Genomic DNA, 71,922 nt, shown 5'->3' on the forward strand with positions numbered 1-71,922 from the left:
TCTTTGCTGTGGGGCAGGTTATCATGGGCTGTGTAGTGGAGCACTGTAAAAAGGCAGAGCTGCTCTATGGTGTTGATTTCACAGATAGTTCTTTGAGCAGTTTAAATGGATTTTCATGGGATACTGAAGGGTCACTGGTTTCCCAAACTTCCCCCCTTCCCTTCTGCTCAAGTGCCGGGAGATAATAGGAGCTAGGAAATGTGAGATATTTCAGTTTGGGTATCGAGGCCTCTCTCTCACAGGCAGGAGATTAGATGGATAGCTGCATATCATCTTTCTAGCCTCACTGTCAAGGCTGAGAGCTGAGTGTAACTTTGGTTCAAGAGGTAAGGGGTACTGGAAATAGCCCAGCGGGGGGGGGGGGGGGGCGGGGGGGGCAGCTGTATCAAAGGGTCATTGGGTGCAGATGACTGGGTTCAGTGTGTGTAGCTGTGCTCCTGATGCAACATTCTTCCCCTCCCTTGTCAGAGGCTGACCACTGCCTGCCAGGGCCCAGATGGCGTCTGTATATTCTGTGCTCTCTCTACTCCATGACCTGGCACCCCTTTTCTTCCATCAAGGCACTATGTTCATGGCTGCATGTACAGCGTTGAACCTTTCCACCCTGTTTGCATTGCAGGAGGGTAGCTTGATGGTGGAATACACCAGCTCAGATCCCTTAGTATATCTGATTGACTCAGGACATGAATTGCATCCAAGAAAGTTTTGTTGGGATATGAATGGCTTCCTTTCCTGTTGATTTGATGGTTCATCCCAATTCATCTAGTAAAGGAGCTGCATTATGTGAGTACATGATGGTATGTGGAGGATGGTAAAATCCAGCCATAATCCCACCCTCTGATTTCAAACATATCTGACCTCCGCTGCCTTGTCTGTGGTGGCAATGAGACCTTTGGCATCTGGAGAGGTGACTAGTTTATGGTGCAACTCCAGCCCAAATGCAGCTCAGATTTCCCCATCCAAATGAACAGCTGGGAGGGCTTCCCACAGCTGGCCTGATTAGCATATTTCCAATTAACGCTCCTCTCAGCAAGACAGGAGTGCCAAATGCAAGTTGACAACAGCTTTGTGAGACAGGGCATGGTGGTGAAAAGGAGCCAGCCAATGGGTGGGAGAAGACAGGTGAAGTAGGGGTTGCTTTTGAGGAGAGCAAGTTTGAAAACCATAATCTCCTCTTCTTCCTTGGTTTTCTGTCTCTATATCCTGAGAACAACAGTCCCTGGCTTCTGGGTGCAATGGACAAGAGACCTTGGACTTAGAAAGAGGGCCAGGAAGTCATAGACATGATATCTGGGAAAGGCCAAAAAGGTTATCCAGCCCATTACCCTGCCAGAATGAGACTGCCCCCATCATGTCTCTTTCACTGTGTCTGGGCCAGGCGGTCAGCCCTTTACTTGCTGCTGCCAGGACTCTGGTTCTAATCTGCACATTTGCACATCTCTAGATGGCGCTACAGAGCACTTGTGCTTCTGTTAAGGAGCTCGACAGTCTGGTGGTGGCTGATATTTAGCAGAAGCAGCCAGTACGCAGCCCCGGTCTAAACCAGCAGCTTTGTGAAACCGCTGTCGTGTTCTGCAAAATCTCAGCCTTCATTGTTTTAAAAAGCAAATCAGTAATTGGTCTGGCTGCGAAGAAAACCTGAAAAGTGTGAACCAAGTGTAACCAATGCCAAGATGTCTATATGAGTCTGCACAGAGCCTGGAATGACGTCTCTGACAGGTGTAACTGCCCCATTCATCTCAGTGAAGAATTAACTGAGATGCCCCAGGATGATAATTTAAATGTCAGGCTTGTTCACTATTGCATTCCCCGTGTAAGAAAGGAGAGAGAGGGTCACAGATCTGCACAATTTACTGTGAGCGATGTCTCATTTTGGCAGCTCACATGGGTGGAGCCCGGGGCAATAGCAGAGCCTTTCTTTTCCCAGTCTGAATTTATGGTTATTGTCTTGGTGACATAAGCCTTTTCTAAAGGTAAGTTGGCCTATAGTGAGGTGAATTTTTGTTCTTCTCTTAAAATGATTGGGTAACTGTAGCACAAGGGAAGCCGAGAAAGTTTTCTGTGCAATCTGAGCATGGCTTGAGAAGAGGAAGTGAAAGAAAGCTGTTCACAACAGCCAATCATGTAGAGAATCCAAAGCTTGGGTCTAAAAAAAAAAAAGTTGCAAGACTCAGCAAATGGAGGACTCTAGGATTGCAAGGTTCAAGAACTAGCAACTGGAAATTTGGATGATTCAGGACACAGGCAGACTGAGACTATAAAGGGAACTAGGAAACTCTTAAGGAGGTGTAAATTGGAACAATATGGGTAGTATTGTGTCCTGATTTGGTTTCAGGGAATTAAGAGCTAATCCTTTCCCTGGGACTGGAATTGTTGGAATTGTACATGCAACAACCAGGGGAGTTTATGATCTCTGAACATGACCTGGGAGTGCTAAGGTTCAGGAACTGGAACTTTAAATGATTGTTTTTATAGTCAGCCCTTTCCTGGTTATTGAAGTTTAAGTTTTAGGTGCAGGCTTCCTTGTGGGCATTTGCTTTTCTTAATGAAGGATCTGAATGTAGTACCAGCAAATCCTAAACCAAGGAGAAATGGCTATGAATTAATGACAGTGAGTTACAAACTGGAAGCAATTAGTGGGATTGGGCAGATTCATAGTAAGAGCAATTACAATACTGGAATAATGGCGGTGAAATGACAGATAAAGAGGCTGGGGCTCAGCATGGCGGATTGTGAGCCCTGCTTTTTGTTCCAGAATCATTCAGCAGAGTGTATGGAAAATGGATGTGGGCAGAGCAGTTTGAATTATAAAAGCAAATGGCTGGAATGAGAGAAAGAGACTGTGTTTTCTAATTCTGTTATTCTGAGGACAAGAAATCGGGTGCATAGAGATTTATCACCTGAGGGGAAAAGTGACTATGGAAGTTAAAAGATACATTAAAGCAACAATATGAATCTACGATACTTGTACGCTACAGCCAGGCTGCAGGAAGCTGGGGCAGAATAAAATGACACGATACTTGGCATTTAGAGAGAATCTTCTATCCCAGAATCTCCCAGCGCCTTACATGGGTGGGGATTGTGATCCCTGATTTGCAGATGGGGGGAAACCAAGGCACAGCCAAGGGAACAGACTGCTCTGAGGTCTTCAAGTAAATCTGTGGCAGAGTTAGGAGGACAACCCTGCCATCATAACTCCCACTTCCATGCCAAATCATGACACACACAAATATCTACTATATATTTGAGTCTGTCTGTCTGTCTGTTTGTGTTTGTCTGTTTGTTCAAGAACTCCTCCTAAGCGGTAAGAGCTAGGACTACCAAATTTGGTAGGCAACTTCCTCTTATAACTTAAAGCAAGGTCAGAGGTTGGCTGTGCCAGGAAAATGGGATGTGCCTGGAATTCGGTTGCGTCTCATAAAACCAAGCAAAAAAAGAGACAGAATCACCAAATTGACATAACTAAGAGAATGTTGAAAGAGGTCTCTGGGCAGACTCAGGGAGGGCAGGAGCTCAGGGCAGGCATGCAAAGTGCTACCTTTGCCCACTGGCCCCAGCGGCTCTATTTTTGGCTGGCAGGGGGGCTGTGCCTCCCCGCTAGCTGTGTCAGCTCTGTGCTGGGGCTATGGCAGGGGGTGCCTCCCTCCCATCCCCAGCCGTGTCTCCTCCATGCTGGGACCAGAGGAGAGGGTGCCTCCCCCCAGCCATGGCACCCAAAAAGAGTTGCCCCAGAGCTGCCAAAGTCCTTCCATGACCCCCACCCAGCCTAATCTGGACCTGCCCCAGCTGGGGGACATGCACCTCTCCCCTATCTGTGCCTGCTGGAGCTGCAGTGACCATGGAGAGGCTCTTCTCACCTGGCCCTAAGCTGCTGCAGTGAGAGAGGGCAGGAGTTGTCCTCTCTCCCAGGAACAGCCCGCATACTGAATCCCTCATCCCCAGCCCAACCCCAGAGCAACGATTCAAATGAAACAGAATCATAGAACCATAGAATCATAGAACACTAGGACTGGAAAGGACCTCGAGAGGTCATCGAGTCCAGTCCCCTGCCCTCATGGCAGGACCAAGCACCATCTAGATCCTGATAGATGTCAGGGAACATAAACACTTTCATTTTATTTTCAAAAACCCACAAACATTAATTGAGTTAAGGGCCCAAACAATGTCAGGTAAACCTTCTAATTAGAAGCAGCTATGAGTATGGTTAACAAAACTACCTAGATATTGCGGAGAGTGGGACTCCTTAATGCCTTAGGCTAGGTCTACGCTAGGGTTAGGTCTACACTCGCGGCTTCTTGTGCGAGTAATATGCAAATGAGGCTAAGTGGGGAATATCGCCAAGCCTCATTTGCATACCTAATGAGCCACCATTTTTTTCAGAAGAGGCTCTTGCGCAAGAAGGAGCATCTACACTGCCCATTCTTGTGCAAGGAAACCCCTCTTGCGCAATGCCGTTCTTCCGGAAAAGTAATAGATGTAACGGCATTGTTCAAGAGGGTTTTTCTTGCGCAAGAATGGGCAGTGTAGATGCTCCTTCTTGCGCAAGAGCCTCTTCTGAAAAAAATGGTGGCTCATTAGGTATGCAAATGAGGCTTGGTGATATTCCACGCTTAGCCTCATTTGCATATTATTCGCGCAAGGAGCCGCGAGTGTAGACATAGGCCAAGAGTGTCTCCCAGTATAATAATGCTAGTGAGGGGTGTAATGCTTTATCACACTTACAGCAGCTGAAAGTCTTAATGCAGACAGCTAAACTGGCAAAAAAAAAAGTGTTTGCTGGGATAACTTATTTCATTCAGAGAGCTGTTCACAGCTCATACAGATTCCATCTCCACCACAGGTTGGTCCTCCCTGGTCCAGCATCCTCAGGACATGACTGGTTCTGAACGAGGGCATTTGCTGTATCAGGCGAGGTCAATTCTGGCCCCCTACTGCTGGCCTCCAGGTACTGCCAGCCCAGGCAACACTCCTGGCCCTTGCCCTGGCAGCCAGCTCTGGCTGCTCTCCCCGCCGTGCCTCTGGCCTTGGACACTGGCCCCTGCAATGCTCCCAGCCCAAGGTCACTACACAGCACAGACATAAGGGATGAAGGGGATCAATAGCCACACAATTCTCCTCTATGCTGAGTTATTTTAAAATATAAAAATATCTCCAATATTACACCTGGGAAAGATGCTGGCTTATGAGGCCTGGAAATTATCCAAGGATCAGGGGCAGCCCAGACAGGGGCAGGGTGAGTCTCCCCAATGACATCCCACCAGTATGTCTCAACCCTCTTCTGCAGAATACCCTGTTCCCTTTCCCAGGGGCACAGGAAATTAGCACCCCCATCCATTTAAACCTTTGTCTAACTGCAGTACTGAGAATCTGTATCCACTGGGGCTGTGAGCTCCCCTCTGATGTGATAGCATGCTGAGACAGCAGAAGAGTCAGGCAGGGGGACATGCTCTGGCTAAGCATCAAAACTCAGAATTTCTGTTCCAGGAGCAATTTTGACATTTCAAAGTTTCCCTCCAGACTGTATCAGAATGAAAGGTAGAAATTGCCCACTCAACGAACCATTGGAAAAATTCTGTTAAGCAAACATTAAATGACCTTGTTGAAATGTATATTATATTATGGTATACTGAATTTTTGAAACAAAGGTGAAATGTAATATTTTGACAGTTTTCTGTTGAAAAATTGGACTGCAATAATGCATTCCTATGAAACACTTCCACTATGTGCAATCAGCATTTGCCAAGAGAACATTTCTGATAGGGTCTAACGATAAAACAGGCAGAGCTCTAGTCTGGCCCAGCCTTTGCTTGCAGTGGGCTGCCTTCCCTCTGCTCCAGTACCTCCTTGAGCAGCGATGCATTACATGAGAGAACATTCCCTGATGCTCCTTCTCACTCCCATCTCCAGCCAAGTTTCCATATTATCTAGGTCAGAGATCAGTGAGCACAACAACCCGGTATCATTTCTCTCTCATGTCGATGAGGCACTCGCTACAGTCAGGGGAGTAGGCACTTCCTGGCTGGCATAGCAAACATCCCCCCACCCTCTGTTCCCCATCCCCATCCCTATTCTGTGTGTCACAGGAGGACACGGCTGGCAGCAGGTTTTTCACAGGCAGGGGATGAATGAAGGTGCAGGACAGTTTCTGGCACTATGTGTGCTAGAGAGAAACACACTGACTCCCTCCAGGGACTGGAGTTGGGTGAGGGACAGACTCATTTTTGCTTCCTTTAAAATGCTTGTGTTTGACTCCTATTAGAACCCACAAGCACTTCCACCCACCTCCCCCTCCTCCTTGTCTGGTGCTTCCTTCTCTTTTAATCTGCTTTGACCAAGGGCCAATATTACTATTATTATTTGTTGTTATTACTGCAGAACCTAGTAGCCCTAGCCATAGCCAAGGACCAATGTTCCCTCTAATTCAGGCCTGAGCACTCTTTTTTGTGTGCAGTTGTTTTCTTTTTTTTCTTTTCTTTTTTTTTTCCTCAACCAATTTTTCCCCCGGAATGTTCGGTATTTTTTGTGAAACTATCTGACAACCCTATGCCTCATTTCTGCTCCAATTCTCAGGACTGAGGATGTGAACAATGAACTGAGGACCTTCCTATCTTTTGGAAGTTACTAGAGAGACTTTTGCAAGGCAGCAGACTATTCAACCACAGCTACAAACCTGATTGAAGGACTTTGCACTCCTTTTTAAGTATATGATCTTTTAGGCATTTATAAGTCTCGTCTTTTCTTTTATTCATAAATTCTCAGTTAGTTTAATAAGGATTGGCTGATAGCATGCTATCTGGATAAGATCTGAAATATTTAACTCACCTGAGGGAATGTGGCTGATCCTTGGGGATTGGTAGACCTTTCACAGGGTGAATTGGGTTCTCAGTAACCTCTTACTATATTAGACCAGTTTGTCTGAAAAGGAACTAAGGGCTGGGATGCCTAAAGGGGAGACTGTTTTGCTTCCTGTTAACCAGTGTGCTGTTACGGAAACTCTTTTGCTATTGGCTTGGTGAATCTACTTACAGAATAAACCACCAATTGTCTGCCCTGTTTCTTGCAGTCCGCCCTGAGCTTGGCATTCTCAGGCATCGGTCACACCTCCCACGTAAATGCTAGTGGACACCAACTCTCTTGTTGGAAGGAGGAGCTGAAGGAAAGCTCAGGTCCAAGGTGAGCACCACAGCAGGGTCAGAAAAAGGGGGACATTGAGGCAGATTGAGGCCATGGTGGGTGGCTTGGGGGAATGTAGCAGGGCTGCTTTGTGGTGAGTTCTGCTCAGATCCCATTCTATCTCCAGGGAAGGCAGGTAACCGTTCCTGCCAGCCCAGATTGTTTCAGTCCAGTGACCTCTCAAGTGGCTTTGCTAAAGCTGCAAGTTGATCTCATGGAAGGAAATTGAATTGTCGTCAGGGCCGGGTTGTATCTGGGCTTTGGGCTCCGCTGTCTGGCTCAGCCTATTAATATTTGCTCATCTGATTACAGGCACAGCTTGGGGTGAGAGGTCACGTTTAAATCATGCCTCTTTCCTTTCGCATCAGAAAGTGTGCCACTGAGGGGTTAGGAATGTGGTGGGAAGGGAGGAGGATTAGTAATCAGGCCACTTCTAATGGGCCAGACACAGGACATTTTACTGGGGATCAGACCTAGAAGTCCCGCTAAGGGAGCCACCCAAACAAACAAGCCCTGGAAGTACCAGTCTCAGAGCTTGGCAGATCCCCTACTAAAGGACAACAAACCAGCAGCACAATCACTGATCAGCCTATTGCACGTGAGAAGCTGAGAGGAGATAGGCTGCTCAGAGATCCAGGGAGGCTCAGATGCCCAGGGAATCTGAAGGACCAAAGTGCCCAAAACTGCTTTGGTACCCAGGCAGCAGGTTAGTGTCTATGCAGCCCAGAGATACTAGCTTGTTGCTGTGGCATCTTGAGTGAAATCCTGGTTCTGTAAGAGTCAATGGCAAAAGTCCCATTGACCACAGTGGAACCAGGATTTTAGCCCTTTATCCACAGCCCTCTGTGCAGGGTTCCCTGAGGTCTCTGAGAAATCCATGTAGAAAGTGAACAGATTGGGGTATAGCCAGTGTATCACAGGGTGACTGGCCCTTTAAAGGGAGCTGGGGCAGTTCCATCAGTGCCAGAATTGCTTCCCAGACCGATGGAGTGGGACCAGGGAATCAGGTGATGGCTTAAAGAACACCTGACCCTCAGAAAAGGGCTGGGAGAACTGCTTGGCTTCTAATCTGAACTAGCTAGTCCGTGCCGCGTGTAGCCGCGCGGCACGGGGGCCGAACTAGCCGGCATTTAAAAATGGTGCCGGCCGGCTTCATGCAAATGAAGCCTGGGAAATTCAAATCCCGGCTTCATTTGCAACTGCGGATGACTACATTACCCCTGCTAGTTCGAACTAGCGGGGTAGCGTAGACATACCCTATCAGAGCAGGACAAATCCTCCAAGGTAGCCAAGAAAGGGGCTGAGAACAAGGTCTTGAGAGTGGGCTGAAGGGAAGCCCAAGAGGGACAGAAGAATCTTTTTGTGTCTTGGGATTTTTAGCTGGTTTTGTGTTCCCCTGGACAAGTTTGCGTGTGTTTGTGACTTGGCCAGATGGTCAAACCACCTCTCCCACAGAGACCTGTGTGGAGAGTGGAAGAGGTCTGCCTTTTGGAGGGAAAGTAAGGTAGGGAGTGATGAGTAGGGTGAGTAGGAACAAAATGTAGGAGCCTCATCCTCTTCCATAACTAAGATTTCAATGAAGAGGCACAAGCAAGTGGAGTGTTGTCAGGTGGAGATATGCAGCCAGGCGGGAGAAGCTTAATCAGCCATTACTCAGGTTATCTCTGAGAATCTGCTTTTATCTTGGCACTGGTTGCTATAGTAAACCCCTCTGCATCACCCTGCCACTGGGCAGTGGTCTAGCATTGCAGTGTATGGTACAGAGCTAGAAGTTTGCAGATATGGGGAGATAACTCCAACTCCAAGCATTCAAAAATTATGAGGAAGACCCTGAAAGTATTAGATTATTTGTTTAAAGGCTGAGCTCTTCTTTCTCTGCTGTGGGGTTTTTGAGCCTCTCTAAGCTGTTTCAAACATCCTTCACAGCGCCACGAGCTAGAAATGTGCAGTTTTAAAAAAGGAAAGCTGAGGTGATCTCCTGTTCTTGGGGCTCCAGGAGCCATGGCTTTAAAAAGCCCTCCTTGTATCATGAGAGAAAGTTTTCCAGGCCTGAATCTCACTTTCTAGAACCCAGGGAGAGGAGAAAAACCCAGCCCTGCCCTAGGAAAGCCAGGGATTGGATCTGTAATGTGTCCTGGGGGAGAGATGACCCTGTACTATGAATTGTGTGCAGCCGTCCCTATGGAATGCCTGTTGGGGAATTTTCTTACTAGAGGCAACAGGCTGGATGCTCCCTTTCCTCTCCTTCCCAGTTCTCTTTGTTAAGGCTTTTTAATGACCTTAATCACCACTTCATTTAGAACAATCGCTTTCCCCAATGCTGCCTTCCCCCAACATGGGAAAACATCTGTTACCCAACATTGCCCTTATAAACTGCTCCGATTTCATGTCACAAAAAATATATAGGGCATTAAACTAGGTATGTTTTATAGGGGAACTGTCAAGCAGCTTAAAGCCAGACTCTGACCTACTTAAAAATTGTTCTAATCTGGCGAGGCTTCTGTGTGGAGTTTAAATCTCTATCTCATCTATGCTGTAAATGCATCACCTCAATGCTAAGAAATTAAAAAAAAATCATCAGGCAAAATAATGGATGCTGCAGAAATCCCCAATGTTCTGTGCTCCCCCTGCTGGTCCCATAACAAGAGTTCCTGGAAGACCCTGCCAGGTGGCTGCCAGGAACTTGCACCACAAAGAGATAAGAAAACAACAGAAGCCACGTTTGTTTCATCTTGGGGCGAAGGGGCAGGTGAAGAAGCAGGCCAAAAGTGGGATGAAAGGTCCAGTCCTGGCCCTGACGTGGCAGCTGGATGCATGTAGGCACACCTCTTTCCCATTTGAATCCCAATGGAGGTCGGATTGAAGCACCATTGAGAAGCTCATTGGAGTGCTAGATAGGCAAATGGGCCCCTTTGCATGGGTCTGATTGCAGAATCAGGGCCCATCAATGGAAAGAGACAAGAATGCTGGCATTTATTTTCATTTTAGAGCACCTCCTAATGGGCACATAGATATTGCCCAGTAACCGGGCTAGTAGGTGGTAGGGACGTAATAGTGTAGTCGATTAACTGATAAGCAAAAGCTTATCAGTTAATGCTATGGACTACACGCATTTCCCTCCCCCCAATCAGTAAAATTTTTAGCAGGCTGGCCAGCAGCCCAGCTCAGTTCAGGCTCATGCCGGGTCTGGGACATACCGCTGCTGTGGCTCTGCATTTAAAGTGTATTAGGAGCCAGGCAGGCTGGCAGCCCAGATCAGTTCTGGTTTGCATTGGGTCCAGGAGCTCAGGACCTGCCCCCCAGACAAGGGCTGCTGCCACCCTGCACTCTTGTCTCTTTATCAGAGGCAGCAGCACAGGGTGACAAGCAGCCGGTCTGCAAAAGAAGATCCTTTTTAAACTGGCTCCCCTCACAGACTAGTTCCTGCCTGGCACCTCACACTGCTGCCACCCCCACCCCCAGGGACTATAGAATAGTCGACTAACTGATAAGAATTCATAAGGTCACTCAACTTTCCAATTAACCAATGTTTAACATCCCTAGTAAGTGGTCCATGCACAAAGAGCTTGCAATTGAAATGAAAAGCCCAATAAACGCTAAGGACGAGGATGAAGGTCTCTTCTGGCTTTTACAAGTGGAATTTAATTTTGTAAACAAGAGAGTTAAAAATATTGGGCAAATTATTTTTTAATAATGGTTTGGTTACATTCAAACACTGCAACAGCACAATTGCAACGCTCCAGTGCAGACACTCTCTACAGCAACTGGAGGGGTTTTCCTGTCCCTGTAGTTTATCCATCTCCCTGAGAGGCCGTAGCTAGCTTGATGGAAGGATTCTTCTGTCAATCAAGAGTTAAGGGATAGATAATTAAGAAAGGTATAGATAATAAGAAAGAGAATATCATATTGCCTCTATATAAACTCATGGTACGCCCACACCTCGAATAATGCATGCAAATGTAGTTACCCCATCTCCAAAAAGATATACTGCAATTAGAAAAGATAAAGAATAGGGCAACAGAAATGATTAGGGGTATGGAACAGCTTCCATATGAGGAGAGATTATTAAGACTGGGACTTTTCAGCTTGGAAAAGAGACGAATAAGGGAGGATATGATAGAGGTCTATAAAATCATGACTGGTATAGAGAAAGTAGATAAGAAAGTGCTATGTACTTCTTCTCATAACACAGGAACCAGGGGTCACCAAATGAAATTAAAAGGCAGCAGGTTTCAAACAAACAAAAGGAGGCATTTCTTCACACTATGCATAGATAATCTGTCAAACTCCTTGACAGAGTATGCAGTGAAGGTAAAGACTATAACAGGGTTCAAAAAAGAACTAGATAAATTCATAGAGGATAGGTCTATCAATGGCTATTAGCCAGGGTGGGTACGGATGGTGTCCCTAGCTTCTGTGAGAACCTGGGACTGGGCAATAGAGGATGGATCACTTGGGCTACGTCTACACTGGCCCCTTCTTCGGAATAGCCATACTAATTTAGAACTTTGGAATAGGGAAATGCGCGGGGGATTTAAATATCCCCCGCGGGATTTAAATAAACATGTCCGCCGCTTTTTTTCCGGCTTGGGGAAAAGCCGGAAAAGAGCGTCCAGACTGGCGCGATCCTCCGGAATAAAGCCCTATTCCAGAGGATTGCGCCAGTCTGGACGCTCTTTTCCGGCTTTTCCCCAAGCCGGAAAAAAAGCGGCGGCCATGTTTATTTAAATCCCGCGGGGGAGCATTTCCCTATTCCAAAGTTCTAAATTAGCATGGCTATTCCGAAGAAGGGGCCAGTGTAGACACAGCCTTGATGATTACCTGTTCTGTTAATTCCCTCTAGGGCACGTGGCATTGGCCACTGTTGGAAGACAAGATACTGGGTTTTGACAGACATTTGCCAATATGACTGTTCTTATGTTCTTATGCTGTTTATATTGGAGGTTAGCTTGGTATAGCCACACCTGTAAAAGATTCGGATTTTTCACACCCCTGAGGAGTAGCTATACTGTTGTAAGTTTCCAGTGTAGACCAGTCCAATACAGTTGGTAGTCAGTGTGTCATGAGAAGGAGGGAAAGACATTAAACTAGGGGTATGTCTACACTACAAAGTTAGTTCGAACTAACGGACGTTAGTTAGAACTAACTTTCATAGGCGCTACACTAGCGCTCCGTTAGTTCGAACTTAATTCGAACTAACGAAGCGCTTAGTTCGAACTAGGTAAACCTCATTTTACAAGGATTAAGCCTAGTTCGAACTAGCTAGTTCGAATTAAGGGCTGTGTAGACCCTTAATTTGAACTAGTGGGAGGCTAGCCCTTCCCAGGTTTCCCTGGTGGCCTCTCTGGGCACAACCAGGAAAACTCTTCTCTCCCCCAGCCCCGGGCCCTTAAAGGGGTAGACTCTGGCCAGATGGCACTGGAGTCAGACAGCCCTGCCAGCAGTCTCTGCCTCTGAGCCAGTGGCCCCATCATGAGCCAGGTAGCCAGTGGCAGTGAGCCGTCCCCTGCCCAGTCCCCGAGCACCCAGGGGCCAGCCAGGGGCCGTAGACGGCGCGCGGCCTCCTGGTCTAGTGCGGAGGTCATGGACCTCATTGAGATTTGGGTGCAGGCCCCCAATCTCCAAGATCTCCGCATTAGGAGGAGGAACGCGGCCGTCTATGGCCACAAAGCAGCCGCCATGGCCTGCAAGGGACACAGGTGCTCGCAAGAGCAGGTGCGGAATAAGTTGAAGCAGCTGCAGCAGGGGTACGCCAGGGCCACAAGGGGTGGTGCCGCTGCAGGGGCTGCCACCTGCCCCTACTTCGCTGCCCTCCACAAAGTCTTGGGGGGCAGGGCGGTCCGTGCCAGCCCGGGGGACAGCGAGCCGGGACCAGAGGGCCCTGACCTGGGCACACCGGAGGGGCCACTGCCAGCTGTTCCAGCGTCCAGGGAGACCGTACCGGGTAAGTAGTTTGAATTAAGTAGTTCGGGGGGGGGGGGGGGAAGGTGGGAGGGAGACCAGTGACCGCGCGCGTGGGACATGCCTTCCACGGATCACGCAGACACCTGTGCACATGCAAGCACATGCCATGCCACCCTTGGGCAGGTGGCTCCAGCTGCGTGACACCCAGGGGCCATTGCCCAATAGGCACATGCATGTGTGAAGAGACCTGACATGCTCCCGACCCCGGGGTGGGACCCAGCAGGATGCTTTCCCTTCACATGTCCCCTCTACATGGAGGCAGGGGACATCTCCCCCTACTCCCCCCCCCCCCCCCCCGCCACCCCGGCCACACTATATATGGCACAGGGATATGGGTGCGGTCTTGGGGTAGCTCCCAGTCCCGGGGAGAGCCAGACATCCTGACCATGGCCTCTGTACAAGCACAGCGGCTGTGACGGTGCAGGACATGGTCACCCTCACGTTGCGGGGTGGGGAAGGGGGCTGGGCATCATCCTCTGCTTCCCCAGGGAGAACTGATCCCTTCTCTTCTTTCTCTACAGCTGCACCAGCTGCTCGTGCAGGGCGCACCACCCCGCCCGGGACATGCTCCCGCACCCGCGGCCTGCTCCAGACCGCCAGCATGGAGCAGGAGTACCGGGACCAGCACCTGGGGGCCCTGCGAGCCGTGCACCGCACACTGCAGGCCTGGATGCGGGAAGACCTGCAGGTCCGCCACGAGCTGCTGGCTGAGCTCCGAGGGCTGAGCACCAACCTGCAGCTCCTGCTGCAGAGCATGGTGCCCCGTGCTGGTCCTGTGCCTGCTGCCCCCCCAACTGCTGTCCCTCCTCCCACTCCTGCCCCCCCTCCCACCTCTTCCTCCTCAACCCCCACAACCTCTTCCTCAATGACCACACCCCCCACCTCAACCTCCGCACCCTCCACCCCATCCCCCCGGGGACGCCGAGGCCCCCTCCCTCGCCGTGCTGGGAGGCGGTTGGCCCGGCGAGACCCCCACCCCTAATCCTTCAGTTTCCCCACCCCCTCCTTTCCCTTGCTTCCCCCTTTCAGCTCCCTCCTCCCAGTTTTCCCCTCCCCTCTCCCACCCTCTCTCTTCCCCTCTCCCACCTCCTTTTCCCAGTTTCCCCGAGTTTTGTTCAATAAATAGAGTTTCTAGTTTTGTCCACATGTTATCTTTATTTTGTACATCAGGAAGGGGGGCTAGGGAAGGGTAAGTGGAAGGAGGTGAGGGAGGAATGGGGTACGAGCCCCCGATGGGGAGGACTGGGCTGGTTCTGCGGGCTTCTGGGGGTGGAAGCTCTCCTGCAGCCCCCCAATTGCCCCCTCTCCCCAGATGGCAGCCTGCAGCAAGTGCAGCCAGGCTGATGGCCGAGTGGTGTGATGTGCCCAGTGTGGGTACTCCGGGCACTCCAAGCCAGGACTGCTTTGCAAGCGGGGCACCCCTGAGAACTGTCTGTCCGGGGTGGGGGTCGGGTCCCTTTAAGCGCAGCCCTTGGCTATCCTGAGACAGCATCTCCACGCTCTAAGTCCTCCTCTGATGCCCTGCCGGCACTGCTTCCGGCCATCCTTAAGCCTGGTTCAGGGTCCACTTAATGTGGACTTGCTAGTTGGAATTAGCAAAACGCTAATTCGAACTAGTTTTTAGTTCTGGACGCGTTAGTTCGAATTAGCTTAGTTCGAATTAACCCTAGGAGTTGGGGGGTACGTCTAGACTACATGCCTCTGGCAACAGAGGCACGTAGATTAGGTCACCCAGCATAGGAAAATGAAGTGCGATTTAAATAATCGCCGCTTCATTTAAATTTAAATGGCTGCCGTGCTGAGCCGATCAGCTGTTTGTCAGCTCAGCGCAGTAGTCTGGATTCTCCGCGGTCAACATCAAAGGCATTTGTCGACCTCCCAGGTATGCCTCGGAGGTTGACAAATGCCTTTGATGTCGACCGCGAAGCCACCAGACTACCGCGCTGAGCTGACAAACAGCTGATTGGCTCAGCGCGGTAGTCTGGTGGCTTCGCGGTCGACATCAAAGGCATTTGTCAACCTCCGAGGCATACCTGGGAGGTCGACAAATGCCTTTGATGTTGACCGCGGAGAATCCAGACTACTGCGCTGAGCCGACAAACAGCTGATCGGCTCAGCACGGCAGCCATTTAAATTTAAATGAAGCGGCGATTATTTAAATCGCACTTCATTTTCCTATGCTGGTTGGCCTAATCTACGTGCCTCTGTCGCTAGAGGCATGTAGTCTAGACATACCCGGGGTAACCTGGGTTTAATTTTCTTTTGCCCCACAGACTTCTTGGGGGCCCTTAGGCAAGTCATTTTGCTTCTCAGTGCCTCAGTTCTCCATCTGAAAAATAGGAATAATGGCACTGCCTTTCCTCACAGGCATAAGCTGAGAAAAGATATGAAAGGTTTTGAGGCACTGTGGGTATGTCTACACTACCACCCTAGTTCGAACTAGCGGGGGTAATGTAGTCAACCGCAGTTGCAAATGAAGCCCGGGATTTGAATTTCCCGGGCTTCATTTGCATGTTGCCGGGTGCCGCCATTTTTAAATGTCTGCTAGTTCGGACTCCGTGCCCGGCAGCTACACGCGGCACGAACTAGGTAGTTCGGACTAGGCTTCCTATTCCGAACTACCTGTACTACCTGTACTACCTGGAATGAGGAGTACAGGTAGTTCGGAATAGGAAGCCTAGTCCGAACTACCTAGTTTGTGCCGCGTGTAGCCGCGGGGCACGGAGTCCGAACTAGCGGACATTTAAAAATGGCGGCACCCGGCAACATGCAGATGAAGCCCGGGAAATTCAAATCCCGGGCTTCATTTGCAACTCCGGTTGACTACATTACCACCCTAGTTCGAACTAGGGTGGTAGTGTAGACATATCCTTAGATACTACAGTGGTGGAGTCTGGATGATTATCTTACATATATGTTGGGACTTTATCCTAAGAGGGCTTATTAATGGCAAGAATACGCATTAACTCTTAGAGGCAGTGCTTCCATTAGCACTCATGGGCTTCAGATCAGGCTCATACATTGCCTTTCATCCACAGCTCTCATAGCCCTCTGCACAGGAGAGTCAGGCTCACTAGCTGTATTTGACAGGTGAGGTGATTATCAAGTATCTGGATTTTAAGACACCCCCAATACCAGAGCATCTCAGCAGCCTGAAGATCTGAGCACAGCAATGGGAGCAATACAGCAAGCCATTCTCCATTCCCTATCTCATGGCCCAGCCGCATGGCCCAGCTCTTGACACAAGCCGAGAGATGCGGGCTAGGTTAAGAAGGGTAGCTGGATTTCCATAGTAGGAGGAGATTCACTCTAGCCTTGTCAAAGGCTCCTTGGGAATGGGTCTGAGCAGCTTCTGGGAATGAGAAAAGAGGTGGGTCTCCCGCCTGTCTGTCAGTCTCTCTCTTTCACTCTCTCTCTCTCGCTCTCTCTCGTTCTCTGGGCTTGTGGAGCATTATCAGAACTCCTCATCTCTCTTTGTCAGTGGCCATTTGCTGCCTGAAACTTCTGACAGGCAGGGTATTTCCCAACTGTCTATCTCAGCTGATGGTTGGTGAGGCTGCCAGCAGGAAAATCGCTCTGTCAGTGGCACTGGAACAATTTTTAGGGTGGGCCACTAAGTTACGTCCCCTTACACCTGTTTTGTGCCCCTCCACTGGTTGCTAGCTCTCCTGGACAGCACTGACCAAATGCCATTTGTAGCAATGGTGTCCATTCCGTACGGTCCAGGAAAGCTGGCAATCCTAGCCCCCTTGCTACCCATAAAGGAGGCAAAGCTGGGGGCAGCTGTTGAGTCCTGAGGCCAAGAGATGAGCCCCAGTCGAGGCCATGAGCAGAGCCCCAAGCCAGTGGTGGGATCCCAAAAGGCAGCTGAGCCTCCAGAGCTGTGGTCTGGACCCTGGGGTCAGCAAAGCCAATGGACTGAGGATCCCCCTGGGGGTGGGGCCAGCAGGAGATGGGACCCCAAGGGCCAGTAGAGCCCATGAAGCCAGCAGGCAGGGCAAAGCAAGTGGTGCTGGCGGGATCCCAGAGGCCTGGCAGGAGTGGAGGTTGAGCCCCGGGTGTTGGAGCGTCCCCTGCAGCACTATTTCCTGTGCCTATGCCCTCTTCTGCATGAAATCAATAGGGCTGTGTCCAGACTCAGGGGTTTTTTCGAAAAAAGTAGCCTTTTTTCGAAAAAACCTCACCTGCGTCTAGACTGCAGCCGCGTTCTTTCGAAATTAAATCGAAAGAACGCGGCTTTTCTTTCGATGGCGGTAAACCACAATTTACGAGGAAGAATGCCTTCTTTCGAAAGTTCCTCTTTCGAAAGAAGGCGTTCTTGAATATAAATAGGGCTTCTTCGAAAGAGAGCATCCAGACTCACTGGATGCTTTCTTTCGAAAAAGCAAGCCGCTTTTTCAAAAGTTCAACGTGCAGTCTAGACGCTCTCTTTCGAAAGAGGCTTGCAGTCTAGACATAGCCTAGGAGAAGTGACATTTTCCCACTGTACTTCAAACCAACCACGGGAATGAAAGGCCCAGATCCAGTCCCCCCATGCCTGGTCTAAGCCCCCGGCAGGCTCTAGCTTCACCGTAGCAAGCAGTCTCCTGCAGGAACCCAAACCTCTAAGCACCCGGGGCTGATAAGCAGACAAGCGCTGGCTGCCAGGCCTGAAACAGAAGGGGTGAGTCTTCCCACATCCATCAGATGGATTGTCCCCACTGCCCCTACACACCATGAGGTCTCATTGCAGATCCTCCCCGGACAGCCAGGTATGTCTGGGTGTTCTGCAGTGTGGTAATGAAAGGCTTTCCAGATTCAGTCTCCTCCTGGCCATGGTCAATGTTCACTTCCAGTGTAGATATGGGGGCTTGAATAAAGCCTCTGTGTGTGAGCCAGAGGTCTGCCACAGCTGTAAACCTTCCCTTACAGCCTCTCTCCCTCCGCAGCAGGTATGCTCCATGTCCTCTTGACATGCATATCACCCAGGTGCCCTCACCAATAACAGACCCCTCAGACAGGAGCTTGGCTAGCCTACCAGCCACACCTTGGGAAGCTGTCTTCCAGGGATTCTCATGTCATGCAGAAACACAGGCAGGATGAGCCACATGATGATCCAAACACTCCAACACTAATATTGACCATAAAAGCCTAGAAAGCGTTTAATGCTAGCTTCTCGGCTCCCACCCTGTGTGACAGAGCGAACCACATCAAGGACCTGGAGCAGGGAGGGGCCAGAGGTTCCTCCTGCAGGCAGCTCGGGACATGCGGAAAAGGAACTTGTTACACACAGACTGGTCACGGGCTGCCCTCCAGGCACTGATTCAGTCTCAGACTCGGCAGGATACATGTGTACATCTCAGCACGTCTGGAGGTGGGGAGCCAGACGCCTACCTCATGTTCCTCACCCAGCCTGTGAGTCAGGTGGAGGTGAAGAAATAATTACAAGCAGCGTGTCGTGCTCTGCTTTGTTGCCCGTGTTGATACATGACATGTTAGACTCTGGGAAAATGAAGGCAGTGTGGGATCACACCTCCCTTCTGGGCTCAACCCTGTAGCTCTCAGTGCTGTTAGCACAGGGAGGGAGGGGGATGGGAAATAGGCTCTGAGTGGGACTCCCCTATGTCCGGCAGCTTTTGGTTCTCTTTGCTTTGTGACCATATGGAGGTGGGAGCAAATAGCAGGCTGCCCCTTCTGATTGGCTCACAGGGAGAAACTAGTTTGGCCAAATGTGAACTTCCTTTCTGGGCAGGGCTCACAAGGGGGGAGTGTTGAGAAGAACACCTCGCTAGCCAAATCCTGCCGCCTTTCAAGATTCCTGGTTTCAGTAGAGGAATGAGGACCCCCCAGTGCTAATCTCTGTGTGGCTGGGGAGCAGCCAGGGAAGGGACAGCTTTACTCCCGAACTCAGGCAGACCTCAGAGGGCAACATATCACCCGCACTGCTGCCTTCTCCAGCCTCCCCTGGCTCCTGCACACATTGCAAGCCATGGGCATCATTTACTACTCACTTTTGGTTCCGATTTCTATTTGTTCCAGATTCATTAGTAACTGTAAGAACCTCTGGTTTGTCCTGTTTTCTTCTGTAGACAAAATTCCAAGGCAGAAAAAGAAACTAAACATAAATGGCATCTTCATATGTAATCCTAGCCTCAGCCAACAGCCTTTGGTAGAGACTGAACAAAGGCCAGAAAGTTAAAAGCACAAAAGTGTCCACTAGGTTGGTGTCCTGTCTCCAACAGTCACCAGAGCTGGAGGCTTTAGGGGAAGTTATAAACCTCCAGAATAGCAGACTTTGGGTTTTGTTCTAGGGATTATCAAAGCTGGCACTGTGTCGTGTTACCCCCAGACCAGCACGCAGAAACTTATGGCCTTGATTTCTTTCACTTAGTCCCCTTTCCTGCCTCCTCTCTCTTCCCCTCGTTGTCTTCTGCCTTTGCTGTTTCCCTTTTTTCCTGGCTGGGTTTCCCTTCCTTCATCTGACTTCACTCCTGACCTTGCTCAGTGTCTATCTCAATCTAGCTGTCATATTCCCAATGCAGCCACCAAGGAAGAATCAAGAAGTGCCTGCTTTGATCCTGGGAGGGAAGGTGGAGAGATCATGCACGTATTATGGATGCCAGTTCAATAATAGAGGTCCCCTCCAGGCCCAGCTGCTGCTTAGCTGGATAGCAAGGATCTGGCTCCACTGGAACCTCCTATCCAGCTGTTGCATTTCCACTTTGCCCCCCTTGGTTGCCTCGCCATAGGTTACCGAGAGCGCATTATAGCAGGCCGGCAGACATCAAAGGAGCTGCTTTAATAGCGTATTGAGTATTCAGAGCTAGTTATCGGCCAGCATGTCCCAGCACATTCACTACTTTCCACTTTCTCCCTAGGCACTTAGTCCCTAATTAAACTGTACACAACATTCCTTTCCCATCACACCTCATAAAAATGAGGAACCCACAGAAATGGCCTGTGTTACACCAAGGATAATGATGAGGCCACTCACTGTACAGAGCAGTTGGGCCCGTAACTCCAGCAGAGAGGGGCAGAGCCCGCTAGGGAAAGTGCGACCCACAGAAGTCCTAGAGGAGAGGTGTTAGTTTCTGTGTCTGTCACTTTGCATTAGGTTGCCTGCAAATAAATAATAATAAGAGCAAAAAAAAATCCGTCCCCCCGCCCTCCGCCACCACCTTGTGGTATCTGTAAGTGGGAGCCATGCTGGCTTGGCTACATTTCAGCCTGACATAAAATACACATGCAGCTGGAATCAACAAATATTTTCGCTGACAAAACTGATGGGTTGATGAGTCCTAGTGCCCTGGTTTCTGGCCTCCTTACAATTATTGAAAGAATAAAAAATATTAGACCTCCAGTGGCTTTTCAATAATATGAAGATGTCAAGTGATAGGAATTTAAATAATAACTCAGATATTGCGGTTATGTGATTATGAAAGGTTTCCTGTAACACAAACTAAAATATATTGTGTGTTTATTTAAATTAAACCTTCTCTCATTTCTGAGTCTTGGATTAGAGCATAAAGCCCTTTCTGTGCTGCATGGTTGCTGGAGACGCCAAGGCACTTTTCATATGAGTAAAGTTTGCCTCCTTACCTTGTTCAAAATTTTCCCTCCCCTGATTCATTAGTTCTGTGAGAAGGGCTCCCTATCCTAGGTCAGGGGTGCTGTAAATGTGGTATTTGTAAAGCCCTTTGGGCTTATTTGGGATAAAAGGGGCAATGAAAACATCAATAATAATTAATTATTCTACTGTCACTGTAAAAACAGGGCAATTTGTAAAGGAGTCAAGATCTAGGGTTGCCAGATGGTTGAAACAAAAATACTGAACACCCCCGTCCAAAAAAAACACCGGGAAAAAATTCTGTTGAAGAGAAAAAGGGGGGGGGGGCAGACCAAAGTTGTTGAGCAAAAAAAAAAAGTGTGTCCCCTTTAAGATTGAGTGCAGGGATAGGAACAGGGGTGTGATTGAGCACTAAGACCCCCGCCTAGGTCTTTTGGCCAGCAGCCATTTTGTGCTGGCAGCCTTGGGGAACCAGGTAAGCATGGAGTCCGGGGGGTAGGGGTTTTGGGGGCCAGCAGGGGACTCAGGGAGAGGGGGGGAAGGCCGGGTGCTGAGTGGTTGTAGGGTTGCCAGGTGCCTGGCATTTTCGCCTCCTGGCTGGGGAAAAATTCAGAAAATACCAGACATCTCAGGTGTCCGGTATTCTCTGAATTTTTTTTACCGGACAGGAGACGAAAATACCGGACTGTCTGGGTGAATACCGGATACCTGGCAACCCTATGATCTGACATGTAGATCACGCTTAGCACTCAGTCCACCCACATGGGAGAATCTTTTTCTTCGTCCATACAACAGGGAATGCAGAGAGGCAACAAGAAATAGCAGCAGGTTTTGTTGCTAACATTCAGCTGCAGTTGGATGCAGGAAAGTTGCAAGGCTACAAACTCAAAGGCTAATGATAATTCTGCTCCTTATATGGAAGGTAATGAGGGAAGTGCCAGTGGTAACTCTCTGCACCTCCTAGTGTCAGGGGTGCACTGAGATCCCTCTAATTGAATGTATGTCTAGTTATAACACAGATGTGGACACAACACATGTGACAAAGCCCACTGGATTGAGCACTATATGGTTCCATGCCCAGAGATCCATACACATTTTGTGGTGTTACGATGATGCCTTGGTAATCATGTGTGAAGCTCTATTCATCAAGGCTGGAGAGGGGGTAAACAGCCTTATGCACTTGCTCCTGCTGTTGTGTTTCATATCTTTGGTGTTTAGGAGATTTTATTTTTAAAAACCTATTTGATTAAAATCACAAACAAATCTGCAAGTCATTTATTGTTTGTTGAGGACAAACAGGAGAAACGTAGATTGTTTCTTTATCTTGCAGTTTAATAGCAAGACAAATCTACCCTACCGAGAGATAGTGGCATATGTGAGATGTGAAATCAGAGGGAACCTACCCAATAAACCAAGTGTGGATTTGTGGTCATTTGCATACCACAGTTTATGTTAGTTACATTGTGAGATGGGCATGAATTGAAACTTAGGACCCAACATCTCCTGGCTTTGTAAAGTTTGGATCTGGGTTTGAATTTTTTGTCTCATACCCATCTCTAGCTAAGTTTAAGGCCAAACAAACTAGTTAAGGTTGAATCAGAACTGACTTGGCCTTTACCCGATACTCAAACCAAAAACTGGTCCACAGAATCTTTTATGAGGTTTGGAAAAGTCTAGTTAATAGATTGGAGTGTGGGTTGTAATTTGTTTTTGCTGATCCCTGAACATCCAGGTTGAAGCCAGAACCAGAAGCAAAGACCAAATGCTGCTCTTTGGTATTTCTGACTCAGCAAGAAGCAGAAAGTACCAGAAATCTTGCAAGAAAGCTGGTAAAGCTGAAGAAGTTTGCTTAGTCCAGGCATCATTTGGCTGATTGTAGTGACTTTTGCAGTAATTAGAAGGTTGTGGGGAAGAATCTATAAGGAATTGAGCAAAATCTGAGATCAGCCATATTTGGACCTAAATAGGGTTTGAATTCAGTTCTTCAGCTCTAAAATCTACTTTGTATTTCAACTTGCCAGTTCTTGCTTTGCAGAGGTCCCAGATATGAATTTTCCGACTATGTTCACCCTTTAAAATAGCTTTAACAAAACCCTCCCCATCCCAGGGTGGGACTATTATTAACACGTGTCTTAAAGTGGTTTGCAGCTAATAGAAAGAGAAAACGTGCATTGAGAGCAGTGGTTACTCGTTCTGCAAGAAGTTGTGGGCCATGTATGTGTCTGGATTGACAGGAGGAAGTCCTCCTCCCCTAAGGTGTCTCTGTGTGTCTAGATAGCTTCAGCTTGGCACTTTTTAAAAATTAACAATTTAGAATCTCTCTCTTCCAAAGCACTGGGCTGCCAGGCAGATTGGAGATGGCATTAGGGGAGCTGCATAGCTCCTGAGGGAGAGCTTCTCCGCTTTGGGTTCTAATCAGCCGCACATCTCCCTGTACACCCATGTTGCTGTAGTAAGGACAAGGCTTGCCTGCTTTGCTTTGTAAGGGAGGGATGTGTGATGACCTCTAGTGGTCCAAGTGCATGAACACGCCAACCCCCACAAACACCCAACTCTTTCCTTTAGTTACGTTGTATACCTTGGGTTGAATACATTGCAGGCCTGAAACAATAGCACAGAATTGCCAAGGAAGCTAGAGATGGACAAGCCCTATTAAGACACAGTATAGAATGTTCAAAAGCAACTAAGTGACATAGGTGCTAAGTCCTATAGAAAGCCAATGGAACTTAGATGCCTGAGTCACTTGGGTACATTTTGAATCCTTTACTTCTATTCCTTATCCATTATGCAGTGCAGGCAAATGCACTTGCCTGTCTTAGATGTACAAGGGCTACTCTTTGGAACCAGCTCTGCTCTCACACAGGTGTAAATCACGAATCATGCTACTAAAGTCAATGAAATTACTCCACTGTATGCTAGATGTGAGAGGTGAACTAGACTCACTGGATCTCCTTGGAAGCGCACCATATGCATTTCAGTAGTTGTCAGGTATAAAGGAGACGAGATTGGGGAAAGAGCTTGTAGGGGGCAAAGCTGGGAATTATGGGGCCCTGGCTACCACCCTTGAACATGAAGTGGCATTTGTGGGAAGGAGCAGAGCGTTTCTGGCCCCGTGTTGGTGAGGATGAGGAGCCGGCAAGTCACTCTGCCTAATTTTTCAGCATTTTCAGTTAAATAGTTGTAACGTTAATACATCTTATAATTTTTTCACTAAGGAAATGAGGAGACTGCAAAGAAAAATAATGAAAGACTCTTTCTTGTGCTTTCCTGCTCTCCAAGAACTTGGATCAGGACCTACTTCTTTCTCCTTGGCCCTTGTGCTATGAGGAACCCTGCTGTGGATTTCACAACGGTGTGATTGACAAGATTAGAAATTATCCCCCCCCCCACTACATATAAGGTTACTGCCGCTCCAGGCACAGTGTGAAATTCCCCTTGCCGGAGCTCATTAAATGGGTCAATGGACCCGTTCCAACTTCTCTGCAGTTCACAAAGGGCCGAGTCCTGGCCACCCCACCAAACTCTGTCCCAGGCTGTTGACGAGTAAGTGCTTCCATATGGCTCACCTCAGCATCTCCAGAAAGATAACAGAGAGCTAATGGCTTGCAGATTCCACAGATACTCATTGTTAAATGTGCAAAGAAAGCAGGGGCTCTGGACTGCATTCAATCACAGTGGATTGGAATGGAGGGGCATGATTGGCTCAGTGCCAGTTTGCAACCCCCTACAGATCTTCCCCTTGGGGCAGAGGGCACTGGCAAAGGGCAGCACATTCACACAGCCACCGAGGAGCCTCAGACTGGGTCTGAAATCAGAGCAGGGGGACGGATTCCTTAGCTGAACCAGAACCGTGACACCCCCTGGGTGACAGCATGGCTGAGACTCGTGGTCTTCCATCCAGGGTCCTGTGTAGGCAATGCTCATGGGGACCGGATACGATACAGGTACTGAATGCTTGCACGATGATGTGATGTGCAGTTACTGTACTGAATATGCCCTGGGAGCACTGGGAGGTGCTAAGACCAGGCAGCTATCCATGTTGTCGTGGTTACAAGGAGCTGGGCAAAAAATGTACAACAAATAATTTATTGCTAGAATTTAGTCTCTCTTTCTTTTGGAGAGTGTGAGCAGCTCACATTATGTGCACCATTTACTATTATTTGCAAATTTCTTTATGACTTCTATCCCCTTTTGTGAACTGGCTTGTGAACAATTTGAGCATTCAGGCTGAAATTCAGGCTGTCTTGGCTACCTAGGTAAGACTTGGGTTTGTTTCTTTTCCTGGATTGGATGATATGTGTAATTAACGAACACAATGTGGATTCTGAACACAATGCAGTTCAAAATGGTGCTGAATATTCAAGCTTAACATTTGTTTTGAAAGTGCATTCACACTAAGAAAGTTGGAATCCTGAGAAGTTGATACAAAGATCACTTTTGAATATGAACAAATATTCATGAAAATGTATTTCCACTATTCACTTAGAGTATGTCTACACTGCAGCGCTAATTCGAACTAAGCTAATTCGAATTAGTGCATCCAGACTTAAAAACTAGTTCGAATTAGCGTTTTGCTAATTCGAACTAGCATGTCCACACAGAGTGGACCCTAAACTGGGGTTAAGGATGGCCGGAAGCAGTGCCGGAAGGGCATCAGATGAGGACTTAGAGCATGGAGCTGCTGTCTCAGGCTAGCCGAGGGCTGTGCTTAAAGGGTCCCGACCCCCACCCTGGACAGACAGTTCTCAGGGGGTTCCCCGCTTGCAAAGCAGTCCTGGCTTGGACTGCCCTGAGTGCCCACACTCGGCACATCACAGCACTCGGACATCAGCCCGGCTGCACTTGCTGCAGGCTGCCATCTGGGGAGAGGGGTCAATCGGGGGGCTGCAGGAGAGTTTCCACCCTGAGGAGCCTGCAGAGCCACCCCAGTCCTCCCCATTGGGGGCTCGTACCCCATTCCTCCCTCACCTTCTTCCACTTACCCCTCCCTAGCCCCCCTTCCTGATGTACAAAATAAAGGACATGTGTGTTCAAAAATAGAAACTCTCTTTATTGAACAAAACTCGGGGAGACTGGGAAAAGGAGGTGGGAGAGGGGAAGAGACAGGGTGGGAGAGGGAAGGGCAACTACAATGATGAGGGGTTTGAAACAGGTCCCATATGAAGAGAGGCTAAAGAGACTGGGACTTTTCAGCTTAGAAAAGAGGAGACGGAGGGGGGATATGATAGAGGTCTATAAAAGCACGAGTGGTGTGGAGAGGGTGCATACAGAAAAGTTCTTCATTAGTTCCCATAATAGAAGGACTAGAGGACACCAAAGGAAAGGAATGGGTAGCAGGCTTCAAACGAATAACAGAAAGTTCTTCTTCACAAAGCAAATAGTCAACCTGTGGAACTCCTTGCTGCAGGAGGCTGTGAAGGCTAGAACTAGAACAGAGTTTACAGAGAAGTGAGAGAAAGTCATGGAGGTTGGGTCCCTGGAGTGGTATTAGCCAGGGAGTAGGAATGGTGTCCCTGGCCTCTGTTTGTGGAAGGCTGGAGATGGATGGCATGAGACAAATGGCTTGGTCATTGTCCTCCGTCCATCCCCTCCAGGGTCCCTAGTGTTGGCCACTGTCGGCAGACAGGCCACTGGGCTAAATGGACCTTTGGTCTGACCCAGTACGGCCATTCTAAGCTCAGGGCTCAGGGTCGGGGGTCTTACTGGACCACCCTGATTTTCATGCAAACCTGCTCCTGGGTGGCCAGGCTGGCAGCTATCCTGCCCTAGATGGCCACTTTCCTGTGCCTAGTGCGGAGGTCGTGGACGAGGTCCACGATGTCTGCACTAGACCAGGCGGGCGCCTGCCTCTTGCGGTCCTGGGCAGGCTCCCGGGAGCCGCCAGCCTGGTCCCGGGAAGAGGCAGAGGGCTGGGTGGCAGCGGGTGGCTGGCTCGAGCCGTGCCAGGTGCAGGGTCTGCTGGCTGGGTGCTGGCAGGCTTGCACGTGGCATGGGCACCGTAGCCAGCCCGTGCCCCTTTAAGGGCTCCGGGGCCGGGAGGGGGGACATACGAGTTTCCCTGGTGGTGCCCAGAGTGGCCACCAGGGAAAGCTGGGGAGGGCTAGCCTCCCACTAGTTCGAATTAAGGGGCTACACAGCCCTTAATTCGAACTAGTAAGTTCGAACTAGGCTTAGTCCTCGTAGAATGAGGTTTACCTAGTTTGAACTAAGCACTCCACTAGTTCGAATTAAGTTCGAACTAGCGGAGCGCTAGTGTAGCGCCTATCAAAGTTAATTCAAACTAACGTCCGTTAGTTCGAATTAACTTTGTAGTGTAGACATACCCTTAGCTCTTTAACTTCACTAGGACAGGATACCATGTTGCTCTGAGCCCTCCTGGTCTTGTGCCAGGAAGCTGTTTGGAGAAATCTCTTACCTCTGATTCCCATGATGTTTTTAAGAACTTAGTAAACCTGTAAATAATAGAAAGTGGAGTTCTCTCAGCTTATATATTTAGCTGGTCACAGGGAGTCTCCATCTTGGATAACCAGGGAGGAGCCAGAGAGATTATGAAGTCTAAGGCTGAAGGGTGAATTCTCCAGCTTCCAAGAAGTGCCTATGTGACTGGTATGCTGTGCCGAGTACTATTGTGCTTATGAAGCAGTGATTGAATGTATTGCTTAAGGAGTTCTGACCTGTGTGGTTTATGGTCTTGTAATTACATAGCTCAGCATCCTTGCCAGCCAATTAGATCACATCAGTCCATGTCATTATTGTAACTAACAACCAATTAAAGTCACTGCTTTAGCTGTCTGGTTCACTGACGTTCTGCTTTCCTTCAGGACAGATATTGACAAACTGCAGTTGTACAGTCTGATCTGAAATTGGCATCACATTTTATACTGTGTGTAACACAGGGGCCCATTTTAGGATATATCCAGCTTATAGAGACAAACAGGCCTTTTCAATGCATCCTACAATCACTTCACAAGAAAAGAAAAAAGATCTTATGGCTGAAGCTTGGGTCAGGGACTTAGTAAATATTCCTGGCTTTGCCGCGGACTGACTAATGAACCCAAGTAAGCTGCTTTCCCTCACTGTCTTCACCTGTAAAATGGGGATAATGTGTTGGGAGAATGAATTACTAAATGAACCTTTACTGGAAGGCACTAGAAATGGGCAAGGGATTATTATTTGTATTAACTCGTGCTGGCCCCCTGTTCCAGAAGCTCTGGTATTCTCCCTTTGCCACGCTTCTGTGGATGACTTTGCTTCACAGCTGGATCTTGGAGCCACCTACCGGATGCTCTTTCCCACTGAAACTGTCATCTTCAGAAGCAGCATTTTACACCAAAGGGCTGAGACCTATGAGGGATTAATTTAATGATGGACCCAGACCAGTAGGGATAAATTAGGCCAAACCTTTGCCTCAAATATTTGGACCTTCAACATTTTGGCAGGCTTGAAATTGTCCAAATGACATTTTTTGTAGTTACAGCCTCTCCCCGAGTTACGAATGAGTTACGGACCAAACACTTGCCCGTAACTCGATCCGTTCGTAACTCGGACCCCATTGTGTTACATAGCGACTGCGCTGCTTGGAAGTGTGGGTCGCGTTCGTAACTTGGGGACCACCTTTACGACCGCTCCATGGGAGTTTTGGTCGTAAGTGCGAACAGTCGCAACTCAGCCATTCGCAACTCAGGGAGCGGGGAGCCATTTTGCATTTTCATGCTGTCCACGCACTTTGCATGACACATGAAACATCATGAAAGATGCTCTTCTGTAATTGCCAGTTCAGGTGGAGGTATGAAAACCCTGTGAGAAAGACAGGGTTCAGGTCAGAGCACTGAAACCTGTTGAGCTGTGAATTGTTTGAGGTTTCCCCACTGCCGCTTGTTCCAGGCTAGAAAGCAGCACTATCCGCGTAAGAAAGAAAACAATGTCTCTCAGTTCCCCGGGAAGAAAGTGATCATCATCACTGTGCATCCCTCAGAATCAGTGCAAGTTCAAGGCCCATGTGTGAAGTTAAAGTTAAAACTCTCCAGCAAAGTTAAAACTCTCCAGCTACTCTTCTCTGTTCAGCTTTACTCCAAGTTCTAAGAAGTTAAACACCATCTGTTGGTCTTTCCCTTCTCCTATTAAGGGAGTGAAATAAATGAAATTGCCTTTAATTATTCTCATTTTTCTTGAGACTGTCAGAGTGAAAGGCAGCCTTTGGCATTGAGCTACAACAGGACTTTGCCCTTCCTTCTGCCCTCCTGGAAAATCAGCTCCCCTGCCTTCCCGTGCCACAAGCCATTTCTATGGTTTACCAAACACACACAGAGTTCCCCTTTCCTTCTATGCAGGATGAAAGGAAGGGGCAACATTATGGAGGGAGGAAAAGAAGAAACAGGACAGACTCAGAAGTCAGAGCAAAAACTGCAAGTCAGACAGAGATGAAAGCAGGTAACCCACGGGTCAAATGGCTGGGGAAGGAGTAGAAACTATGGTTCAGGGTTCACATTTAGGGAATGACCTTATGTGCAGTTCTAGGTCAGTTCTCAGCTCCAGGGACCCTGAGGTATATGGGGGTGGAAGGGGAGGGCAGATTTTTCAGGGTGCATGTATGAATTTGATCATTTGGCTAGTTGCTCCTTTGTAGAGCTCAGGAAGGAGATTCCCTTTCAGGGTCCTGTTTATGACCCTTTAGCTTGTGTTACCTCTCCAAGTTGTTCCATTCTGAAAGTGGGGGTACAGAAGAGGCAGACCTCTCTCTCCAGCCCTAGTAGAAACAAGCACCATTCTGGAGCCAGATCTGAGTGGGATTTCTCCTCTGTGGCCATGAGGCCTGTTTCAGATTCCTTCCACCTGGGAGGCTGGCCATACTGCTCTGGGAAAAGGATACTTCCTGCCTTTTCATAACTGGCAAAACACTAAGACATGCTGTCTACATGGCAGCGCTATTTCAGGATATTTCTGGTATCCTGAAATAACTATTCTGCGTCTTGACAGCATGCCCATTATTTTGAAATATCTTTCGAAATAATGGGTGTGCTATTTCGATGTCCCTGTAAACCTCATTCCACAAGGATTAGCGGACATTTTGAAATGGGGGTACATCATTTACTTTCCTTTTGAGGGGAGGGAGAGACTGTGGGTCTGGGTGGATTTTGAGCCCTTTTCACATTCTCAGATGGAAAGTTCTGTGGAAGAGGAGACTATTTTTTTGCGGGGGGGGGGGGGGGAAGGCTCAGGCACTGGACAAAATAAAAGGGGGGCATGGGCACACAGGAAAGGGGGGAAGGCAGTGGAGAGGGAGGGCAGGCAGCAAGAGAGGGCCTGCTGCTAGAAGGGGGGAGAGGACAACTAGACACTGCTGTGGGGAAGAGGTGAGGTATGCCCATGGCACCTGAGTAGCAGGCCCACAAACTCTGCTACAGGGCCCAGCAGAGCAAAGGGGAAGAGGTCGGGAGCAGTGGGGCCAATAATGGAACTATTATTATTACTAAAGATTCCTACAGTGCCAATGCATATCATGTTCTAGTCTTAGCTACATGCAGACTGGCACCTTCCAACATGACGTGGCTCAGGCTTGGGGTGGAGAGGCAGCAGGGATGAAAATTTGAGATACTTAAGTCATATTGGATGCCCTTCTCAGCTGCCAATGTGTCTTAGCGTACAAGGCCATGGAGGTGGGGGTCCCCGGGCACTGCTGCTGTGTGTTCTGCTGAGCAATTGGTCACATTCCCAAGAGGTGGCTGCTTTCAGTACATGTCCAGTTTCCTCAGCCTGGGGGTCACAGAAGTTGACCCAGGTTCTTGACCTGCAGTTAACATCCAGCTGCCCTGCTTGCCCAGCCCCAGCAAGCAATAGCCAGTGTCTCCAAAAGGGGTTGCCATGGCGGCTGTGAAGTGGTTCACTGAAGTCCCCATTCTCCCAGAAGGAAATGCTGCAGAGAACAGAGCCAATGACACTGTACATCTCATCGCAGTCTTGGGGACCATAGAGATGGGATAAAAAAAGTTATTTAAGAACTCAGCCTGATGGGACTGCTCAAGTCAAAAATCAGTCTTGTTAATTGAACTTCAAGTGACCCCAAACATCTTCATGGACCCTTTCCCCTTCTATAGAGCCAACTGAAGAAGACTCTGCTGCAGTCTGACCTGATAGCCACCAAGGTCCATCTCGTTCTTAGGCTGGGGAATGAAGACTGCTGCTGCTTAGCCAGCTCTATCCCTCAGGAAGCAGGTGAGGAGAGGACCCCTCTCTGACTTCTGTGCATGGACAAAAAAGAGCCCAGCCCCATTCCTGCCCCTATGTCTAGCACCACTCCTGTCTTGTGCAGCATGATGGGAGGGGAAGGTGTAAGAAATCATACACTGGCCACAGGGAACCTCTGACTAGAGATCTTCTTCCTGCCACGGAGCCAGTACAAAAGCAGCAGAGATGCCCCAGTCATCTGAGAAGGTTGGGAAGATGAGAAGGAGGGCGGAGGAGTGCACGTCCAGATGGACACTGGGCCATTCTTTCAGGGAAAGTCTATTTACCCTCCAAGGTCAGACATGAGTGACACTGAAACTGCTGAGGCCTTTGGAAATGAACATTGAGACACGTCTGCTGTCAAATGGAATCTATTAAAAGGGATTAGAAGCTTTTTTCATCAATACCCCTGTGACACCATGATGGGCTGAAATTGCTGCAAAAACATCATTATTAAAAATGGGGCTATTAGTATTAGAATGGACAGAAGCTCCTCGCTAATTTTAGCACTGGTGGCTGGATCCAGGCTCGAGAGGCTGGGGAAGCAGCCAGAGGCTGGTCCTAGAGAGTGTCGTTTAAAACACACAGGCTGAGGTGGGGTGAGGAGGGTTCATTAGAGGGGAGCTGCCTTCCCCATCCCAGACAGGCTCTAGTATTCTCATAATTATGTGTGTGTGTTGCATAGCTGGCTCTGAAATGTTGGTGTGAAATAACTGTAGAGATTGCTTGAACAGAAAGCAAATACACACAGTAATAATGTTTGCTCTAAAGTGCATCCACCAGCACAAAGGTGCTAAGTGAGCACCTGCTGCAAATATGACAATACAATCAAAAGCACTTTCGGTATGAAATTAGAAAGTATTCCAAACATCCACACAACAGCAGCGTCAAAAGAAGGCGGGCAATGCATTGCTCATCAGAATAATGTCCTTTAAAGGAGACTTGGCCTGAGCTCCCTTCTGCCCAGTCTCTAGGGGGCAGTGGGGCTGGAAGTTCTGCATCAGATGCATCCAACTAGCATAAACTGATGATGATGCAGGCAGAGGAGCCTGTTCTGCCAAGCGAGACCTTGGATCCAAAGTCTCTTAGGCTGATCGCCTGGATGCAGGGATGTCTGGACCTGGAGCAAAACATCACAGCTCAGGCTGTTCATTAACCTGAGCCTTCACCTGAGATTGGGGGAAACTGGAGGCTACGACAGTGCCAGGGAAGGCAGCCAAGCTGGATAAGTCTGGCACATCCCTGTGATAGGCAGCCAGGCCACAGGAACCTATCACTGAGATGGGGAGGAAGCCAGGTCAGGGGAGGCTGTGATAGTTCTAGGGAAGACAGCCAGACGACGAAGGCAGCAACCATCCCAGGGAGACAGACAAAGCAGGAAATGCTGTGATAGTATCACTACTAGCAGCCACAACTTCTGATACTGCAACAGCTCAGTGAGAGGCAGCCAGGCTAAGGGATACTGTGATAGTCGCAGCCTGGCTGGGGATACTGTAACAGTCTAGCCAGAAGTAGGGTATACTGCAACAGCCCAGTAAGAGGAAGTCAGGCTGGGGATACAGCATCAGCCAAGCACAGGCAGCCTGGTCAGGGGATACTGTAACAGCCTAGCCAAAGGCTGCCAGGCAGGGAATACTGTAACAGCCCAGGGAGAGACAGTATCCCCAGCTTGTCTTCAACATCCCAGCAAGGGGAGAGCCAGACTGGGGATACTGCAGCAGCCTAGCGAGAGGCAGCCAGGCTGAGGAAGTTGCAACAGTCCCAGAGGAGACACATTCACTTTTCCAGGCTTGAGCTAATTCAGTATTTGGTGAAGTGAAGAAAAATGGTTGCAGGTTTAGTATTTTTTATTGCTGTGAAAACAAAGCTAACGAGATAGAGCCAAACTGACAAAGTCTGTCCATTTACTGCACTGAAGGAATCAGACTGTCTCCGGTTCATGCTATAACAAGCTCCTGGCACACTTTGGGGTGCTGTAAATCCCGCCGCATATGCAAAAGGGGATGGTTGTGACAAGTCATGTCTGAATGTGAGCAGGGGCTAAAATTAAGACAGAGGGCTGGACTAGGGCAGTTTGCTGCCATAACCCATTCTAGACAGGATCTTTCAGAAGTGCAAATGCGGTGAGTAATCTCTATAAGACCTCGACTAGACTGTGGGCTTGTCTACACTTGAAATGCTACAGTGGCATAGCTGCGGTGTAGCCAATACCCAAGTTGATGGGAGGGGTTCGCTCATCACCATAGTTAATCTACCTCTCTTGAGTGGCTGAAGCTCTGCCGACAGAAGAATTCTGTCAGTTTAGCTCTGGCTACACCGGACATTAGGTTGCTTTAACTACATCTCTCAAGGCAATTTTCTGACCCCCTTAGTGACATAGCTGGGTTGACCTCATATTTTGATGTTTATCAGGCCTAAAAAAAGAGTTATTTTTTAAACTGGAGTTAGTTCAGCTTAGTTCTTTCAACTTGACTGACCCCCCCCCTCCCCCCCCACACACACACACATCACCGTGGACACACAGCTTAACCCAGGGCAATACTTTTTGATGGGGAAAGGGGGGCAACTGGAAGAATTTGGTCATAGGCTTCAGTTTTCTATTATATAAATGGAGCGAGTCTGGAGTCTGGGACTGAGGTTGGGTGCAGCAAGAAGCTTGGGGTAGGGAATTGGGGTGCAGGAGGGGCTGTGGGGTCTGGGAAGGAGTTTGGCTGGTGAAGGAGGGAGTTGTGATCTGGAGTGGGGATTGGGATGCAAGTGGGGCTGTGGGATCTGGGAGGGGGTTTGAGTCTCGGACTGCATTCTGACCTGGGGGCGGGGAAGTGTAGAAGGGGGTGCAGAGTCTGGGAGGGAGCAAAGGTGTAAGAGGGGTACAGAGGTTTGGGCTGTGAGCTGGGGCAGGGAATTGGGATGCAGGAGAGGGTTGAGTGCCAGGTGCAGGCTCTGGCTGGGAGGCACTTACCCATGGCGGCTCCTAGTCAGCAGCCCAGCAGGACCCTCAGGCAGGCTCCCTGCCTGCTGCAGCCCCACATGCCACTCAAAGCAGCCAGCTGCTGGGGTCAGCCTGTGTGTCTCTGCATGGCATGTGCCATGGGGAGGAGAGGATTCCTCAAATTGCCTGTGCCCACAAGCATGACACAGGAAGCTTCCATTGGCCGATTCCCAGCCAACGAGAACTGCAAGGATTGTGCAGGGGTGGGCACAGCATGTGGCCACCATCCTCCCTCTTCCTCTAAGGGGCATGCACAGACACACAATCTAGCCCTAGCAGCCAGCTGCTTTGAGTGTCATGTGGGGGCACAGCAACAAGGGAGCCTATCCCAGGGTTTCACTGAGCCGCAGGAAATTGGTGGCCCAGAGTATTGTGGCAGGCTGAATCCAAATGTTTGGCAGGCTGCACCCTGGGCTGTATTGTGCTCACCCCTGGCTTAACCCCTGTAATTCAATTTTAATGTCAAATCATAGTTTAGGGGATTGGAACTCCATGCCATAACCAAGTCAACATGGGTCGTCTGAGGCTGGCAGGGGAACATGACTCCCAACTGAGGCCAGCTCAGCCTGGCTCCTAATAGCTCATGTGGTGTTCCCTTTTGGCCCTTCTAGGAGAGGAGATGCCACCCTCAGGGGTCCTGGGGCAAGACTTGTCGATGGTAATGTCTGTGCAACATGCACAGAGACAAAGTCTAGTTGCTAGATGGAGCACTGCCTGTGATGGACGGATGCCGTTCCTGGGCCTAGCACCATTTCTTCCCTTTCCTGGCTGTTAGCTAATTCATTGCACATTGAATAGAGCTGGTCAAAAAATTCAACAGAACAGTTTTCCACCAGGGAATGCAGTTCCCTGAAATCTACATATGTCATAGGAACAGGGCAACTTTGATACAATTTTTGATGAAAAAGCCTGAGAATGAATCTTTTTGGACTTTCTTGTTTGGTTTTGTTAAGGTCAAAAGGTTTTGTTTCAACTTTGTTTCATTTCAAGTCGGGGCAAAGGATGTTGGCTGAACGGTGTGGGGGAGTCCAAGACTCAACCAATGCAGCAAGCTGGGACATTACAGTGACTAAGTTATGTGGGGACCCAGGGTAGGAATAGCTGAGGGTGCCCTTGTGCAGTACTGGAGGGCTGGAACAGCAGCTGGAGGGTGTCAGCCCACAGGAGCATTGGCAGAGCTGTGTAGGCACAAGAAGGTTTTGTCAGAGGTGCCTGCCCTGTGCAGTAAAGTGACCAGTATCATTAGCCCCTCTCTCTGCTGAGAACACTAACATTCACGCACTGTAGGTAGGGTTCCAGTGCAGGGTGCAGCTGTTTGTATCTTTGCTCCCCCCAGAGCGGATCCTCAAGCAACTAGATAGCAGCTCATATCCAGGCAGGTCTGAGGAAGCCCAGGGAAGAACACACCCTATGCACTAGGCAGTTCCAAGGCCTCCCTGCCTGCAATGCTACCTGCAGGCTGCTGAGACAGCTGGCATAGCCTAGGAAGCTGTGGGTGGTGGGGAAGGATGGAGAGATGTCCAGGAGGCTCTGCTGACATGCTGCGTGGGTGCTTAGGGCTCTGCTCATAGCATGCATGACTGGGCCTGCTGCTCCGGAGTTGGCAGGACAGGAGGAGCCCATCAACTTGGAACCCCCACACTCTGCATGCTCCTCCTTTCGCTCAGCCCTCCACATCAAGGGCTTTGAATAATTTAACCAGAGTTTGTTTTCTCTTGGCCCTTCCCTGCCTGCTGCAGGCAGCACCAGATGGCATTTGATATCCAGCTCTAAACGTTAGCTTTGATAATCAGTTACATACAGTCATTATAATTAGGCTTCATTTGTGTGCAGACTTTTTCATTTCTACAGGGGATGAGGCCCAGCATTGCCTGGAAGATAAGATCTCACATGCAGCACACGTTTAACATCAGAGACATCCCCTATCTGCTAGGCAGACAGATCTTGCAATTACTGTGCTTGATGATCTAAAAGAGCAGGACTTTAAATCTCTAAGCACTGTGATTTTTACTCCAGGGTCCTGTCCCTGCCACCTAGCTGTGCCAGGAGACAGGATACACCTTACGTGCAAGATGCTTGAGAAGAGGAAGACTCATGTTCCTGATTCTTCTTAGAGCTGGAAGCTCAACAAGCCAATGGCTGACTACTTCCCTAAAGGTCCAGTATCAGACAGACGTAGGGAAGGCTTGCTTGTGCCTTGGAATTTCTGTGAGGAGCTCCAGATGGCACTAAAAATAGCCACAGTCCTTGGAAATTAATCCCAATTGAGTCCTCACCATGAAAGAAGCCAGTGGCCTAATTTGGGAATGAAAGGTTAATGAAAGCAGACCATGTTTTCTTTACTCCCTTGCTTTTTTTCACCCCTTTCCTCACTTTCCACAGACGGTTACAGAACGTGAGGGTGGGCCCAGGCTCAGAGAGCAGTCCCTGTGCCGCACGCTGATCTTTGGCAAAGCCCTGCAAATCAATCTGTGTCACTCCTTCTGTCGGTATCATTTGTAATGAGTGCGGCGAAGGGGCTTATTTCCCTTAATTGAGCTGATTCCGGTAATTTACGCCTGGCCTTTCAGGCTATTGTTTGTTTGCATTTCCCAGTGGCTCAGTCATTTTGTGCACTAATTAGGTAATTTCCCACATAACTGGGCCCAGTCTCTTCCCCTGAAGGGCTGTCCGCTACCAGTCAGTCTTCACTGAAAGTCTTGTTGGGGTAAGTGCGGGAAGGGGGAGTAGGTGAACCCCCAGGCCCTTGGACAACGGTAACATGCCTCAGCCACCTCCTGTGCTGCTGGGCCATCTCCCTTGTGCAGAGGCCAAGATTTACTTCTCCCTCCAGCAATGGAATCCACCTTGGAAAGCTCAGAGGCAGGAGGGAGTGTTTAAAGTGAACTTGGTAACTTGGTGTGTCTGGAGGGCAGGAGGGAAAGGGATGGGCTTCCCACACAACCTGTCACAATACCTGTACTTTTCTCCCACATAACTCTGCCACTGCACCTCAACCCCGATGCCTTGCTAGCACATTCTGCTAGTTGGTGGTCCTCATGCCTGATCGGCAGTGCCCCCTGCTGTTCCAGTGCTGTTCTGCCTCATTACTGTGCTGATGCACCACACCGCCGCTGCTAAACAGTGCTGTCATTGCATGACACGAACAAACTTCAGCTGGGAACAGGCTGGGCATCCACTCATGTTTGCTAATAGATAAGATCTGAACGTAGGTTTCCAGACATGAAAGATAATTGGTTAGCAATAGCACCCTCCTGAGTTCCAGTTCCTGCTTCATCTTAATGATGGTTTACATGCCTCTTGCTACCTAGAGAACTAGCCAACCAAACTCTTTCTAAAGATAGCCCATTGTGAACAGAGTCTGACAGCACCGCACATTCAGGAGGGGTGGAATCATGTGTTTAGATGTGACATCAGGAATAGGGTGCACAGAGGTGCAAGGGGCAGCAGAAATCCATGAATTTGCATCCCTTATTCCCCTTGATTCAGTTGAATCCATTGGACTAATTCTTTGAGTAAGAAGAATTCATTAGCAAGCTCTGCAGGATTGGGCCTTTCCTCACCCGAGGAGAAACCTGGTGCCTCAATAGATGAAAACTCCAGCATTTGGTGCTACCATGTCTACTGCTGCGAACTAGGGCTCAAAGTCGCTAAGAAGAAGCTCTGAAGCCTCCTAGCCCACATCTCCCAGGCAGAGTGGGGATGAGATGATTCTGTTAAGTTCTTTGATTGGAATTAGTAGGGCCAGCATACCAGCATACCTCTGGGCATAGCAGCCTAGTAAAACAGGCTTTTTAATTAACCGTACGAATAAAGCCATGGACAGTCAGTAACCATGGTGACGTGGAGCCAATCCCAGAGGAGCTCCAGCCAGCTGGAATATTTGCTAGATGGCAAAGCTTCAGACCAGCGTTTAATGGTGTTCGACTCTATTCGGAGAAACAATTACATGCTCCATTTTCAACGTAGTCAGCTGAACAATAGATTAAATGAAGCAATTTAGATAGAGGCTTCTCCAGGGTGGGGCTGCTGTCTGACCCATGGGGTTGCCCCTCTAATAGGCTAAATTATTCCTTTTGGCAGTCTGCACTTAGGGGGTAGTCCCTGTCCCGCAGCTGGAGGCCACACTTGGAGACTTGTAGGGAGAGCCCCTGAGATGCAGGTAGAAATGTATTATCAAAGGACATTGCTTTTCACCAATTTCCTTGCTTCGCTGGAGCAAACCAGCGATTCATTAAATCCAGCATTTTATTTCTCAGAGCAGCCCATGCTGTATGCTTGAGGAGAAGGCTTAAAATCCACCACCATGTACCTACTGGTACAATATTAAACACAGAGGAGTGTGATATTTCCTACAGTTGTGAGGGACCATGCTACTGCCTGCTCTCACTGTGAGAAGTTTTATATGTGCCTTCCAGGCACCAGCTCCCTGATTCCACTGACCACAGGCAACCCAAACTCTCCCTTCTCAGCCTCCAAATGCTCTGCCACTCCTCTGCAAGTCAATGATACACAGATGCGGATCCTTAAGCACTCTGAGCATCTCCTGATGTCTTCAGTCCTGTCCCCACTGGATTAGGGTTGCCAGGTGTCCGGTATTCACCCAGACAGTCCGGTATTTTCGACACCTGTCCAGTAAAAAAAATTCAGAGAATACCGAACACCTGAGATGTGTCTGGTATTTTCTGAATTTTTCCCTGGACAGGAGGTGAAAATGCTGGGCACCTGGCGACCCTACAAACACTCAGCACCTGGCCTCCTCCTCTGCGAACCCTCCTCAGCCTCCAACACCCCCAGCTGCCCGACCCCAGCTCCCATGCTTACCTGGTTCCCCAAGGCTGCCAGCCAAAATACCTAAGGGAAGCAATGCTTCTCCTGGGTCTTAGTGCTCAACCACTCCCCTGTTCCTATCCCTGCACTCACACTTAAAGGGAACATGCTGTTTTAATGCTGTTTTATTTAAATTTTTGTTTTTCGGCTTAATAAGTCCTTGGAGTCCTTTTTTTTTTGCTCAACAACTTTGGTCTCCCCCCCCTTTTTTCCCCTTCAACAGACATTTTTTTTGGGGGGGGGCGTGTTCAGTATTTTTGTTTCAACCATGTGGCAACCCTACTCTGGGTGCATCTACACAGCAGCAGTTTTCTGGAAAAATACCCATTTTCCAGAAATACTTGCGTCCACACTGCCATTCAGTCCTTTCAACAGAAAATCAAAAAAATAGAGGGGTTTTTCCGATGGCAGTAAACCTCATTCTACGAGGAAGGAGCCTTTTTCTGCAAAAGCTTTTTTGGAAAAAAGGTATGTGTGGACGCAGAAGAGGGAGTTCTTTTGAAAGAAGAGGCCTCCAGGAAATAACACAGATGCCCTGGTGGCCACTCCATCCAGACTAATCACAAGTGAAATGCGAGATAGCGTCCACATTGATTGTATGCTATCTTTTGAAAAAGCAGATCACTTTTTTTGTTGCGCGTTTGCTGTGTGCACGCTCCCGTTCGAAATAAGCTTTTCTGAAAGATCTCTTCCCGAAAAGCTTCTTCCGAAAGAAGCCTGCAGTCTAGACGTAGCCTCACAGTGTCTGCAGATCCAATGCCCACAATGTCCCCAGTTCGCTGGTTTACTTCTGAGGTCACAGCTCTGCTTAAGACAGCACTTAGATGTGTTTACAATGAAAACAAACATATGTTTATTTATTAAAGAATAGAGATTTGAGAAATAGCAAATAAAGGTGCTGGAAACAAATGGTTACATGTAAAATAAGCCCATAACATGCATTCTAGAGCTTAGACACAATTAACAAGCTAATTTCCTGTCTACTGATGTTTAGCCCTCCCACAGTTTCTGCAGCATTTTCCAGCCATTTTGGCTGTGATCCTACATAAAACAGAATATGCTGGGTCTGTCTCTTTGATGAAGGACCCAGGGTGTGTACCTCATTATCCCCAGCTGTACCCCAGAATGATTCCCCTTACTTGTAAACAGAATGCTCCCTCTCTTTCCTCCTCAGCTGTTTTTGTGGGTTTTTTCCCTGCGGTTTTGCTCTCTCTTGTGATTTCACAATCTCTTCATTAGCATCAGACTCAGCAATGCAAATAGGCCTCCAGTTGTGAAGTGGACAATACACAATGCATGCATGACCACACAGAGAAAGGTCAATGTCTCTTCCCTCCTACCTGACAGGAGCATGCTTATCACTGTCTGGTGACATGCCTTTACTCACAGATTTCGATAACATAATTTTCAGTACAAATACATCATTCCTTAAACATTGTTCACTCATACATTTTGCAATGATTATGACAATGAATGGATTCTAGGTAGAGACTTTACATGTCACCCTTTGGTAAACATAATAATGCAGACATATGACCCAGCATCGAGGAGATCCCTATGAAATGCTATCCACCCTTGGAACCTTTGCCAGGAAATGTCTCCAGGACCTCATCTGGTGAATTCCTTACTATGTGCCCTGCTGCACAAGAATTGATCAGCCTTATAAATTGTATTCCACTTTATTCTGGCTGATCCCCTTGTTATTTATTTATTTATTTATTTGCTTTTTCAGAGCTTATTTTGCTGCTTGAACCAAGGATGGAAAGGGGGAAAGAAATCTGTTGCTATTTATTTATTTTAAAAAGGTTTCTAAGTGTGTCATTGACAAATTAAAGCAACCCCACCCTCACCTTGTACAGTGTCTGTTATACAGGTTGTGATCTATTTCTGTGTCAGACACCTGGAGACAAGTAACTACCACATCATACAAGTGCAGGAATCAAGACCAGACCTGTTCTCTAGATGAGTTAATCTTAGCGATGATACCTCCTTCTCACCTAACACTTTGTCTCTGCTAACTTCCCCAGCTCTCTACAATCCGCTACTGTTCTCAGACTTTCTTTGACCAGACAATCTTTCTATTGATTTATCACCTTCTCTTTCTCACCAGTGAGGAATTTACTTTCTCTCGGCTTTCTGATCTCCTTTCATAGATAACAGTGTCCTGTTTCCATGTTGGTTTTGTTCTAACCATCATCTGGAAACGGTCCCTCCACCATATAATTAAAGACCTATTCCTCTCTGCTGCTTCTGGCTCTATCTCCTTCTTTTTTCTTGACTTCAGTGCTCCCTATGACACCATGAGCCTCTCTATCATTCTGGGCCACCAATTCTTCTGGGCCACCTTTGGCCTGGCTGCAAAGCCCCATGGGACCTTGGCTTAATTCTGTCAACACTACAAAGCTAAAGCCAAGGTCCCATGGGGCTTTGCAGCCAGGCCAAAGGCAAAATGTAATGCACAACTTGCAAAGTTTTTACATTGTCAAATGTGGTGGAGGTACTGATCAGAATGAACTTTAAAGTTTGTGAAGCTGAATCTTGGGAAAACAGCTCTCACAGACAGAATTATTATTCAGGAAGTTAAATTGCCTTCTTACTAACTACCAGAATATAGATGTATTCAGGACTCAGAAGCTACATGGATTAAGCAAAGCAGGGATGTTGCTATAGCTGTAAGTGTAATTAAAAATAAGATGTTATCTAACCCGAATAAAAATAATTAGCTAGTTAGTAAGTCTACTACATTCTATTTAGAATACTTTTTCAGTTATCTTAAACCGCATGACCAAAGGTAATGGGAAGTGTAATTTTAGTGGTAGGTGAAGAGCTGTTTTAGAGACATGTGACAAGACAAACATTAATGGTTAGCTAACATGCCCTCTGTACCGAGCTATAGTTAATTCAGAATGTCATTAAAGTTTTGTTAACTTTTGAAATACAGTGGTCAAAAGAAGATAGTGGACTAGTTATGATTTCTGTCCTCCAGGGTCTGTGCAAGGCTAGCAAAAAGTTTCCAAAAACACATCAATGATAATAGATAAGAATAGTAAGGTAGGTTTAATGAAATGCAAAAACTAAAAAAAAAAACAAAGAGAGAGAGAGAGACAGAGAGAGAGAGAGAGAAATGATGCCTTCATTTGCTGCATGCAACCTTTTATGTACAAGTTAAGTTTGCCACTGCACTGCTGCATAATCTTGTGTTTAATAAAGTTGACTAAGCTTAGCTATTGGCATCTCTTGTTATTGAATGAAACTGAACTTAGAACAATAGGGGTGCGTCTAGACTGGCAAGATTTTGTGCAAAAACGGCTGCTTTTGCGCAAAAACTTGCCAGCTGTCTACACTGGCCGCTTGAATTTGCGCAAGAGCACTGACTTGGTAATGTACAAAATCAGTGCTTCTTGCGCAAATACTTTGACGCTCCCGCTCAGGGATAAGCCCTCTTGTGCACAATACTTGTGCAAGAGGGCCAGTATAGACAGGCCACTGGAGCTTTCTTGCACAAAAGCGCGTCTATACTGGACACAGATGCTTTTGCACAAAAGCACTTTTTGCGCAAAAGCATCCGTGCCAATCTAGACGCTCTTTTGCGGAAATACTTTTAACGGAAAAACTTTTCCGTTAAAAGTATTTTTGCAAAATCATGCCAGTCTAGATGCAGCCTAGGTGTCTTTGATTTTCTCCCATGAGAGTGTTTATCAAATCTAGTTTGTCTTCCCTATGCAACATTTCTCTTCTGTGAAATCTCACAAGGTCCAGTGATTAATCCTCTGCTCTCCTGTAACAACTTTCTTCCGTTTAACCATCATATCACTAGCTTTATCATTCCTAGCATTTTTAGATTAAAGGGGAAAATCTATTCACACTTAATGACACAGTGGAAAAAGTCCAGTATTCTCAAGGAATACTGGCCTAGATGTTCAAAAGTGACTCGTCATTCTGAGTATTTCCATTTTTGCTTGCCCAGCTCAAGATACCATAAGGAGTTTTAATTTGCAGAGGGCAGCTGCTCAGTACTTTCTGAAAATCAGGCCTCTTCCGGATGCCTCCACACGGGCACACAAAATCACTAAACTCTTCACATATAGAAGCTGCTATTGCTCAGTGAATTAATGAACCAGCTCTAAACACCATCAGAGAAGTAACAGTTAGGGTCACTGAGTTATACGTACATTCCAAAACCTAAACACTTCCTTCTTGCTCTTTTGGCCTCTCTTTTCCAAGCAACTTTGTGGGTTCATTTCAGCTTCTGTCATCTAATACCTGGAGGCCAAATGTGCTTCTCTTGGGTAGTAGCAGGAGCATTGTCATGTGCTACCTCCTCTACTCCCTTTAAACCTAACCCTCCCCATTGGATCTCTTGTCCAGATCCTAGCATCAGCCACACCGTGTATTTTTTTCTCCCAGGCTCACTTTTTTTTGTTTTGGACATTTGTGTAGAAACAGTATTGGTGTTCATTTCACCATTTGCATCGCACATCTTTGAATCCTCCCCATAACATCATCAAGATTGCTGTGGAAATGACTGTGATGTCATGGATGGAAAACAACGGCAGGAGGAAAGGAACTCTCAGTGAAGCAGAGATCTTGGGGTAAGTTCATTTCTGGTATAAATCATTTGAGTACCATGGAATTATATCTGGAATGAATTTGACTTTTGTATTCATGGAAACATCATAGTACTACAGAACAAAGGCGAAAGAAATAGGGCCATAGGAGCAGAATTGTCCTGAAAGACAAATTGTTTATCAGTTTTTTCCCTGAGGCATCAACCATTCTTTAAAGAGGAAGGAGCAGAGACATTTTAAAGCATAACGCTTTATAAGGGATGCAGCATTGAATTCACTTCTACATTTGACCAGTAGAAAAGTTAATCTTTAATCTGCCTTTTTAAAAATATCATATTAATGTCTTTGGCTTCACTTTGCCTACCAGGTTTTATCGCTATTATTATTTTAAAGTATTTCAAAAATTTTGAGAATATTTATCCAGGGCATAAAAATACCCCCAAATATTGCTTTCTTTGGCAGAAGAGCAGCTTTGCCTGTGATAAATGCTCTCTCTGGCACGTTACACCCACCACAATTTCAACTCTTGTTTAATTTCCAGTTCAATTTCTAAAAAGTGAAAGGTTCTGAGAAGAGTTAATGTTATATTAATTTTTTAAACCAACAAGGCAATCTGGCTCAGAATATAAATATTTTACCAACCATTTATAAATATTGTGGCTGCAAAATAATAACACACTTGCTCGAAACTTCAGAGGCGTCATACTGGAAGTGAGCACACTGTCAGTTTCCCATGTGGAGGAAGAAATGAGAGGAAGAACAGTCTGATGGCAAAAGACCCCCACAGAACAAATTCCCCATTGCCCACCCTATAGAGGGAGGGAGAGGATCCTGAATTGGGGCCAGAATGCCAGACCCAGAACTCAAATTCATCTGGCAGCTTTTTAGGGTTTGAAACTTTCCTTCTCTTTTCCCTTTGCCTCCGCTGGGACAGAGAGCACTGAAATACAGCCAAAAAGCAGACATATTTTCAATTCCCTGATGCTCTTTGCCCCATCTCTTCCTTTTGGCCTTAATCCTGTGAGCGCCTCTGTGTTGGCAGACTGCAGAGCTCCACTGACTTTAGTGGGATTCCTCATGCACCCAGGAGAAGGTCTGAGTGGAGCAGGGCCCCTGATTATCATTGTCACATTTTATGTTTTATCTCTGATTAGGCCCTGCCCGCGAGAATGGGCTGCTGCACCTGTGCAGAACCACATGGCTGGGTGCAGCAGTCCTCCCACATGCTGCAGAACCACATGGCTGGGTGCAGCAGTCCTCCCACATGCTGCAGAACCACATGGCTGGGTGCAGCAGTCCTCCCACATGCTACACATCGCTTGGTTGTAAGCTCTTCAGGGCAGGGAGTGCGTCCTCTGATGTGTGTGTAAAATACCCTCCACAATGAGGCTTCAACCCTGATTGGCGCTCTCTGTGTGTAACCTCATTACCATTGTTAATAGTAATGCTCACATGGGGCTCGTGACTCATCAGAAAATGAGGCACACAGGAAATCTCATGGAAAAAAACCTGCCCTCACTCGTTCTCCAGCCTGGCGTGAGCTGGATCCATTTGGACAAGGGTGCCCTGCCTGAGCCAAACCATAGAAATGCCTGAGGTTTGCTCAATCACTAGGAAACTGTGGAGGAGGCAGCGAGAGTGAAAGCTGTGAGCCAGGAGGAGAGGTTGAGCGAGAAGAGACTTTATAAAATTCACTTTCAAACAAGTGAAAACAACATTAAACAAACATGCAGCTTTTTGTAAGGGAGGATAATCCCTCCATTCAGATGTTAACATTAAGGGGTTATAACAAGGCTTTAGCTGTTTTCTCTTTCAGAGCAGGAACAGTAATTCTATAAGTACGCCTTGGGAAGGATTCCAAGGGCTTGGGAAGTGACAGTAATAAAACTGGACATGTACCTTTAAAAGAAAATCAAAAGGATAATGGCCACAAGTCTGGAAAGTGTAGCCAGTCTGTTTGAAGCGCTCTCGTTTGCATCTGAGATACTAGCCTCTGCTAACTGGCTCTTTCTCTTACTACAGCTGGGCCTCGAAGGGAGTCAAATAAATGAAATGTTTTAAAGTGTATAAAAATTCAAAAGCAGATGAAACAAAAAACTCCTTCTCTTCTAAGCAGAGGTTTGAAACCGAGTGGGTCCAGACCACAGAGTCATCCCTCTATTAATGTAACAGTTCATAATTATCACCATGAGAGATCAGCAAACTGTCCGACTGCAACAGCTGGAAGGAGAGGAGGTTGCCCATGAATTTCTCCCAGGCAAACGGCATGTTATGTGAAACATGCGGTCGCATCATTCGTCTCCTGACATGCAAACATAATTGATTTGCCGTTAGCCAAATAATGTTGCCTTGTTGGCAGCTGAAGGGAGAGTTTCTCTCCCTGAGTGGGCGGGATGGGATGTGTTGTCAGGACTTAATGTTTTATAAGAACACTAGGAGCAGACACTGGCCATGTCTGCAGGTTTGGTTCCTCCTGCCACAGGGAAACACCTACCTGGGGATGTTGTGAAGGTCAAGGCCGGGCTGCTTTGGGGATTGTGCTGAGGAAGAGTGAGGGAGTAGAGAGAGGCTGGGGTGGCCTTTGGAGAGGGCCTTGAGAAATGATGTTTGTGATCACTGGGGAAACTCTCTAAGGTCCAGAATTTAATCAGGGAACTTGGTGAAAGGGAGAACTCCCTCCTGAGAGCTCAAATAAGGCAACGGAGATGGGAGTGGGGCTAAAATGGCAGCAAGGAAACTGAAGGAGGAATGCTGTGAAGGATGGGAGGGCTTATAGAACTCATCCTGGAAAAGACAGGGCTGGATACTGTGGGGGGAGCTCAGAAGGAGTCCAGAGGAACACAAATGAGGAACCTGAATGGGATCTGTTGGCCTTATCTCTGTCTCTTCTGCACTCCGCACTGAGCTGATAATTTTCATTTTACTCTACAAAAATTACCCATTGGTCAAAGCTATCTCCTATTCAGATGGCACATGGCAGAGTTTACACATTTTCATGCCCTTTCCAGCCAGCAGTCTGTTTTGGAATCTGACTGGAGAAAAGTCCTTATATTTATGAAACCATATGGGGCAAGGCAAGCAGACGGGAATTCTCTCTTCCCTTTCCTGTGGCCTTTCCTTCCTCACCTCCAGCTGGCCACTTTCCCTGTAAGTCTGAATCTTTCCTGGGACTGAGACCAGGGAGGCTAAATTCAACCAAAGCTGCAGAGGTCAAATGACGTTGGGGTGGTGTGGAAGGGCAGACTGGATGTCTGATGGGACTGGAGAGGGAGGGAAGATGGAACCTTTCACCTCGAGGTTCTCAGTTCAAACCCAGACTTCCTTGGTAGTAATGGAAACGAGTTGGTGGGTCTACATCCATTGCCTAACAGGAAAGCTACTCCCCTCACAAAACTTACCATTGCAGGTGACACTGAGTAGTCCCTTTGCAGAGAACCCAGCAGTTTGAGGTCTCCTGTGTCCAGAACAGAGGGCTGATGCACAGCAGGGCTGAAGCATGCTGGAAGGTATGGGTGTGTGCATGTTTGATGAATCTTGCCCTGATGCTGCATCTGATGCCCCCACTCTTGGCACAGGTAGAGGCTTCCCACTCCAGGACTGTCAGGGCAACATCACCATTACCACCACTAGAGTCACTTTAACAAGGATCCTCAGCATACTTAAATGGAGGGAAGCTAAATAGCAAGCCAGTGAGATTCAGTGTAGGACAGCACCTTCCGGGTTCGCCCAGAACACACTATCCTATCAGAGCCCACATGCCAACTGAATGGCTGTTCTCTGAGGTGGAAGGGGAGGAAGTGTTTGTCTTCTCACACAGAATGAACTGTGACAAAAATGCTTACACAGAGTGTGCAAATATTGGTGGAACATCCACAGTCAGCAAATGTCTCCCGGGAAAAGAGATCACTGCCAGACAGCTACAAGGGAGCTGTGGACAGCAGGCACCACTGCTCTCTAATCTGAGCACTGTAATGGGTGCTGTATTGCAAGGAAGATGTTGAATGACTGTGGGAAGCTCAGGAAAGAGCAAGAAGATTGATCGAGGCCTGGAGGAAATGCTGATCTGTCTCGGTGGGATAAGAGAAGAGTATGGTGGGGATGGACATAATAGTCTGCATGTATTTCAGGATGAGAACACCACTGAGGGACTTTAGGGTTATAGAATGGTGTATCACCAGGAGAAATGGGAAGAAATGGACAGAATATGAGGGCTAATTTACGGCAGCAAGATGTTTTTTGTTCAGCTACTATCTCTGAGGGGAAGAAGTAGAAGACCTCGTGCTTGGGACAATCAAACCAAATTGGACAAAGCACTAGAAAATGTTCTATAGGGACTTGTTCAGCATTGGCCTTGGAAAATTGGTGGGTGATCTTTTGGGGCTTTCCCACCTCTGAACTCAGGCAATATCCACCCCACCAATTAGCAGATTCACCACCCCTGGGTAAACACAAAGACAGATAAATCCTTTGCAAAACATCCTGCTAACAATCTGGCAGGACTCAAGCTCTGTCAGAAATGCAGTTGCATTATAGTGCCTCACACTAGAACAGCCAGCCTAGCAATGAGACTTTCTTCCTCACAATAACTGAGCCTGGGCCAGATCTCTCTCTTTCAGGCAACCTACCCTCCCATTATAATTCCTGCAGAATGGCAGTGTAGCTGGGAAAAAACATGTATTTTTCCCTTCTGGCCTACTATCTCTCCCTCCACCCCCTGCAGTCTGTCTTGTGTGTGTCCAGTGCTCCACTAACTGTATTAATGGTCCTAATGTCTGAAGTGTAAAAGGAAGCCCCTCTTGGGAAAAATTCCACCTATAACTCCTGGGTGTGGGGACAGCGTGTCTCCATCAGCCCAAGATAAAGCGATGTTGCTCATCTCCGCCTGAATCTTTCCTATAACACCGTGGTCCGAATAAATTAAGCCTCTGCTATCTAGCAACAAAGCAAGCAGTGAAAAGCCGTGACGCTCCACCTTAGGCTGTACTTAGCACAGCGCTTGTGCATTACAAGGCTCCTGAACTTAAGCCTAAATTATAGATCCCTCTGCACCGGATCCGTAAATTTAAGAATTTAATGGGGTTTTACGCAGGCTATTTTTACAACTTTAATGCACTTAGCACTAATTTGGGGAAGTTTAATGCAAAACACATAAATGTTGGATGGGAGACGGCCGAGGTGTTTTACAGCCTCTGGGAATTATACAAAGTATGTGGGGCTCATTTCAACTTCTGATATCACTCAGCACAAAATTACCTTTGCCTGGCCAGGTGCCAAGGAAACCCGGGTTGCAGCTGGCAAGTGTGATGTATTACAATGTCACTTTCATAACTGTGACCATGTATATATATAAAACTGAGGCCTATTCAAGGACTCAAAGCCTTGCTAATGCCTTCCCTAATCTGGCAGGATCAAATTCACCCAAAACACTCACAGCCGCTCACACTTACATCCTTTGGTTTGTGTGGTTGGCTTGTTACTCACAGTGGGTAAAGTGGAGACAGCTTTGGTGCAAAAGAGCATCCTGCAGCAAAGCTTAGGGGGAAGAGGAATCTGTTGGGAACATGGACTTAACCACCCCACAGCAGACCAAAGGTCCATCTAGACTGTCCCATAGTCTCTAGCAGCCATCTCCACCACAACATGCATATACTTGTACCATATAGTACAATGGAGATATGACTGCCTGATCCATCTTGTGACTAGTTTGTAGCCAGAGGCATAAAGGCTGAAATCTTCATAATTTTATCCTTTCTTTGGTATTTCTATGGCATCTACTAATGTGATATCTAATTACTGAAATGGGTCTACAAAATCTGGGCTCGATTTTCTAAGTGTATGTGCACAATTGCAAGTGTAATTTGTGGATGCAGTTATAGTAATTGCATGTGCAATAGGTCTTATTTGCACATCTAATTGGTCACATGTGCATGCAATTATTACATATAAAAATGCAAGGGTATTTTGGCATGTGAAATTGAACTCAGACTTTGAAAAATGTATTACTAGAAGTAGTGTCATATTTTCAAAAGTGTGTGGATTAAAATGCACACAACCAACACATAAAATTTGGATTTGTGGATATACATATCTATTCACATGCTCAACTACAACACACTCAGCTTCTGGACATGATAAATGTGCATGTGTGTTTGGGCCAAAAATGTCTAAACATGTTTTTTATTTTACTCTCTGCTCATCTATTTGCTTCAATATTATCCAGCTGCAGTGAGTTCCACAAGTCAATTAAAATGCTAAGTTAAAGAACATTGCCTCTTACCTATCTGAAATTGGTTGTTTCGGGATTTCATAAAGTGCTTCCTTGTTAACATATTTTAGGGCTGGGTGAATAAGAGTATGTGAGCGGCTGCTTCATTATATTATTCGTGTAGTAATGAAGAAATATCACAACCCTAAAATAAGCAGAAAGCACTTGCTTTCTCTGGTGTGGGGCAATTCCTGAGAAATGTAATAAGTAAAAATTAGATATCCCTGCATTATAAGGACTGAATACCTCTGGGTATTAGCATTCATTCATTCAGTCTTGGAAATGAGAAGAGCCAAGCCTGTCCCATCAAGAAAAGAACCAGAGACTTATGGATAAATAGGCCTCCGGACAGGACAAAAGGGAGCCTGGAGGCAGAAGAAAGTAAACCTACTGAGTTCACGCATTTGGAGCTCCAGATGTATTTTTAAGCCATGTTTCTGGCTCTCCTAACATGGGGATTTTGCCATGTGTTTGAATGAGACATTTAGAATCTTGCTCATCAGTCTCTGAAATCTTTCTCGTTTAAATTGTCACAGCTTGAGCACCCTGGGAAGCTTGATGGTGAAACGAGTGGCAGCTGGGAAAAGAGATGGCATGAAAGAAAGAGTTATAAAAAGATTCAGTCATTACTGAAGCAAACTAAATGATCCTTTTATTCTTTTCTATATTTCACAAACGGCAAGTGTGGCAGAGAAAGCTGTGAAACAAGAGGTAAGGGCTGGCTGGTTCCAGGGACTCCGAGTGAGATCGACAGCTTTACACCTCTAGGGGTTGGTTCTAATCCCACCCAAAGATAGGGAGACTGGGTGATTGGCAGCTGAAAACAAAGTACAGAGCCATTCACCAAGATTAATGTGCTTCGGAGAAGTGGCTGGAATTCTGATGGCTGTTTGGAGGGGGTCTCAATCCAGCTTGTAGTCAGCAGGTGAGCAGAGCACAAAATCATTGTCAGCAGAGTCTCTGATTGGTCCTGTTGATAAAGGTCTCAGAAGAGGGGCTATGGAGTGACTTGGTCATGGAGACTGAATTATTATCTCCCTCTTAGGCCATGTCTCTACTTGCTGCACCAGAGATTGATCTGCTGGTATTTGATTTAGTGGGTCTAGTAAGGTCCTGCTAAATCGAATACTGAGGTTGACCCTAGTCAGTGCTGGGGCTGTTTATATAGAAGGAGCCACCAAACAGATAATTCAGAGAGGGTCCCCATTACTCAATGAAACACTTTAGATCTGTTGGGTTCTGCTTGGTTTAGAGCACACTTTTGTGTGCTTTGGCCAATAAGTGAGTACAACAGTACGTTTTTCAAGACATTGGGCACCTCAGAGTGTAGCTTAGTTTCTTAGTCACTGAAATGGTTTTTACTTTTCCAGGTGATTAATCAATTAATCATTCCTTCCAGCAATCTGATTGGCTGGCATATAATCCATTGTGTTTAATTCATTAGCAGAGAAACACAAATGAAATTCAGCAGCTTTGTCCTTTCCAAACCTCATCTGCTAAGAGGAGAATGGAATAAATCATCACTCCCCAGCCTGAGTGTCTATATAGTTCTTTGCATGGACAAAGCACACCTAAAAATAAGAACTCAAGCCCTGTGCATTAGGTTAGTATTATTTTCATGTCTTTAAATGGGGAAGCTGAGCACGAGACAGAGATTAACTCGTATCCAAGGCCAAATGGCAAATCAGTAGCATACCTGGGACTAAACCCCAGGGATTAATCCACTAGGGCAGAGTGGCTCTCACTTAAAAAAAAGTATTGCTGGAATAAAGGGACAAATTTATTCAGCTGGGATGTGAGATGAAAGCCTGGGGGAATCCAGGGGTACTCTCCAATGGTTTTTGTAAACCAGTGGGTCTCAATCAGTCTAATGGCAGAGACCAACCTAAGAGAGCTCAGTGCTGCTCCTGGTGGGAGCAATGGCAGGATAATACTAGGATGGGTCTCACAGAGATGACAAGCTTCCCTATGCAACCACGATGGAGCACAGTATGCTGGGTCTTTGCAAGCTGTGTATTACTGACAAGGGTTACTGAGAGAACCGTAATTCAAAGTGATCTGGACAAACTGGAGAAATGGTCTGAAGTCAATAGGATGAAGTTTAATAAAGACAAATGCAAAGTCCTCCACTTAGGAAGGAACAGTGAGTCTCACATATACAGAATGGGAAGCGACTGTCTCGGAAGGAGCACTGCAGAAAGGGGTCTATGGGTCATAGTGGACCACAAGCTAAATATGAGCCGATAATGTGACGCTGTTGCAAAAAAAAAAAAAAAAAAAAAGCAAACACGATTCTGGGATGCATTAACAAGAGTTTTGAGCGCAAGACATGAGAAGTCATTCTTCCACTCTACTCCGTGCTGATTAGGCCTCAATTCGAGTATTGTGTCAGTTCTAGGCACCACATTTCAAGAAAGATGTGGAGAAATTGGAGGAGGTCCAGAGAAGAGCAACAAGAATGATTAAAGGTCTAGAGAACATGAACTATGAAGGAAGACTGAAAGAACTGGGCTTGTTTAGAAAAGACTGAGAGGGGACATAATAGCAGTTTTCAAGTACCTAAAAGAGTGTTACAAAGAGGCGGGAGAAAAATTGTTCTTCTTGGCTTCTGATGATAGGACAAGAAGCAATGGGCTTAAACTACAGCAAGGGAGGTTTAGGTCGGACATTACGAAAAACTTGCTAACTGTCAGGGTGGTTAAACACTGGGATAAGTTGCCTAGGGAGGTCATGGAATCTCCATCTCTGGAGATATTTAAGAGCAGGTTAGATAAACATCTATCAGGGATGGTGCTTGACGGTGCTTGGCCCTGCCGTGAAGGCAGGGGACTGGATTCGATGACCTCTCAAAGTCCCTTCCAGTTCTAGTGTTCTATGATAACCATACTGTAAAGCGCCATAAGGAGCAGTCACATTTTGTCCACTGCTGTAACAACCGTTGTCTTTCCTCATGCAGTAGGGCTTTGCATCCCTCCCCCTCTTCAAAGAGAAGCATGCTGAGCTAAGTTCTGGCTTTGCAAAGCCCACGTCCCTTCCCAAAGAATGTCTCTGGCATTTCAGCCTCCGGTTATGTAGCACATTGTAAAAGCCTTTTCTAGTTAATGGGAGAAGATTTTAAGTGCATTTCAATGAAGCTACGTGCTCCCTTGGGAATCTCACTTTCAATCACTGTAATTTTTCCTTTAACTTTTGCCTTTTCTTTCTCTGTCACTTTTAATTATTTAAAAAGGACCCCAAAATGAAATTAGCTCCAGTAAACGTGTGTTCCCAGGAGAGCAACTGTGCAGCTGCAAGAGCCACCGCCATGTCTGAGAAAATATAGGCCGTGTCTCTGGAAGGCACAAGGGCTTTTGAGCGAGGAAAGCCACACATCAGTTTCCTTCTTTCTTTTCTTCACTTCATGAGGCCTTGATACCTGGTTCCCAGGCCAGGTAGGGACTGGCTGTAGAGGTATCCCTCTTGTCTCTGCTCTGTGCCCTGGCATGCTAACTCCCCATTCTCTGCAGCACCTTGTCTGGACCAAAATGGTATAAATATACTTTGCAGGGCTCATCTCTGTCAGCCAGAGGCAGCCACAAACACTCTGAGACTTTGGGGAAGGAAGCAGCAGAAACAAACTCCCTCTCCTAATTTATCCCACTTACCTTTTCAATTTTCCATATTTTGCATCGTGTGGAACATGAAAAGCTACTCCTCTCCCACACCAAAACACTGTGTTGATGCCCACACACACAGACAATATTACACACAGTCAATACACACTGTGCACACATGCAGTAAACCACGTATGTCACATATACATATAATGCCTCACACAAAGAACAGAGGTACAGTGCAAGCCCACACGTACTCCCAGAGAAAACACACTTTCATGCACCACAGGCACAGATTCAATAGTGCTCACATATATACTTATGTGCAATTCCCAGGAACGTGGGTACTTACGCAGTACATACAGACACACCCACACGTGCAATACTGAGTTAAGACTATCCATCCATACACATTTATGCTGGACTGAGGAACCCTGCAGAGTCAGTGCTATTTATCTTTCCCTCCCCTCTATTTATCCTTCCCCAGCAGGCTGGTCATTAGCTGGCTGCTTTGGGGCTGTCATTATAATCTGTGTTCCATGTTTCTCATGTCATTGAGCAGCAATTGTTCAAGGGTTGCCCCATTATCACCTGCCCTTCTCTCTTTCAAATCTAATACTCTCATCAATCACTGTCCCTGGGAAGCCTACTGTGAGGGACTCCAGTGACTCCTCCTTCCATCATGTCATGTGGGCACTGTCATTCATCAGTATCCCAGAGAGCTATGATGGGGAGGTGGCTCCAGTAGCCCCACCCCAGCTGCCTCATGTTTGGTCATCTGCAACCAGCAGCAGGAAATGGGTCATCCCCAGAAGGAGGGAATGGGTCAGCAGCCCTGCTAGCAACCCTTCAGGTCACAGTGAGCTGCAGCCTGTGTTCCATTTCCATTTCCAAATTTCCCTTCATCCCATATCAAAATGAAAAGTCAAAATATTGAAATTTCTTGCTAAACAAATATAGAGAATGATTTCATTTTAGAAATATAGAAAAAAGCCCATTGAAATGTTTTATTTCAGTAAGGTCAAAGTGCTTTATTTCAACATATCTTTCCCTTTCATATACCATCATATCATATCCACAAGCCAAAATGCTAACATTCAAAATGAAGTCCCATTATGATAATTTACAGTGAAGCACAAAATACATGAGTCAACAATGTACTATTATTGCAAAAAAGGGAACATTATTCTGGGGTGTATTAACAGGAGCATTGTGAACAAGACAGAAGTAATTCTCCCAGTCTGCTTAGCATGGATACCGGTGGGGGAACCATGTCCAATTCTGTGCACTAGATTTTGGCAAAGATGTGGACAAATTGGAGAAGGTCCAGAAGGGCACAGCAAAAACAGGTCTGTGAGGAAAGAGAGAAAAAATGGGTTTGTTTAGTCTGAGAAAGACTAAACAGAAGACCAAGGGAGGACATCACAGTTTCAAGTACATAAAAGGTTGTTATAAAGACACGGGTGATAAATTAATCTCCTTGTTCACTGAGGACAGGACACAAGCTAATGGCCTTAAATTGCAGCAGAGGAGAGTTGAAACATTTGAAAAAACTTCCTGTCAGGTTAGTTAACTACTGGAACAAATTGCATAGGGGGATTATGTAATCTTGGTCACTAGAGGTTTTCAAGAACAGGCTAGACAAACACCTTTCAGGGATGGTCTAGGTAATATTTAGTTGTTTCTCAGTGCAGGGGATGGACTAGGTGACCGATTGAAGTCCCTTCAGTTTTACATTTCCACATTTTTCATCAAACATTTTACCAAATAAGAATTTTATTCCAGTAAATTTCCACACAGTTCTTGGTCATAATAGCTATGCTGAAGAAGAGCTCTGTGTAGCCTGAAAGCTTGTCTCTCTCACTAACTGAAGTTGGTCCACTACAAGATATTACCTTACGGTATGTCTACACTACAAAGTTAATTCGAACTAACAGCCGTTAGTTCGAATTAACTTTAATAGGTGCTACACAGGCAAACTGCTAGTTTGAACTTAATTCAAACTAGCGGTGTGCTTAATTCGAACTAGGTAAACCTCATTCTATTAAGTAGTCCGAATTAAGGGCTGTGTAGCCACTTAATTCGAACTAGTGGGAGGCTAGCCCTTCCCAGCTTGCCCTGGTGGTCACTCTGGGCCAAACTAGGAAAACTCTTCTACCCCCCTCCCGGCCCTGGAGCCCTTAAAGGGCCACGGTCTGGCTACAGTGCTTGTACCAGTTGCAAGCTTGCCAGCCAGCAGACCCTCCGCCTGGCTCGGGATGAGCCAGCCACCCGCTGCCACCCAGCCCTCCCCCTCTTCCCGGGACCAGGATGGCAGCTCCCAGGAGCCTGCCCGGGGCTGCAAGAGGCGGGCACTCGCCTGGTCAATTGCGGAGATTGTGGACCTCATCGAGGTTTGGGGGGAGGCCTCCAATGTCCACGATCTCTGCACTGGCCACAGGAATGTGGCCGCCTACAGCCGAATGGCTGCAAGCCTGGCCCCCAGAGGCCACATGCGGACCCGGGAGCAGGTCCGCTGAAAAATAAAGGACCTGCGGCAGTCCTACTCCAGGGCCTTCCAGCCAGGGGCCGACCCGGAGACCTGTCCCTACTTTGAGGCCCTGGACCGCATCCTGGGGGCTCACACTGTCCATGCCCCCTGGGTGGTGATCAACCCCGGGGCAGAGGGACCCGTCCCTGATATGGAGGAGGAGGACGCCGAGAGCAAGGAGCCTGCAGGGAGCCTGTCCAGGACCCAGGACCCCCGAGGCACCCCAGAGGCACCCCACAGAGCACATCGGCTGTGTCGTCCGAGGCCAAGGAGGGCTCCGCATGTGAGTGCCATCATGCTCCCCTTATGTGTATGGGAGGGTGGGGGGAGAAGGATCCCAGGGACCATGCGCCTGGGCCTTGCCCACCATGGAGCAGCAGCTGCGTGTCATGCAGGGGCCCTGGCCTTGCAGAGGGGGGCTGGGTTTCACCCACCATGTCACCAGGGAGAACTGACCAGTGCTCTTGTTTCACCACAGCCGCAGCACCTGGGACTGCAGAGTGCACCACCCCACCTGCAACAGCCACCCGCACCCAGGCCAGCAGGCGCACCAGGAACCAGAAAGAGTACCAGCGGCAGCACCTGCGGCTTCTGGAGCACCAGCTCCGCACCCAGGACCACTGGGTCCGGGAGGACCTGCAGCTGTGGCAGCGGAGTTTGGAAGCATTGGAGGAACAGGGCCGTGCCCTCAGAGGCCACCTCCAGACCCTGGTGGACAGGTTCCTGCCTCCTCCTGCACTGGCCCCTGCGGCCGTCCCAGCTCTCGCTCCTTCTCCCACCCCTGTTCCCCCTCCTGCTTCCTCTGTACCCCCTGTCCCTTCTGCCCCACCCTCCACACCCACTCCCCCCCAATGCCCCCTCACCCACAGTGCTATGAGACGGGAGAGCCAGCAGGACCCCAAGCCTCAGCTTTCCCTTCCCTTCCTCCCCTTCCACCCCTTTCCAGCTCCCTCCTCCCAGGTTTCCCCTCCCCTCTCCCACCTCCCTCCCTCCATCTCAGTTATGTAAAATAAAAAGAGATTTTGGTTGTCAAAACAGGTGTCTTTATTTGACATTAGGAAGGAGGGTTAGGGAGGGAAAAGGGGAAGGGGGGAGGGTGGAAGAAGGCCCCAGTGGGGCATGCAGGGAGAGTTCAGTCCTCCTCCTCCACCTGGAAGCTCTCCCTCATGGCTTTCCAGATCCGGACGGACCCCCGCTGGGCTTCCCAGATGGCGGCGGTGCGGGGCTGAGCATAGTGGCCAGCCATGCGCTCAGCCTCAGCCATCCAGGCTGGCAGGAAAGCCTCCCCCATTCGCTCACACAAATTGTGCAGAACGCAACATGCTGCCACCATGGGAGGGATATTTTGCTTGGCGAGGTCGAGGCGGGTGAGGAGGCACCTAAATCTGGCTTTTAGTCAGCTGAAGGCACCCTTGATCACGATGCGGGCCCTGGTCAGCCTGGTATTAAAGGCCTGGCGGGAGGGGTTGAGGTGCCCCGTGTACGGCTTCATCAGCCAGGGCTGTAGGGGGTAGGCCGCATCCCCCACCAGGCAGACGGGCATGTCCACATCCCCGACCCTGATGTGGTGGTCGGGGAAGAAGGTCCCGGCCTGCAGCCTCTGGCACACGGAGGAGTTCCGGAACACCCGTGCGTCGTGTGTCTTGCCGGGCCAGTCCACATCAATGTCCGTGAACTGGCCCTGGTGGTTACACACGGTCTGCAGGAGGACGGAGAAATACCCCTTTTGGTTGATGTACTGGGAGGCCTGGTGTTCCGGGGCATGGATGGGGATGTGCATCCCGTTGATGGCCCCCCGCAGTTGGGGAAGCCGAAGGCGCTGAACCCCCGGATGACGGCGTCCGGGTCGGTGAGGCGGACCACCCTGCGGAGCAGCACCCAGTTGATGGCCTTGACCACCTGCAGAGGGACACAGCAAACCGCGAATCACTGGGGTGTCCGGGTGGCTGGGAGTGTTTGTTCCCTGGCACTGCCCCGCACCCCACTCCTGGAAGCAACCCCCACAGGCAGCGTGTAGTACAGCCGGTACAGACCAAACTCTCCGGTGCGGGGCACTTTCGCCTCCTCCCTCCCATTTTCTCTGGGGCGGCCCACCCCCTCCTTGAAGCCCCCCTCCCTCTCTGGCCGGTGGGTACTGTACCTGCATGAGCACTGCTCCCCATGCTGAACTGGTTCCCGACGGATCGGTAGCTGTCCGGCGTGGAGAGCTTCCAGAGGGCGATGGCCACATGCTTCTGGAGGAGGATGGCAGGCCTCATGTGAGTGTCTCGTTGCTGCAGAACAGGGGTGAGCCACTCGCAGAGCTCCAGGAAGGTGTCCCTCTTCATCCTGAAGTTCTGGGTCCACTGTCTGTCTCCCCAGCGCTCCAGGACGATGCGGTCTCACCAGTCGCTGCTGGTGTCCAGATGCCAGATGCGGCGGGGCACGCTGGCGTCCGGGCGCTGCTGTGGCTTCTCCATGGCCCCCAGGGAGAACAGGTGGAGAGGTAAGGGGCTGATGTGCACCACCTGGTGCATGGCAGCCTCCAGCCATTGCTGGCAGGCTTACAGCAGCAAGTCCAAAAACTGCAACAGAAAGCCCAGGGCGAGCTCTGGCTCCATGTTGCCAACTGCGGCGGCGTCCCCAAAGGGAACCACCGACACAGACAGGCGCAGAGAAAAACGCTTTGCTGTTCCTCGGCGAGGTAGGCAAGCAAGCGGAAAAGCTGAGAACCGGCTGTCCAGGGGGGTCCCTTTAAGCACGAGCCTCAGATAGCCTCAGACAGCAGCCACACAAAGCAACTACTGACCTGATGCCCTGCCGGAACTGGTTTCAGCTGCCCTTAAATGCGCCCCAGCGTCCAATCGGTGTGGACGCGCTAGTTTGAACTAGTTTTTAGGTCAAATTAACTAATTTGAACTAAATTAGTTCAAATTAGTGCTGTAGTGTAGACATACCCTTACTCACCTTGTCTCTCTAATAAGAAGCATTAGTGAGTCATAAATAAGTCCAAGGCCACCATACAAATATATCCAACCTATACAAGCCAAGGGCTGCTCTGGGCAGATCTGCTGGATTTATTAACTGTAGCAGTGGAGAGTTTCATATTTTTCTCCTTTTACAGGAGCACACATGTACATCCTCTTCCATCCACAACATGAGCCCTATAATGTGAAGAAGTTTGGCAAGAGAGGTACACCATGCTTTGAAAGTTGCTGACCTCATCAGCACCCAAACACCCCTCAGACTGCAATGCACAGATCAGAATGCAGCCACCTTTCCCTGCACATCTATAAATGTGCTGGTACATACATAGCCATGCCTACGGAGCTGCCTCCGCAGCACATGTGCACAGATCTTACCTACGCTTTCTGGCACACCCTGCACACCCATTCCAGGGAGAATCTCCATTTTGTTGATTTCTCATTCCCTCATCATCTGTTCACTGAGCTCTCAAAGTAAAGTGTGGGTTCCTGAGGCATTAAACTGGCCCACTAACATTCACAGCTTTCCCCGTCAGGCTGGCCCTTCCTCTCCGGTGTGAAGTCATTACTGTTGCCCAGGAGACATGCAATGATGCAAGCAGGGGTTCCCCCTGCTGCCAGATCTCAGCATATTGTGGGGCTCATGCTATGGGGGGATGAGGAGGGATGGGGAGTGCTTGTGAGGTGTTTCTGAACTGGACCAATTGCTACTGGGACAGGCGGACTGAGTAGCAGGTGAAGTCGGAAGGGTGTGTGCACACAACCCAGCCCTTGACTGAAATGAGTGTCTCTTTTCACCAGGGCCATCCCTAGGGGGATGTGGGGTTTGGGACAGCCTTCACCAATGCCCCAGGAGCAAGGCCTGGGCAACTCCTGCTGCAGGCCCTACCCTCGTTCCGCTCCCACTCCACTTCTTCCCCCAAGACCCACCCCTTCCCACCCCTGCTCTCTCCTTTGCCCGGAGTCCCTTCCTCGGAACAACAGGAGCCGGGGGATTACCTGGGGGCCTGGCAGGGGTGGCAGCAGGGGCTGTCATAGGTTCCTCCTCCCACCCCCCATACTCAATGCAGCAGTGAGAGCTGGAATGACCTGGCAGCCTGCTCTGCTGCTCTCTCCCAGTCCACTGTGCACCATGTCACCACTGCGATGGGAAGCGAAGCGCCCTGGGGATGGGGCACTCTGCTTCCTGCTGCCATGGTGAGGCAGATCAAAGCAGGCTGGGAGAGGGTGATGGGGGAGAGCAGAACATGCTGCTGGGTTGCTCCAGTTCCCACCACTGCTGTGAGTGGGGCAGACCCCCTGGCTGCTGCCCCACATCAGGCCCCCTAGGTAATCTCCCAGGCTGTCCTGGGCCCCATCTATAGGACTATTAAGGCAGCCACCACAGGACTCCCCTCCTCCCTGATTTCAGGGTCTGGGGTGGCTGCCCCGAATCATCCTAAGGACAGGATAGCTCTGGTTTTCTCTCTGTCAATCACCATGCTAACTAGGTACTAAACAAGATGGTGGGAGGGGGCCCAACTTTAGGTGGAAGAAATAGCCCCCTTATTTTGCCATGGAGAACTGAAGTCCTTTCTCAAAGCCAGCACTGACCATGATGTTGGGAGAATCCAGTCCCTCCTATTCCCTCCTCTGGACCTGCCCCTCTCTCTGCCATGCAGAGTTAATGTGACACAAAACCACTTTACAGTCTAAATAAATACCATTAACTAGGAGCAATTTTCTCACTATTAGACCAATTGTCACATTTATCCCAGATGTGATCATATTTCACAGCTTTAGTTAGACAAACAGCCTGGTCTCCCTTATGCTGGGACAGGCCTCCAAAGCAATGCAGGGAAGGCCTGTAAGGAACTATGTCAGGGGCAGAGGTGAGGTGGTTTCACAGTCCAGTGTCAGCTTTTTTTCTCCCCATTATCAAAGGCCCATTAATTCCCTGCAAGGATCAGGCAGCTGTACACAGCCTCTCTAACTCCAAGGGTTGTCCACATACAGTGCTGCGCTGATTGCATCACTAAAGATGTGATGAAAATCAGAGGAGTTAACCTGTCACAAAAGGTGTTGTACTCACTTCTATGCCTGGTCTACACTTAAAATTTAGCTTCATATGACTGTGGCACTCAAAGGGTGTGAAAAATCCCAGTGAGTGCTATAGCTACCCTGACCTAACCCCTGGTGTAGAGGCAGCTAGGCTAATGGGTTGATGCATCCATTAACCTAGCTACCATCAGCTGGGGAAGTGGTGTTCCTACAGCTACAGAAAAATCCCTGCTGTTGCTGTAGGCTATACGCTATGGGATTATGCTACTATAGCTATGCTGTTATAGTCCCTGAAGTGCAGATATGGCTCTACATCCATATAAACCTGGCTTATACTGATTTAGCTCTGGTCAATTAGGAACAGATTGAAGCTAATATGAAACAAGCCACTCTTAAACCCAAATCAATGTTCCTATGCAGGGGTTTGCACTGGTATGTTTAAATTGGTTAACAATCAACATAAGTTAAACCAGGGCAACGTCTATGTGTGGAGAAAATCTAAGAAGAGTCTTTTCTCTCCTACGCTTGAATTTTTAGGCAATGAAAATCATCATCAGAAAGATATTTGCAGACTGGAGGGTGCTCAGAAAAGAGAAGAGAAGAACCACACAAATGAGAAAAGAAGGAATAGAGTTATAAGGGAAGATGAAGAGATAAGCGGTCACTGTTAAAAGTCAGCATGTGGCAGCAGTCACTGAGTAATGGTTTCCCTGGTAGTAGTTTTTCCTGAGCAATAGAAATCCTTATGGGTATGTCTACACTACCCCGCTAGTTCGAACTAGCGGGGTAATGTAGGCATACCGCACTTGCAAATGAAGCCCGGGATTTGAATTTCCCGGGCTTCATTTGCATAAGCCGGCTGGCGCCATTTTTAAATGCCGGCTTGTTCGAACCCCGTGCCGCGCGGCTACATGCGGCACGGGCTAGATAGTTCGAACTAGCAAGCCATTCCGAACTATCTGTAGCCGCGCGACACGGGGTTCGAACAAGCTGGCATTTAAAAATGGCGCTGGCCGGCTTATGCAAATGAAGCCCGGGAAATTCAAATCCCGGGCTTCATTTGCAAGTGCGGTATGCCTACATTACTCCGCTAGTTCGAACTAGCGGGGTAGTGTAGACATACCCTATGGCATCTCACACATCACAATGACGTGAATGTTGGGGACCGCTGACTTTGTAACAATGGCTGCTCTATGCACATATTGGCTACAGGATGAATACAAGAAATTGGAGGCAAAGGGGTTTGCTAACAGTCCATGAATATTTAATTCTAAGGGGAGGGAAAAGAATTATTGGGTGCAATACATAGGGTTATAACTAGGAGGAGGAGATTACAAAAGGGAAAATATAGGCTAGCACATGTAAGAGTTTCCTGACAATCAGAGGCTACGTCTACACTACGGAGATATTTCAGGGTACTCCTGGTATCCCAAAATAGCTATTCTGTGTCTTGAGAAAGCCTGTTATATTGAAATATAATAGGCTCACTATTCCAATGTCCCTGTCAACCTCATTCAACAAGGAGTAAGGAATGTTTCAGAATAGTGTTTTATTTCAAAATAAGTGATGTATAGACAGCACTAAATTTCAAAATAAGCTATTTCAAAATCGCCTCGAAATAAGCTACACAAGTTGTGGAGTTTATTTTGAGATAAAGGAGCTGTGTAGATGCACCCAGAGTACATCTCCTCTGTAGAACTATATCCCTAGGCAAGAGGTGAAAGTCCCAATCGCTTTCTGAGGCATCATGAACTGGGCTTGTTTAGTTTGGAAAAAAGAAGATTAAGGGGGGACATGATAGCGGTTTTCAAATATCTAAAAGGGTGTCACAAGGAGGAAGGAGAAAATTTGTTCCTCTTGGTTTCTGAGGACAGGACAAGGAGTAATGGGCTTAAAGTGCAGCAGGGGAGGTTTAGATTGGACATTAGGAAAAAATTCCTAACTTCAGGGTGGTCAAATATTGGAATAAATTGCCAAGGGAGGTGGTGGAATCTCCCTCTCTGGAGATATTTAAGGACAGGTTAGATAGACATCTGTCAGGGATGGTGTAGGTGGAGCTTGGTCCTGCCTTGAGGGCGGGGGGCTGGACTCGATGACCTCTTGAGGTCCCTTCCAGTCCTATTATTCTATGATTCTATGATTCTATATAGAGTAGACCAAAAAACTCAGAATAAAATGGGGAACAATCTTGTGCCAATCTCAGGTGGCATCATGATCTGGATTTGTTAATGGCTCTGTGATTCAGATCTGCCTTTTATTTTCACATAACTGTGTGTTAGGTTCACAGACTTCACTCATGGGTCCAGGTGTCCTCATTTCTCCTGTCAGGTGAGCTTTGCACAACACATCCAAGAATGAGATCCCTGGGGTAAGACTGCTGTTCAGAGGAAGGGAACAGCCTTCTCCCTCTCTCTTTTTGCTACACAGTAATGGTTGAAGATTAAAGGTGAGTTGTTGTGGAGTGTGGAGTGCAGGATTCTTACATCCTCTTCCCTCTTGTGCTGACTACACAATGGAAGGATAAAATCAAAATAAAAGGGACAGCATTTGACAGACTGTCTCTATATGTGTGTGTGGGAGAGCATGGACAAGCACATATATGTAAAAGGGGAATCTCTGACATTATTCCACTTGAAAGAGCATCATGGAAGCCACCATAAAGAATTGCTCAGTGCCTGGGGCAAAGCAAACACAAAAAATGTCCAAGTACTTTTCTCTGTTGCTGTGTGTGCTAATGGGCTGGCCTGACATTAGATCGGACAGCCCACCAGTGTAATCTAGCAGCAGTCCTAGCTGGGTGTGCCCTGCATATCGCTTAAGCTGAGATATGAGCTTCAGGCAACAGCTCTACCCAGCCAGCCAAAAGGAGGTTCTTTGGATTTGCTATGATGCTTACCTAGTTTAGACAGAAAGCAGCTTGCCCACAGGCCAAGCCAGCAGGAGCTATGCTCAGTTTTGGGAACTTCCCTCTCCCCAGGTGGAACTAACCCCAGCTGGGGGCAATTGTGCTGGGCTGGGAGCCATGCCATGACCAAACCAAGGAGAGCTGAGATGTCTTGCCCCAGTCTTGCTGTGTGGAGCTATGCTGAGTTGGGAGCTGCCTCACCCTGGCTAAGTCGGTCTGAGGGAAGCAGTGCTGAGTCAGGGAGCTATGCCAAGCTGGACTCAGCTGGCAAGTCCTCCATATATTCTAGGACAAGAGGCCACTGGGAAGGGAGTAACCTAAGGCAGTAGGTGGGGAGCTGGTAACCACCAGCCACAGGCCAATATCCTTGCTCTTGTGGATGAATATTAGCTCCACAGACTTTCCCACAAGGTACATCTGTGGCCTCATTAGAGTCCCTTGCTTTAAACTCAATCCAATTACTCTGCTCCTTTATTGCGAGGGGCCCTTCTTTTCATCTCCCTCTTTCTTGGTGATTAATTTTCCTCCGTCTGCCTCCATCCCAACCTGGTTGGCTACTTTCAAACAAGTGACAGTGCTAGTTGTGCATTGTGCTCTGTCAGCCCTGGCATGCAGGAAGTGCGTATCTGTGCAGCACGCCGGGGCATCTCACCTCTGGGTGATTAATTATCCCCTGAGCATGCTGACTTTTTCACCTCCAGACATAATTCAAAGTCTCTATGAAATCTGTGTTTTTCTTCTCCCTGTACCATTTAATTAGTTACACATGTCCCAGGGAATTTTTTTTATATGTGCCCTGGGCATGGAAGGGAGGGGGAAAGCAATGGTGATAAGATTCCTTCATTATTCAGCCCTCTTCCTTCTTAGTTTCTGCTTGATATATTTCGCCCTGCTCCCTGGGAGGTAGCAGAAAGGGGGTTAGGAGCCCACCTTTCTTTCCTCGAGCATGCCAGCACTGTTCTTTGAAGAGCTTTGCACATATCCATGCATAGCTCCATCAGTTTGCTTGGGTCTTGCCATCAGTGGCACTGGATCAGGTGAAGGCTCATTCCAGTGAGAGGGAGCCAGAAACGCAATTCCTCTATAATCAAGACTTAGAATTATCTTCTCCCCTGGCATTGCCCTCTCCCCCTTTACTGCACTTATCTGCTAAATCAGGACAGCAAAGACTCAATTATGGGACTGTCTTTGCTGCTGCTGGAGTGGGCATACATGTCTCACCATTATAGCTCCACTGGGGAGCCAAGGAATGGAAATATCTAATAAAATGTTCTCCCAAAGCACAGAGAAATGAAGGCTCCCATCCCCCCATCAAAGAGAGAATATGGGTTCTGTGGTTATTACCTTCCCTCTGCACCCTCCTGAGATAGAATTTGGTGCCCAGGAGGCCCCTTGGTAGCATGACAGTAACAGTGGATGGATGAACTACATTTTTAGTCTCTCTCTGAGCCATGAGCATTGAAGGATCAGAGAAGCTATAGAAATTTCCTGCGCAGCTTGTGTCTCTGTGGAATGCTCCCACATCTCCCACTATTCAGAACACTGTGACTTTTTTGCTGTATCGTAGGCATGAATTATCAGCAGGGGACCCAACCCTTCTCCCACAGAACACAGAGGCTGTGTCTAGACTGGCAAGTTTTTCCGCAAAAGCAGCTGCTTTTGCAGAAAAACTTGCCAGCTGTCTACACTGGCCACTTGAATTTCTGCAAGAACACTGACGATCTCATGTAAGAAATCATTGCTTCTTGCGGAAATACTATGCTGCTCCCGTGCGGGCAAAAGGGCCAGTGTAGACAGCTCAGATTTGTTTTGCGCAAAAAAGCCCCAATTGTGAAAATGGCGATCGGGGCTTTCTTGCGCAAAACCACGTCTAGATTGGCACGGATGCTTTTCCGCAAAAAGTGCTTTTGCGGAAAAGCATCCATGCCAATCTAGATGCTCTTTTCCGCAAATGCTTTTAACTGAAAACTTTTCCGTTAAAAGCATTTGCGTAAAATCATGCCAGTCTAGACGTAGCCGTGGGCTACATACGTTTTTGCAGTAAAAGTTCCCTTGTGGCCAACGCTTCTGCCTCTGGGGATGGGTCCTGCTGCCTTCTCCCTAGGTACCAGAGTATCTGTCTCTCACCTAAGCCCCAAAGTGATCTACGAACTGGAGAAAAATAGGCATACATTGTGTCCAGGGCCTGATTTGATATGTGTGCTCAGATGCCACCTAAGTCCACACCACACAGCCACAGGGAGGGGCTCCCTTATAATCTAGTGGTTAATGCACACACCCATGAAGTGAGTGACACTCCCTGTGCCTGGTGTGCCTGAGGGGTTTGAACAGAGGTCTGTCACCACTCAGGTGAATGCCCTAGTCACTGTACTATGGAGTTTTTATTTCTCTCTCTCTGTGTCTGATTCAATTAACATTAAATTATTGTGAACAACTGTCATAGGAGAGATTGAGGGAGCTCCTCAACAGACTGTCCTGTAGCCCAGCAGTTGGGGATACTCATCTGAGCTGTAGTCACTGCAGTCAGCCTGAAGGGGGCAAGGAGCCTGGAGCAGCCCCCACTACCCCAGGTCCAGGGCCCAGGGCAACTCACCACACTGCCCCATCCTCTCTCCACCCCTGCCCCAAGTGCTGCTCCTGTTCTGCCCACCCCACCCCTCACTAAAGCAATGTGGCCCGGGAGTGGGGGGCTAGTGTGGGAGCAGCAGGGATCGCCCCTCCCATTCACCAACGGAGTGGGAGCTGAAGTGGCCCAGCAGCCTGCTCTTCTCCACCCCACCCTCCCAGCCTGCTGCACCCCTCTTCTTTGTGATAGCAGGAAGCAGAGCACCCTGGTGCTGGGCCACTTTACCTCTGACCACCATTGAGAAGTCATGCACAGTGGCCCAGGAGAGGATGGCGGGGAAGGGCGGAGCAGAGCACGTTACTAGGCTGCCCTGGGTCTTCCACTTGATGAATGCAGAGGGGGGATGCAACCCCTGCTGCTTCAGTGCCGGCCCCCTGGTCCCAGGTAATCCCATGGGTCCCATCCAAAGGATGGTTTGGAGCAGCCACTGCAGGTCCCCAAAAGTGCAGGGCCTGAGGTGAGCTCCCTGGTCCGCCCTATGGAGGGAAGGCTTTGTGTCACAGATCCTTGTTCAAATCCCTCAGCCCCCACCCAGAAGCACAGGGGATGTCTCTCACCGCCTGAGTGAGTGCAGTCCTTGTCAGGCAAGGATGGGGGTGGATTTGAAATACCTCCCCCCTCCACATCCCAGCTGAGTGCCTTATCCACTGGGTTGTAAGGGTGGGCTGTTGCTTCAGCCAGATCCCCAGGCCCTTTAGAACTGCGGTGGGAGGGCCAGGCACCATGCTCTAGAGCCCTGCAGGAAACAATCCAGCTGGCTTTGAGGGCTGGGGGAAGGAAGGGACTGTCCGCCTACCTAGCCCTGCCACTTCTGCCTAAGGCCCCACCAGTGTTAACTCTAAACCAGTGGTCCCCAATGCAGTGCCCATGGGCACCATGGCGCCTGCCTAGTGACCAAGGCCAGCCCAAGCCATTCTTGCGCCCCCACCCCTGGGCACCCGGCATCCCCAAAAGGTTGGGGACCGCTGCTCTAAACTATGGGGCAGCACAGTTTCACAAGTGATTAATCAGCCCCACCCAATCAGTCAGCTCCATGCACCAAACTCTGACCTGATCAGGCTGATTAATCACCTGTGAAGTTGTGCTGCCCGCTCATCTTAGAGGGAACACTGGGCCCTACCCATTCTGGGAGTGCAGAGATGAGCTCCCTTCCCCCACCTTGCCCAGAGGCCCAGCAGTCCTGTTGGCTCCCTATGTTGCTTCCTCCTCCAGCTCTCTTATGTGGAGTTAAGTGGACTCTAAGCACACTGCTCTCCATCTAGTTTGCTGGCTTTGGGTGGATCACACTCTGAGGCACCTGTCTCTCCCTTGTCATAGTGTAGGGAGCATAGGTGCCTAACTCAGGCTTTGTAGATTGTTGCCAGACCTTCCAATGGGGTGGGAGGAGAGGACAACTCCTCTGGGGCCTGGAGATTCAGAAGGACCCTGCTGCAGTAGCAGCAGCAGTGACTGGATCCCTGTGCCTTTAAATACTACCAGAACCGTGGGCAGGGCAGAAGAACTGGTTGCTAGTGTGTCTATGTGGGGTGCCTTTCAGGGGGGTGAAGAGCTGTGACTTGACCAAACTCACCAGAGGGAATCTTCACATTTCACTCTGGTTCAAGTTGGCAAACACAAACCCTCAAGGCTTTTCTGCAGGGGCCTCTCCATGGAATCTCACCTCTCCTGCCCTGCGAGGAATCCACTCCACTTAGCAAGGGACTCCTCTTCCTTCCCTCCCAGCACAGAACCTAAAGGCTGCGTCTAGACTGGCAAGTTTTTCCGCAAAAGCAAGTGCTTTTGCACAAAAACTTGCCAACTGTCTACACTGGCCGCCTGATTTTGCGCAAAAGCACAGACGTTCTACTGTCCGAAATCAGTGCTTCTTGCGCAAATGCTTTGACGTTCCCATTCGGGCAAAAGCCCTTTTCCGGAAATGTTTTTGTGCAAGAGGGCCAGTGTAGACAGCTAAAAACTGTTTTGAGCAAAAAAGCCCCGATGGCGAAAATGGCGATTGGGGCTTTCTTGTGCAAAACCGCGTCTAGATTGGCACGGATGCTTTTCCGCAAAAAGTGCTTTTGCGGAAAAGCGTCTGTGCCAATCTGGACGCTCTTTCCGCAAATGCTTTTAATGGAAAAACTTTTCCGTTAAAAGCATTTGCAGAAAATCAAGCCCGTGTAGACGTAGCCAAACTCTCCAAAGCTCTAGGCAGATCCCAGCTCTGTGCCATTTTGCTAGGTTGTCCCATGATGCTTATGTGCCCTGTTAGTAATGTAATTCTGTCCTCTTCCAGGATGCAAAGTCCCCTGTTTGAAGTTGGTGAGGTTCCCATAGGGTATGTCTACAGCCGTTAGTTCGAATTAACTTTGATAGGCGCTACACACGCGAACCGCTAGTTCGAACTTAATTCGAACTAGCGGAGTGCTTAATTCGAACTAGGTAAACCTAATTCTATGAGGACTAACGCCAGTTAGAATTAACTAGTTTGAATTAAGGGCTGTGTAGCCACTTAATTCGAACTAGTGGGAGGCTAACCCTTCCCAGCTTGCCCTGGTGGCCACTCTGGCTAACACCAGGGAAACACTTCTGCCCCCCTCCCGGCCCCGGAGCCCTTAAAGGGCCACGGTCTGGCTACAGTGTTTGTGCCAGTTGCAAGTCTGCCAGCACACAGCCAGCAGACCCTGCTCCTGCCACCTGATGAGCCAGCCACCCGCTGCCCCCCAGCCCTCCCCCTCTTCCCGGGACCAGGCTGGCAGGTCACAGGAGCCTGCCCGGGGCCGCAAGAGGCGGGCGCCCACTTGGTCAAGTGCGGAGATCGTGGACCTCAACGAAGTTTGGGGAGGAAGACTCCAATGTCCACGATCTCCGCACTAGCCACAGGAACGCGGCCGTGTACAGTCGCATGGCTGACAGCCTGGCTGCCAGAGGCCACCAGCGGAGCCAGGATCAGGTCCGCTGTAAAATTAAGGACCTGCGGCAGTCCTACTCCAGGGCCTGCCAGCCAGGGGCCGACCCGGAGGCCTGCCCCCACTTTGAGGTCCTGCACTGTATCCTGGGGGCTCACGCCGTCCATGCCCCCTGGGTGGTGATCGACCCCGGGGCAGAGGGACCCGTCCCGGACACAGAGGAGGAGGAGCAGGAGGACGCCGAGAGCCAGGAGCCTGCCGGGAGCCTGACCAGAACCCAGGACCCCCGAGGCACCCCACAGAGCACGCCTGTGTCGTCCGAGGCCGGGAAGGCCTCCACATGTGAGTACCATCATGCTCCCCTTATGTGTACAGCGGGTTGTGGGGGGAGAGGGAGCCCAGGGACCGTGTGCCTGGGCCTTGCCCGCCATGGAGCAGCAGCTGGGTGTCATGCAGGGGCCCTGGCCTTGCAGAGTGGGGCTGGGTTTCACCCCCCTTGTCCCCAGGGAGAATTGACTGCTGCTCTTGTTTCACCACAGACGCAGCACCTGGGACTGCAGAGTGCACCACCCCACCTGCAACAGCCACCCACAACCGGGCCAGCAGGCATGCCAGGAATGAGGAGGAGTACCAGCGGTGGCACCTGCAATTCCTGGATCACCAGCTCTGCACCCAGGACCACTGGGTCCAGGAGGACCTTCGGCTGCACCAGCGGAGCTTGGAGGTGCTGGAGGAGCAGATCGGTGCCCTCAGAGGCCACCTCCAGACCCTGGTCGACATGTTCCTGCCTCCTCCTGCTCCGGCTCCTGCGGCTGCCCCAGCTCTTGCTCCTCCTCCCACCCCTGCTCCCCCTGCTCCTGCTGCCCCTGCTGCCCCTCCCGCTTCTTCCGCGCCCCCCGTCCCTCCTGCCCCACACTCCACACCCATTCCCCCCGATGCCCCCGCACCCGCAGTGCTGCGAGACCCAAAAGCCTGAGCTTTCCCTTCCCTTCCTCCCCTTCCAGCTCCCTCCTCCCAGGTTTCCCCTTCCCCTCTCTCACCCTCATTCCTCCCTTCCCCGTCCCCAGTTATGTAAAATAAAAAGAGAATTTTGTTGGCAAAAAGGTGTCTTTATTTGACATTAGGAAGGAGGGTTGGGGGAGGGAGGGTGGAAGAAGGCCCCAGTGGGGCAGGCAGGGAGAGTTCAGTCCTCCTCCTCCACCTGGAAGCTCTCCCGCAGGGCTTCCTGGATCCGGATGGCCCCCCGCTGGGGTTCCCAGATGGTAGCGGTGCTGGGCTGAATGTAGTGTCCAGCCATGCGCTCAGCCTCAGTCATCCAGGCTGTCAGGAAAGCCTCCCCCTTCCTTTCACACAAATTGTGCAGCACACAACATGCTGCCACCGCAGGAGGGAGATTGTGCTCTGCGAGGTCGAGACGGGTGAGGAGGCATCTAAATCGGGCTTTCAGTCGCCCGAAGGCCCCCTCAATGATGATGCGGGCCCTGGTCAGCCTGGCATTGAAGGCCTGGCGGGATGGGTTGAAGTGCCCCGTGTAGGGCTTCATGAGCCAGGGCTGTAGGGGGTAGGCCGCATCCCCAACCAGGCACACGGGCATGTCCACGTCCCCGACTCTGATTCGGTGGTCGGGGAAGAAGGTCCCGGCCTGTAGCCTCTAGCACACGGAGGAGTTCCGGTACACCCTGGCGTCGTGTGCCTTGCCGGACCAGCCCACATTAATGTCCGTGAACTGTCCCCGGTGGCCACACACGGCCTGCAGGAGCACGGAGAAGTATCCCTTGTGGTTCACGTACTGGGAGGCCTGGTGTTCCGGGGCACGGATGGGGATGTGCGTCCCGTTGATGGCTCCCCCGCAATTGGGGAAGCCGAGGGCTCTGAACCCCCGGATGACGGCATCCGGGTTGGCGAGGTGGACCACCCTGCGGAGCAGCACCCGGTTGATGGCTTTGACCGCCTGCAGAGAGACACAGTAAAGCGCGAATCACTGGGATGCCCGGGTGGCTGGGAGTGTTCATGCCCTGACAGTGCCCCGCATCCCACTCCCAGAAGCAACCCCCCGGAAGGCATGTAGTACGGCCGCGACAGACCGACCCCTCCGGTGCGGGGCACTTTCGCCTCCTCCCCTCCACTCCGCCCATTTTCCCTGGGGCGGCCCATCCCTTCCTTGCAAGCCGCCTCCCCCCCGGCCCTATGGCCGGCGAGTGCCGTACCTGCATGAGCACTGCTCCGACGGTGGATCTCCCCATGCCGAACTGGTTCCTGACAGATCGGTAGCTGTCCGGCGTGGAGAGCTTCCAGAGAGTGATGGCCACACACTTCTGGAGGGGGATGGTGGGCCTCATGCGAGTGTCCCTTCTCCGCAGAGCAGGGGGGTCCCTTTAAGCACGAGCCTCAGATAGCCTCAGACAACAGCCACACAAAGCAACTACTGACCTGATGCCCTGCCGGAACCGGTTTCAGCCACCCTTAAATACACCCCTGCGTCCAATCAGTGTGGACGCGCTAGTTCAAATTAGCAAAACGCTAATTCAAACTAGTTTTTAAGTCTAGATGCGCTAATTCGAATTAGCTTAGTTCGAATTAACTAATTCGAACTAAGTTAGTTTGAATTAGCGCTGCAGTGTAGACATACCCATATGTTCTTGTGGGTGGCCTATTGTTAGCTCACTTGGAATTGCCCCTAGGAAGAGCCAATAGACTGGAGAACAAGTGTAACATAGAAACAGGTTCTCTCTCATCATGAATGGATGAACAATACCCATTCACATGAGTGATGCGACATGGTGGGTTGGCTTCTATAATGGGAGACACTGGCCTTGCT

General features: G+C 48.9%; 1 long non-coding RNA gene across 1 annotated transcript; it reads left to right on the top strand.

Annotated features, from left to right (window-relative positions):
* Positions 1–28,701: 28,701 nt before the first annotated feature.
* On the top strand, positions 28,702–43,280 carry LOC142831286 (uncharacterized). Its single transcript, XR_012906998.1, has 3 exons — positions 28,702–29,113; positions 30,778–30,895; positions 43,170–43,280. It is a non-coding gene; the product is annotated as an uncharacterized LOC142831286 (long non-coding RNA).
* Positions 43,281–71,922: the final 28,642 nt, after the last annotated feature.

Source organism: Pelodiscus sinensis, chromosome 13 (assembly GCF_049634645.1).
Source record: "Pelodiscus sinensis isolate JC-2024 chromosome 13, ASM4963464v1, whole genome shotgun sequence".
Classification (NCBI taxonomy): Eukaryota; Metazoa; Chordata; order Testudines; family Trionychidae; genus Pelodiscus; species Pelodiscus sinensis.